This window comes from Peromyscus eremicus, chromosome X (genome assembly GCF_949786415.1).
Source record: "Peromyscus eremicus chromosome X, PerEre_H2_v1, whole genome shotgun sequence".
NCBI lineage: Eukaryota > Metazoa > Chordata > Mammalia > Rodentia > Cricetidae > Peromyscus > Peromyscus eremicus.
The window spans coordinates 113,961,268-114,033,356 of record NC_081439.1 but is presented as its reverse complement, the minus strand read 5'-3'; the positions used below and the strand labels follow the sequence as shown (position 1 = coordinate 114,033,356).

The 72,089-nt window shown below is 42.6% G+C and overlaps 1 protein-coding gene across 2 annotated transcripts; it reads left to right on the top strand.

The window, feature by feature from the left end:
- The first annotated feature begins 43,505 nt into the window (after positions 1–43,505).
- Positions 43,506–70,499, top strand: Mospd1 (motile sperm domain containing 1). Of its 2 annotated transcripts, XM_059251072.1 has the most exons (6): positions 43,506–43,626; positions 59,178–59,430; positions 59,534–59,609; positions 61,120–61,337; positions 67,230–67,391; positions 69,078–70,499. In XM_059251072.1, exons 2-6 carry the CDS (start codon positions 59,277–59,279, stop codon positions 69,107–69,109), a joined length of 642 nt encoding a protein of 213 aa, XP_059107055.1. In that variant the 5' UTR covers positions 43,506–43,626; positions 59,178–59,276; the 3' UTR covers positions 69,110–70,499. The 2 variants fall into 2 exon arrangements, with proteins under 2 accessions (XP_059107055.1, XP_059107056.1); XM_059251073.1 differs by lacking the exon at positions 67,230–67,391.
- Positions 70,500–72,089: the final 1,590 nt, after the last annotated feature.

The window sequence follows — 72,089 nt, the reverse complement described above, 5'->3', positions numbered from 1 at the left end:
CATCTTGCTATGCCATGTTTAATTGAAAGCACTGGCAGGCCTGCTCTTTTCTGAAGGGAAATGGAGGAGGAGCTGATCTGGAGGGGGCGGAGAACTAGAAGGAGTAAAGGCTGTGATCAGGATGTACTATATGAGAAAAGAATATATAGATATAGACATAGATAGATAGATAGATAGATAGATAGATAGATAGATAGATAGATAGACAGACAGACAGACAGACAGACAGACAGACAGATAGACAGACAGACAGACAGACAGACAGACAGACAGACAGACAGACAGACAGACAGATAGATAGATAGATAGATAGATAGATAGATAGATAGATAGATAGATAGATAGATAGAGAATGTTTCAAAGAAGAAAAAACGGGAAGGCTGTGTACCCTTGGAGAGAACTCTAGTGTTACTGACAGAATATATAGCAAACACTTCTCAATGCTTCCCTCCAGAGGTGCCAAACTCCGTGTAGTGCATTTCTCCTGAGAAAGAGTTCACCTAAGCTGGTCACTCCCCAAGGCTAGCCCTCACAGGCATTGCAGGATAGAGAAGCGGAAGAAAGAGGCAGGAACCAGGTATGATGCACATGCCTGTCAGCTTATCACTTGGAAGCTGAAGCTAAGAGAGTTGCTGCAAGGTTGAGGCCAGCCTGGGCAGCACAGCGATTTCCAGGCAGACCTGGGCTACATTATGAGATTGTATCTCTAACAACTGCAACAACAACAAAAAGATGGAAACAAGACAGTAATATATAAGTCACAAGAGCCACCAACATCTGCAAACCAGACTTCAAGCTTAGGCAATGAGTCAAAGCAGGTTAATACTCAAGAGAGTAGAAGCAAATGCATTTCTTGTCAATTTGGTTACCCAATTGCTCTGTGTGTTCATTGGTTTCATTTAGTTTTGTTTTGGAGACCGTCTTGGTCAGCTGTTCGAGATAGCCTTGAACTCACTGTATAGGCCAGGTTGGCCTCCAGCTTGTGGCAATCCTCCCTCCTTAGCCTCACCATGCCTAGATTTGTTGTACAATTGTTTAAGCTCAGCATGTGATGGTATTAAAAATGTTCACATGATTCAAAGCTGCTAGGTGCTCCACTAAAGGAATCTCAACACTATCTGGAAATATGTTGGAAGCTGACACTGTGTGGAGACAATTATCCCTTTCACAATGATCCCTTGGCTTCCGTCAATAGCAGAAGGCTGGACTGTATTACCTGAGTGTTAACTTCATTTGCATTCTTTCCATTTTTACATTGTTTTGGAATGGTGCCATGTTCTAAGGTGACCCAACTAGCTAGAAAGTATCACAACTTAATTAAAAAAAAGCAGCCTGTTCATGTAAACTATAAGAAGCTGGATGAAACAGACTCCTTGCAATAAGAGGATTGGATTAGGCAATGTTTTCATCCAAGAAAAAAACGGATTATAGTGGCTATGCCATTTTCAAAAAATTCCTATTAACTTACCAAAGTTTCATTGTGTTTCTGAGCACCCACTTTTTAATGCAGGAAATCCTCAGGCCTGGGGAGTCCTGAAGAGACAATCTTGGTGCTGTTTTGGCAGCCCCTGTGGGAGTGGGCTGGATTAGAGGACGCTCCTGGTTTTTAAGTCTTTATAAGTGGATGCTGAGTGTGGCCATCGCTGTGTGAATGTTCTTAAGAAAGGAATTTTAGTATCAACATTAACAGAATTCTTGCAGCTTTATTAAGTCATATCCCGTGCAGATACTTAGCAAGAAGCTTATTTAGGGTAGAGAATTTTTTTCTTTGCTAGGGCTACAACAAACATTTGTGGAAGGTTATTGTTTTCATCATGAAGAAGAAATTTTGTTCTGTACATAAACTGAGAAGCTCTCTCCTTTTTTTAAAAAAAAGAAAGAGATTACTTTTTAGCAAAAGTTGGTCTAGAACTCATTATCCTCCTGCTTCAGTCTTCCGAGTTGTTAGGATTGCAGTTATGAGTCATCACACTTGACAAAAGAAATGTCTTGTTTTAAAGCTGACTGCATGTGAGCCAGACATGGTGATGTATTCCGGTAATCCCAGCACTTGGGAGGTAAAAGGAGAATCAGAAGTTAAAACCACTCTCAACTACATACTGTGTTTGAGGCCAATATGGGCTGATGTATGAGACCCTCTCTCAAAATAAATAGCTAGATAACAAAAACACAAAAATTAAAATGAATATGCATAAGATTCTCTGCAAAGAAGACACAGTTTTCTATAGGGGCTGATTATCCTTGAGTTTTGGTATTTGTAAGGGTTCCTGAATTCAATTGCTCTCAGTCACCAAGGGACAAGCATATTTACTTGCTACATGACCTGAGACAAATTACTTCTCTGCTCTGCAATGCTCTCATCAATGAAATAGAAATGCAGGGCAGGTGCTGTAGGCAGGGGCTCTACTACTGAGTCCCACCAGCATCAGACACAGTACCAGTCCAGTAGATTTGTGACTGCAGGAAAAGGATAGATGCCAGTTCCCACCTTAGTAAGAAAATAACTCACTTCTCTCTCTCTCCTGGCCTGGAGAAGAGAAACACTGCAGAGCCACAAAACTAGACCACTATTTCAACTGGGATATTGCGGCAGAAACCTGTGTTTTCTATAGCAAGGACTGTGAGCTTGTGGCTGACCCTAACAGTTGCTGGTCCTATGAACTTAAAATGTGGGGCATTGGCAACTCTCAGTAAGTCATGTACCTTGGCTCGAGCCCTTAAGGCCACTAGCTCAGGAACCTAGTTCTAAATTGAGGAATAAGAAAAGGTAAATTCTAGCCACAAATATCTCCTGTGACTCTAACTATTCCTAAGTTTGAGGTAGCAGACACATATGATGTGATTTTTGTGCCCTCTTGAGACTCTGAAATCCAGATGTGGAAGAATTAATTTGTAGACAAAGAAAGAAAGGTTAACTATTTGTGCTAGAGACAAGAAATAAATGAACATTCTGTAGGAATGGTCAGGAAAGTTTTCACAGAGAAGAATGACCTTGGCTTTGACATGTGGGTAGGATTTGAGGTGGCAGAGAGAAGCATTAGAAAAGCTTAGGGAGGAAAGAAATGGCCAAGAAGTGATGGAGGGGATGGACTACAGATGGTGAAGTAGTCTGAGTGAGGCACAGGGTTTGTTTGAGAAGGCAGTGAGGCTAAGGGAGGAAAGCAGGTTTGTTCCCGTGAGGACCACATGAAGGTCAGCAGACTCTGTCTTCTAGGTGATTTTGGCTTTATGAGGAATGCGCTCACTATGTAGCCCAGGCTGGCCTCAGACCCTGATCTTCTTAGCTCCACCTCTAGGCAGTTGGCACTGGTTTGTTCTTTAGGTTCTTAAGGTAAGGGCTGTATAGCAAATTCTTGGAGCATCCAATCGAAGGCTGTATATGTTGGAAAAGAATGTTCCTGGTGTTGCACAAAGAAACACAAAAAGTGAAAGTAACTCATAAAGGCAATTTTTACTTTTCAGAAAGGCATGTAAAGACCCAAACTAGGCAAGTACACTGGGATGGAAATTCACTCAGTTTTTGTTCTAAAACAGGTGAAAACTGTGTCTCACCGCATTCATTGGTGAGAGCTCAACCTCACAATATGATGTGATTGGTTGATTCATAATCCTCTCAAAGGGGAGGGGTCTGATAAGAATCAAGTTTCAGGAATGTCTGGATCCCAAGGCTTGGGCAAACAAGTGCATATGCATGACTTTCCCAAGAGTAGGGAGGCCGATTTGAACACTGGCCTTTGGTGCGTTCGACATTTTTTTATGGCTTTTGTCAACTTGACACAAACTAGAATCATTTGGCAAGAAGAAACCTTAATTGAAAAGATGCCTCCATCAGACTGCTTGTAATCAAGCCTGGGGCATTTTCTTTTTCTTTCTTTCTTTCTTTCTTTCTTTCTTTCTTTCTTTCTTTCTTTCTTTCTTTCTTTCTTTCTTTTGTTGTTTGTTTGTTTGTTTGTTTTTCAAGACAGCATTTCTCTGTGTAACAGCCCTGGCAGTCCTGGAGCTCACTTTTTAGACCAGGCTGGCCTCAAACTCACTGAGATCCACCCACCTCTGCCCACCAAGTGCTGGGATTAAAGGCGTGCACCACCATCATGCAGTGCATTTTCTTCAATAATGATTAGAATATAGGGCCCAGCCCATTATGAGTGGTACCACCCCTGTGGTCTCTGCATCAAGCCCTACCTTGTGTTCCTGCCTTGGCTTCCCTCAGTGATGGTCTGTGATTGGGACGTGGAAGGCAAACAACCCTTTCCTTCCCAAGTTGCTTTTGTTCATGAAGTTTATCACAGCAGGAGAAAACAAACTAGGACTAGGAAAGACTGTTTCTTACATATATATATGGTAGAGCACTGGGTTAAGGATGCTACATAACCACACCCCTTCCCTATGAGACGTGAAACAAGAAAGAAATATGCAGAAAATTACATGTGGATCAATTTGTGGATTTCATTAACGTAAGGAAGTTACGTTGCCAGCAAGGTGGCTTATGATTGTAACACTATCCCTTGAGAGGCTGATGCAGAAAGATTGATTTGAGTTGGAGGCCAGTCCAGGCTACAAAATGAGTTTCAAAATAGGAAGTTGGGCATGGTAGTGAATTCCTGTCCTCTAGCACTCAGGACTTGGTAGCAGGAGAATCAGGAAGTTCAAGGTCATCCTCTACCACACAGCTTGTTTGAGACCTGCCTGAGTTACATGAGACTGTCAAAAAAACATAAAGTCTGGAGAGACTATTGAATGGCTATAAAGACAAAGTGGACTTCCAACCTATTTCTTATAAATGAGACATGTTTTTAAATATTAACGATTCTTTCCAGGTTCAGTAGAGAGACATACTGAGACTGATTTCAGGTGTTTACCTCCTTTGCAGTTGTACAGCATGGTCTTCTTATGGGACTCCTGGCAGAGGAAGTGGGGGCTGCTGCCTGATTTGGGGACCCTTTCCTCCTGTTGAGTTGCTGCATCCAGCCTTAATAGGAGAGGAGGTGCCTAGACTTGCTGCAACTTGATATGCTATGGCTGGCTGATACACACGGGAGGCCTGCATTTTTCTGAAGGGAAGGAAGGAGTAGATGAGGGGTTGGGGGAGGGGAGGAGGGATGGAGGGGAAACTATGCTCAGGCTGAGAAAAAAATCAACCAACTGATTAATTAATAAAAAAATAAAACAAGAACTTCAAATAGTAACAGCTGGGGAAGCTGGACTATGATGCAGCAGAAACCCAAATAACAAAGAGAAATCCTTGCATTTATAGACGTAAAGGGCAGGGTCTCTGAACTTTGCCAATTAGCGAATGTACTACATGGGACACATGGCCATAATTTAGGCAATTAATCCTGTTGACCCAATCTATCTTGCGGGTGCCACATGCCAGAAGCTTAGTAACTCAGGGAAGGTACTGGCTGATTCCCTCTACGGGGCAGCCTCTGTGGATCTAACAGATGTGTAAAAAGGGGGGAAACCTAATAATTTGGTTCATCAGTTTTAATTGGCTTTATTTGTAATCCTCAAACAAGGCAATACTTCATCCAAAAACAAACAAACAAACAAACAAACAAACAAAAGCAATTAATGCTCCCATGTTCCTAAGGAGTTTGGTTTTGTAGACAAAGAAAGCCTTGGAGGAAACAGAAAGAACAAAAGAGCATTGGCCATTTCCAAGTTCCTTTCCTTGTAAGGTAGGGAGACCAGAAGACAGAAAAAGAGTGGTTAACATGAGTAATTCAGGTGACTTCTGTGCAAAACTTAAAGCAGAGGGAACTTCATTATTGTGCCAGTTGAAATTGGCTCCTTTGAGAAATCTGCCTGTTATCTCTCTAATCTTGAATTTTGCAAAAGTCTGATAAATGGCTTACTTTCTTTGTTGTTGCTATTTTTAATATAATATTTTAAAGAAATAGATCTAAAATCTTACCCTGTTGACAAATGCTCCTTATAAAAACCACCAATAAGGTAATGTGTGGTCTTTTTCTTATACTAAATTATAGAGATCTGGCAAGTATTTTCTATTTCTAGTACCTACATTCCAAGTGCCCAGTATGCAAGTTTCTGTTACTATGATGAAACACCATGACCAAAGCAACTTGGGAAGGAAAGGGTTTATTTCATCTTATAGCTTGTGGTCCTGCTGTGGAATGTCGTTATGTATGCTATGAATGTGTGTTAATAAATAAAATGCTGATTGGCCAATAGCCAGGCAGGAAGTATAGGTGGGATAAGCAGACAAGGAGAATTCTGAGAAGAGGAAGGCTGAGTCAGGAGTCACCAGCCAGACACAGAGGAAGCAAGATGTGAAGGCAGAACTGAGAAAAGGTACCAAGCCATGACTAAACATAAATAAGAATTATGGGTTAATTTAGATGTAAGAGCTAGTCAGTAATAAGCCTGAGCCAATGGCCAAGCAGTTATAAATAATATAACCCTCTGTGTGATTATTTTATAAAAGACTGAGGGGACTGTGGGTGAGAGATTTGTCCCAACTGCTTGGGCCAGGCAGGACACAGGAAAACTTCCAGCCACATAGTCCATCATCCAAGGAAGTCAGGACAGGAAGTCAAGCAGGGCAGGAACCTGGAGGCAGGAGGCCATGGAGGGGTACTGCTAGTGGCTTGCTCCCTGTGACTTGCTCAGTCTCCTTTCTTATAGAACCCAGGACCATCAGACCAAGGAGGGCACCACCTATAATGGGCTGGGCTCTCCCATCAATCACTAATTAAGAAAATGCCCTATGGGATTCCAGCAAGCTGAGCTTGTGGAAGCATTTTTCTTACCTGATGTTGCCCCCTCTCTGATGACTCTAGCTTGTGTCAAGTTGGCATAAAACTAGCCAATGTGTGAGGCCAGTGGGTGCCATGTGGGATAGGAAGACCCAAGTGGCTCCTTGGCCTCCACATGGCCTGGGGCTAAGATCATGCTTTTTGACTAGCTCACATCTCAGATATTGATGAGTGTGAGTATCAAAACCACATGAGCACCACTGCAGCCACAAACTTACTATTATTTGCAAGAGGGCTTTGAATATTTTGACCCTATTTGGGTTGATAGATGCCTTAGCTGTTGATTGGTGGTAAGTAAGTCACAGTTGTCTCCTGGGAAACAGAAATATGGATAGGGACCAGCTCAACAGGCAGACAGTGGCCTATAAAAGAATTGACCCTGGCTAGGGACTCAGAAGCCCTGGGCTGCTGCTCTCAACTGAATGCTCCTGAGTGAGTGTGTGTGTGTCTATGACACTTTCCTCTACCTCTCCCCACCTTGTGCCAGGGCTATATGAAGATTCTTTGGAAATCTAACCAAGCAGAGCAGCAGGATTCACAGGCCCGCTTTCCTCTTACTGGGTGCTCTGGATGCATGGGGTCTTTCAGAGTTGAGCTGCTTACATGTGACCGATCTGCCTGTGGGAACCTTGTTCGGGTGCAGGTTCAGAAGCAGGGGTGGAGTGGAGGAGGAGGAGGAGGAGGAGGAGGAGGAGGAGGAGGAGGAGGAGGATTCTAAATTTGCCTTTCTAGCTACATAGCTTACTTTCAACTTGGCAACTGGAACTTCAGCATGTGTGACTCCATTTTGATTTTTTGCCTTCTCTGTTTAAGGAGCTTAGTTCAAAACAATGGCTTTCTGTAATATTTAATATACAGAATTATCTATCTAGTCATATACAAGAAAAGCTGTGAGTCAGTCACTGAAGAAAGAAACAAGATATTTGCCACTTACATAGAAAAATGGGACAAGAGGATAAGTTACTTGTGTGCAATGACCTTGAACATGGCAACCTGGCCCAGAATTAACAGCAATGGAATCCAGTCCATTAAAAGTATTAGTCCCTCTTCTTTCTTTATGGAGAAGCAAATGAAGGGTTCAGAAGGAGGCTTACTATACACCAGAGGCCAACCTGCCATACACAGTGAGTTCCAAGCCATCCTGGGTTATATTGTTAGAATCCAGAAACAGTAGAAAAGTGAATGGAGGGAGGGGTACAAGGGAGGTGGAGGGGAGGAGTTGGGAGGAGGGGAGGGAAGCGAAACTTTGCTTGGGGTTTAAAAACAACAAAAAAAGATAATAATAAAATGCAAAAGGAGCTGGATATGACGGCGCACGCCTTTAACCCCAGCACTTGGAGGCAGAGGCAGCCTGATCTCTGTGAGTTTGATGCCACCCTGGTCTAAAGAATGAGACCTTGTCTCAAATACATACAGAGAGAGAGAGAGAGATAGATAGAGAGAGAGAGAGAGAGAGAGAGAGAGAGAGAGAGAGAGAGAGAGAGAAGTAGAAAAGAATGTCCTTCCTAAAGTCCTTGTCTTCTGTGGAAATATAAGTACTGGGGTTATAAGGGTCTCTTGCAACAAAAGCAATAGACCTTTCAAAGAAAAATGACAAATTTTAAATATAATTTCTGGGGCTGGGAAAATGGTAAAAGTGCTTGCCACACAGCCTAATGATCTCCAGAGCTCACAGTAGGAGAAGAACTAAGTGCCAAAAGTTGTCATCTGATCTTTATAGGTGCACCGTGGCACACTTCTGTGCACACACACATACCACCCATCACCACCACCAATAATAATAATAACATACCAAATAAAAAGGAGTAAATAAAAATAAATATAATTTCTAGTAGCAAGGGATCCTCTAAACTAGAAGTCCCTGGTGTAAGCAATACCATGTTTTTTAAGCATGTCTTGCTTCTTAGTAGTAGAGCGAAGAGAAAACTTAACTTTGACACTGGCACATGAGAGAAACTGAGGAGGATCTAGGCGAAGAGATGCTACAAGACTACTGCAGTTGCCTGTGCTGCCACATGCCTGTCATATTGACTGAGGCAGGGCGCCTGTGCTGCCACATGCCTGTCATATTGGCTGAGGCAGGGTGATCTCAAGATCCAGGGCAGCTGGAGATACAGGGTAAGGTCCTATCTCAAACAAAACAGAAGAAAACAGGACCACTTTTTCCCAGAAGTATGTGAAAGACTCTTTAGATTGGATACCAATGAGCTTATTGTTTAAAGGGGGGATTGAGACAGGGTCTCATCTCAAGTAGTCCAAGCTTCCCTCCAACTCACTATGTAGCTGACATAGTGGCCCTGGGCTCCTTATTGTATTATCTGTGCCTTCCTAATGCTGGGCCACATATGTGACTATTCCTGGCTTAACTGCTATTGTAGTTGGTCTCAAAAGAGACAAAACAAAGCAAAATCTGTTGTATGGGCCTGTGGTAAAGACACCCACTCTTCACTGTATGCCATTTCGTAATTTGAATTAACAATGTGTCTATATTCTTTGTAGGTTTGTTTTTTTTTTTTTGTTTTGTTTTGTTTTGAGACAGCTTGTCTCATGGAGCCCAAGCTTACCTCAAACTCTTTGTTTATAGGTGTGTATAGTGATGGCTAGCTACTTTTTTACTTTTAAGAAAAATCTGTTGTAAAAAAGAATTATAGTTACTAGAATCAAAGTTGATTTGTGTTTTGATTTAGTATAGAGATGTATTTCTTTTTCTTTTTCTTTTTCTTTTTGAGGCAGGATTCCATGTATCTCAAGCTGGCCTGAAACTTGCACATAGACAAAGATGGCCGTCAACTTCTGACACCCTTGCCTCCCACTCCAGCACACTTGATTACAGGTGTGTACCACTGTGCTCTGTTCGTTTAGTGTGGGTGCTGGTAACCAATCATAGCTGTGAACCACCAAGTGTGTGCTGGGTATCTAACCCAGATTCTCTGGGAGAGAAGCAAGTGCTCCCTGGAGCCTCCAGAAGCAACTCCTCTCTGCTGATGTATTGATTTTATCCCAGTGAGACAGATTTGGGACTCTGACTCTCCAACTATAGGTAACAGATCTGTGCTTTCAGGCCCTGAATTTGTGGTCATTTGTTACAGTAGCAGCATGTAACTAAATGAAGAGAGAATGAAGGCAAGAGGATTTGCTGGAATACTTGTTTGTTTGATACAGGGTCTTCTGTAGCAAAGGATGGCCTTGAACTCCTGATCCTCCTTTAGCTGCCTCCTGAGTGTGGTATTCTAAGCTTTTATCAACACATCCAGCTCTCTCTGGAATGCACATACTCATCGCAGAGCAAGTCTAAACAGATACAAGAATATTGAAATAACCCTGTGTCTTATCAGACCACCACAGATTAATGCTGGATTTCAGCAACCACAACAACAGAGTAACAGAAAGCCTACAAACTCACAGAAACGGAACAACGGTTTACTGAATCACCACTGGGTCAAGGAAGAAAGAAAGAAAAATTAAAGACTTCCTAGAATTCAATGAAAATGAATGTACAACATACCCAAACTTATGTGACACTATGAAAGCAGTGCTAAGAGGGAAATTCATAGCACTAAATGCCCACATAAAGAATGCGGAGAAATATCACACTAATGACTTAACAGCACACCTGAAAGCTCTAGAACAAAAAGAAGCAAAGTCTCCCAGGAGGAGTAGACAACAGGAAAAAATCAAACTGAGGGCTGAAATCAATAAAATAGAAACAAAGAGAACAATACAAAGAATCAATGAAACAAAGAGTTGGTTCTTTGAGAAAATCAACAAGATAGACAAATCCTTATCCAGACAAACCAAAAGGCAGAGAGAGAGAGCATCCAAATTAACAAAATCAGAAATGAAAAGGGAGACATAACAACAGACACTGAGGAAATGCAGAGAATCATCAGGTCATATTTCAAAAACCTCTACTCCACAAAATTGGAAAGTCTGAAAGAAATGGACAATTTTCTTGACATATATCACATACCCAAATTAAATCAAGATCAGATAAACAATTTAAATAGACCTATAATTCCTAAAGAATTAGAAGCAGTCATTAAGTATTCCCAACCAAAAACATTTCTTTCACAATAGCATGTAAAGTTGAGGCTATAGCTCAGCAAGTAAAGTGCTTCCCATGCAAGCATAAGCTCAGCTCACCAGAACTCACTTAAATACCAGGTAGGTGTGGTGGCCTACTTATAATCCCAGTACTCTGCAGATGTAGACGAGATCCTCAGAGCAAGCCGGCTAGTTAGACTCACCAAATTATTGAGGTCTCAGTTCAAATGAGATACCTTGCTTCAATATAGATGATGAAGAGCAATTGTGAAAGACACATCAGCCTCTGGCCTCCACGAGCATGCATACACATGTGCAGGCACATGCCCATGCATATATGTAAACACACATACACACATGTATCTACACTACACACACATATACATGTAAAAAGAAGAGTCTAAACTGAAAAGTGCAAGCATTCCAGAGAGAGTTGGATGTGTTGATGAAAGCCTATAGTACCACATTCAGGAGGCAGAGACGTTCAAGGCCATCATTTGCTAGAGAAGACCCTGTATCAAACAAGTGTTGTAGCAAATCCTCTTACTCTGTTTTGAAGGGAAAAAGAAACAAAGTTACAAAGTCAAAAGCTAAGTGATGACTGCATATGGATAATTTCATTAAAGGTCTGGAGCCCAGAAAGAGGAGGGACGGAGGGAGGGAGGGAGGGAGGGAGGGAGGGACGGAGGGAGGGAGGGAAGGAGGGGAAGGGGGAGGGGGAGAGAGAGAGAGAGAGAGAGAGAGAGAGAGAGAGAGAGAGAGAGAGAGAGAGAGAGAGAGAGAGAGAGAGAGAGACTGAGACTGACTCTGAGTGGATGGGGCTCTGGCCACCTAGCCCTGTGACAACTAAAGAATTTTCGCTTTTATCTGATATCAGTATTCAGCTTTCCAGAGAACAAAACAAATAGGATGTAACTATAGAGAGAAAGGGTTTATTCAATGAATTGGCCATTATGATTACTGAGACTGACAAGTGATGAGATATGTGGGATGAAGCCATGAACTGGGGACTTGGGAAAATGTTTTAGTTCTAAGTCAAAGGCAGGAACAAAGCCAATATCCAACTTCAAAGACCACCAGCCAAGAAGAAGTCTCTGTTACACAGGGAAGTTGAGCCCCTTTCTTCTTGTAAGCATTTAACTGACTGGATAAGCCCACCCACATTACAGAGGCCAAGCTGCTTTCCCCAGTGTACTGATTTAAATAGTAAGCTCATGCCAAAACGCCCACACAGACACATCTAGAGTAATGTTTGGTCAATATTCTCAACACTGTGGCACAGCCAAGTTAACACATAAAGTTAATCATCACAATAGCTAAAAAAGGTTTGAACATCACTGACCTAATAAAAAAAAATCCACCATTTTACTCATGACTAATCTGAAGCCAGGGAGTGAGCCTTTGATGTTCTCATTTTCTGAGCTATATTTATTTTTGTTGATCCATTTCAGGGTGCAGGGCTTCATTTCCTTGTAGAGATGCCAGAAGAATCCATTTCCTTGTTTTGTCCAACTTCTAAAGGCCCCTACATTTCTTGGCTCACCACCTTCTTCCTTTCTGGTGAGAGAGGCAGGTTAAATCCCCTTTATATCAAATCACTATGGCAGACTCTCCTGAGTCCTTCTTTTACTTTTTTTTTGGGGGGAGGGCACTGAGGACCGAACCCAGGGCCTTGCGCTTGCTAGGCAAGCACTCTACCACTGAGCTAAATCCCCAACCCTCCTTCTTTTACTTATGAGGACCCTTGTGATTATATTCATCCCACTTGGACAACTCAGAAGATGCTCTCAATCTCAAAGAGGTCACTGATGGGTTAGCAAGATAAATTCCATCTAACTTGTTATTGATGCAGGGTCTCATGGAGCCCAAGATGCCTTTGAATTAGCTGTATAGCTGAGGATGAGCCTGGAATCCTGACTTCCCTATCTCCACCTGGCATTACAGGCATAGAACACCTAGTTCTTTATTTTTAAAGAAGATTTTAATGCCAGGCATAGCGGCACATGCCTTAAATCCCAGCACTCAGGAGACAGAGGCAGGCAGATTTCTGTGAGTTCGAGGCCAGCCTGGTCTACAGAATGAGTTCCAGGCCAGCCAGGGCAACACAGAGAAACTCTGTCTCAAACAACAACAAACAAACAAACAAACAAAAAGATTTTTAAAAAATTTATGTGTGGGCTGGAGAGATGGCTCAGAGGTTAAGAGCACAGGCTGCTCTTCCAGAAGTCATGAGTTCAATTCCTGGCAACCATATGGTGGTTCACAACCATCTGTAGTGAGATCTGGTGCCCTCTTCTGGCCTGCAGTGAAGGCATACATGCAGGCAGAACACTGTATACATAATAAACAAACAAACAAATAAATAAATTTTAGAAAAATTTATGTGTATGCCTGCTAATCTCTATGGGCACCATGTACATGCAGCACACAGGGAGGCCAGAAGAGGGCATCAGCTTCACCGGAACTGTAGTTACATGTGGTTGTGAGCTACTCAACCTGTCTTCTGGGAACCCAACTTGAGTCCTCTTCGAGAGCAACACGAACTCTTAACTACCGAGCCATTCGTCCAGCCTAACAGTTTTCTTTATTTCTGAGACAGACTGTCCTGTGGCTCAGGCTGGTCTGGAACTATGTAGCTGAGATTACAAGCATGTGCCACTATGCCCAGTTTATTTTTCTTTTCTTTCTTTCTTTCCTTTTTTTTTTTTTTTTTTTTTTGTTTTGTTTTGTTTTGTTTTTCAAGACAGGGTTTCTCTGTGTAGCTTTGCACCTTTCCTGGAACTCACTTGGTAGCCCAGGCTGGCCTCGAACTCACAGAGTTCCGCCTGGCTCTGCCTCCCAAGTGCTGGGATTAAAGGCGTGCACCACCACCGCCCGGCTCACCATGCCCAGTTTATGGCGTACTAGGGATCAAAGCTAGGTCTTCCCGCATGCTAGTGCAAGCACTGTACCAACTCAAATACATACCCAGCCTGCTCTACCTAGATCTCATTCCTCTTTACCTTGGAACAATTTATGCACGGATGCTGCCTGTGACAGTCAGTGCTGTGTAGTGGGTAGCCATTCCAGCTTTGATCTGGAAGTTCTAACCCCCATTGAGACTTCGGCAACTGTCACGCCTACAAGGCAGGGCCAAGGGAGGCGCCTGGAGACCCGAGATCTGGATGGGCGGACACTCTCTCGGTTCCAGGACCCTGGATGGTGGAGGTGGACCGAGCAGAGCTCCAGAGAACACTGCTGGACTGCGATACACCTTCCCCAGACCCCGCGACCTACCTATCCCTTAATTTGTAAGTTACGCCATTAAATAAATCTCCTTTTAACTACATGGAGTGGCCTTAATAATTACACCAATAGTGCTGTCCACTTGACAAGGTTGGGAATTACCTAGGATATAAGCCCCTCCCACTTTCTGGAATCTAGGTCCTCCTACAATAGGGTCTTACTCTCCTGAACCAGCATTATCATCTCAGAATTTTTTTCACTGTTTGTCCTGTCTAGAAAGTGGTTATATCTCTTACAGCCTAGATTATAGGACCAATCTGATCCAACTTCTCATTATCAAATAGCACACTGAACTGAATTCTAAGAAGGCTCTGTATACATCAGGGCCTTTATACTTACTGTTTTCAGTGCTGGGAATATTGTTCCCCCAGAATATGACACTCTTTCTCTCTTCCTTCAATCTCTACTGCTTTCAAAGTTGTCGTGTGGCCTGGCACAGTGGCGCATGCCTTTAATCTCAGCAGTTGAGAGACAGAGGCAGGCTGATCTCTGTGAGTTCAAGGCCAGCCTGGTCTACATAGTGAGTTCCAAGACAGCCAGGACTGTTACACAGAGAAACCCCGTCTTGAAATTTAAAAAAAAAAAAAAAAGACTGTCATATAAAAATGGCATGCCTCTATTCCATTCTGCGTCTGCCTTGTTTTATTTTCCTGCTTAGTATTTATCATGACCTCATACACCATATGTGAAATTCCTTTTTATATTTTTTTGGGTTTTTTTTTCAAGACAGAGTTTCTCTGTGTAGTTTTGGTGCCTGTCCTGGATCTTGCTCTGTAGACCAGGCTGACCTCAAACTCACAGAGATCCGCCTGGCTCTGCCTCCCGAGTGCTGGGATTAAAGGTGTGTGCCACTACTGCCTGGCGAAATTCCTTTTTGAAAGTTTATTTTTATTTGTGTGTGTGTGTCTGTGTCTGTATGTCTGTGTGATTGTATGCCACATGTGTGTGAATACCTATGGAGGCCAGAAAAGGGCGTCAGATCTCCTGAAGCTGGATTTACTTGATGTGAGTTCTGGGAATCAAACTCAGGTCTTCTGGAAGAGTAGCAAATGCCCCATGGAGTTGCTTCTTTGGGGTTTGTCTGTCTGTTGCTTTGATTAGGTACTAGTAATCAATCGAACCTAAAGCCACAAACATGCTGGGCAAATGCTTTACATAGCTACATACCCAGCCTTTCTATTTTGAGAAAAGGTCTTATTAAGTTGCATGGGCTGGCCTTGATTTTACAATTGTCCTGCTTTGGCTTTCCAGGCAGCTGGATTCTGGGCTTGACCCACCAGACACAGCTTAGCACTAAAATGTGAGGTCTGCCAGTGGAAGTTTGTTTCATTCACTGCAATGTCCCCATCATCTAGGACTAAGCTTGCTGTCCACTAAGTGCTCAATGATTTTCAGAAGCCACCTGAGTTACTCTTCTTCTTATTTCCCTGTCACACATAGTTTCAATGCACGGTATCTCGAATTTGGATATTCATTAGGGCTTCTATGCAGCCTTCCTTGCCCATTCTACAGTCAAAATGAGCTTTGAAAACAACAGATATTTTGTCTTGGTGACTTTGGTGGTACAGGACCATAATCCTAGCACTTGGGATTCAACAGCAAAAGATCACCACAGGTCTACATGGCAAGTTCCTGGCCAGCCCAGGCTGTATAGTCTCAACAACAAAATATTCAGATATTATTTGCTTGTTCGTTTGTTTGTTTGTTTGGTTTTTTGAGACAGGGTTTCTTTGTGTAGCTTTGGCTGTCCTGGAACTCACTCTGTAGACCAGGCTGGCCCCAAACTCACAGGGATCTGCCTGCCTCTGCGTCCCGAGTGCTGAGACTTAAAGGCGTGTGCCTCCACTGCCTGGGTTCTTTGTTTTTTAGATAGGGCTTCCTTATTTATCCAAGGCTGGCCTTGAACTCCAAGCAATCCTCCTGCTTCAAAGTTCTGGGGTTACAAGCATGTGCCACAATATTCATTTTCGTTTTGGTTTGGTTTTTTGAGACAGGGCCTCATTCCGTAGTCCTGGCTGTCCTGGAATTTACTGTCACACAGACTGGCTTCAAACACTCAGCAATCCTAGGAGCCATTTCAGCCACCTGTAATTTATTACAAGAAACAAAGAAATTTGCCTTACAGCAGCTCACCATGGCCTATACTCCTTTATTGATACAAGGTGGAGAGGACAGGCTGGAGAAATGGCTCAGTGGTTAAGAGTACTAGCTGTTCTTCCAGAGGACCAGGGTTTGGATCCCAGGACCACTTGGCAGCTCATAACTGTCTGTAACTCCAGTCCCAGTGGATCCAATGGTCTTCTAGTCTCCCTAGGCACTCTCCCTTGGCACCAGGCACATAGACATGCATGTAGGCAAAACAATCATATACATTAAATAAGTAAATGAAGGTTTTAAAAACACAAGGTAGAGAGGACAGTAGTTTACCTCCTGGAAAACAGTCTCAACTCTTTAACATTTATTTTCTTTTAAATTATGTGTATCTGTACATTTGCATGAGCATGCTAAATGGTTCCATTCCATAATTGACCTTTGGGGTAGATTAGGGAGGTTCTTGGTGGATTAATGGAACTTACTAGTAAGCAGAAACTGTCCTTTAGACCTCTGCCCAGTCAAAGGCCTTCTGTTTAGGACATTGTTACCAGTACTGTCATTTGTGGGGTGGGGCTGCTTTGAACCTAACAAGCCTTTAAAAAAAAAAAAGAGCAGGGTCTCATACGTGACACACTGGCCTGAGTCTTGCTATGTAGCTCAAGATGAGCTGAAACTCCCAATCCTCTTGCCTTCCCCTCCCAAGTGCTGGGATTACAGGGATGCCCTGTTGGAGTTACCTTTGAACCTCACTAATTCTGGAGCTAATACAGCTGAGTCTGTTAGTCTCCCACTAGCTTGATAAAGATTGGCAATAGATAACTTTGATGTCTCTGACTTATGGGATAATGGTTGACTAGGAGACTCTTCGTGGATTTGAAGGCCATTTTTGTTAAAACCACAAACTCTTCTCACATGCATTTGGTGACTTCTTGATGACAGAAGGAGGTTAAGTCCACCTTCAGATCATTTTAACACTGTCATTTTCTTTACATACATCCCATGAAGAGCCATGAAGTTTGATTCCACATGTTTAGACCACTGACTACTTTTAATTATCTTTCCCCATGTCTGACCACTCTACTTCTTTTTCTTTTCTTTATTTTTCCTTAGACAGTGTTTCATGTAGTATGATAGGCTGGTCTCAAGCTCTTTATGTAGCCAAGGATGACCTAGAATTCCTATTCTTCCTGCATCTACCTCCCAACAGCCAGGATTATAGGCATGCACCACCATACTCAGATCTTTATCCCATAAATACCCCTAAGTCCTCTCTTCAGGTTTGAGAGTCTGGTATTCCCTCTCTATGCTCAGCTATCTTACAAATAATAAATAGATCCCTTTGCAAGACTCATTGTTTTGGTAGTTGACATACTATGAGATGAGCAAAGTCGGCCCAGATTAAAGACATGGGCCTTCAATGTCATCCATTGTGAGAACGTCCCTTGACTGCTTTCGTGTCTTCTGAGACAAGAAAGGCATAAAGTTTTTCAAAGCTTGACTATGAGGCTCCTTTAATTAGAAAGCATAGAGTTTTAGAGTTGTAATGAAAGACCCTAACCCTTCAGGCTTACACCCCCAAGCCCCAGGAAATGAGAAACAAAAAACCTAGTTCCAAGGGCAAGCTGACTCAATCATTATTCAACCACCCCTGCCACAATGTAACAATGTAAAGAGATCTTTGTTAAGAGATGTGCTCAACTGTGACTGGGATAATTGCAAGTGTCCCAGGAAGGACCACTGTGACCTTTGTGTAAACTCCACTCCCACCCTGATACCCGCCTTGAGGTTTCGGGAAGAATGTACATGCAGATGTGACTGTACCCACTCTGTGATCAGACCATGATCTTGTGAAACAAAACTATATGGAAATTGTAATCTTATGGCTTTTGTGGGTTTTTCCTTTAAAAGTACCCATGTGATTGCAATAGGCGCGACTCTTGCTCTTTGGAGCTGAGTTAGCCCATCTGTACAGTTGCTTCTTCAATAAACTTCGTGCTGTTGCATCAACTGGACCGGAGTCTGGGTTCTTGGGGCACCCACTCAAGACCCTAAACTTTGGGGTCTAACAGTAAAGGGGCCTGAAGGTGTTGACCTTCACTGAGTACAGAGTATCATAGGTCTAGATGGGACTGAACTGCTTATATGGCAGATGAGACTTTTCGTCCCCTTTGCCTTTTGATATGCTCATAGATAAAGGGATGGCAAGGCCTATGATGCCTGCCTTCAAAGGCTGTTGAAAAGATTCTAGGAGATGGAGATCACTGCAATAAAATAATAATAGCTAATACTTACAGAAGGGTAGGTTAGATACAGCACCCTTAACTGAGGTTGTCCCTGTAATTACCCCCAGTTTGCATACAGAGAACCTGAGACACCAAAGAAATATGTCGAAGCACTTTGAATGCTCAAGAAACTAGGATAAAGATGTTGAGGAATATGGGGCTGGAGAGAGGGCTCAGTAGTTAAGAGAGTGTACTGCTCTTGTAGAGGACTGGAGTTCAGTTTCCAACAGCCTACACTGGATGACTCACAACTGCCAATCTAGCTGCAAGGAGATACAACACCTCTGCCCTCTTCAGGTATGTATACTCATGTGCAAAGAATCACACACAGTACATACATACACATAACTAAGAAATAAAATGAATCTTTTTTTTAAAGAAATGTTGAGGGATAGAAATACAAACATGTGTCTGAGCAAGTCATACACCAACTTGAGCCTATTTTTCTCATCTGTAAAGTGAGAAGGTTGAACTACTTCAAAATTCACCCCACAACTTCCAGGGAAAGCTTCTGGAGTCGCACCAGGCATGAAAGCTCATGCTTGTAATCCCAGCACTCGGAAGGTCGAGGCAGGAGGATTGCAAATACTAGGCCAGCATGGGCCACACATAGTGAGACCCTATTTGAAAACAAACACAAACAGGAAGTGGAGAGGTGGAACTGGGTGAAGAATACTTGATGTTCTTGCAGAAGAACAAAGTTTAGTTCCCAGCTGGAGTTGCCTGTGACTCCAACTCTGGGGATTCTAACTCCCTCTTCTGGCCTCCATGTGTATCCACATGTCACACACACACACACACACACACACACACACACACATACAGAGAGAGAGAGAGAGAGAGAGAGAGAGAGAGAGAGAGAGAGAGAGAGAGAGAGAGAGAAATAAAAAATAAATCATTAACAAAACTAGAAACTAATGGAAAAGGCTTGGAATGTAATTTGTTGACAAACCGTAAATTATTTTTGAAAATCTTAATCAATTCATGGATCATGCTTTCTACAACAGCTCTATTAGATTCACATGTGAAGCATACATTGCCAAATTGCCCCTTATTTTATGTTTATTTGACAAGCATGAATGCTTCAAAGTGTTCTGAATATTTCCTCCTTAGAGTGCAATAAAAAGGCTGAGGAACATTCTCAGTAAGTCTGCTTAATGCAGACTATAATTTAATAATGCATTTATAGCTCTTTTGTTCTGCCTCACTGAAATAGTTAACGTGTACTGTCCTGTGAGATGAACAGAATGGTCATCCCCCACCCCAACACATCCCAATATTGGGAACTGAACCCTGAGAGTTGCACATGCTAGTCAAGTGTTCTATCACTGGGCTAATAATGATTGGGTTTCTTTTTACTTTATATTTTGAGACTGAGTCTGACTAAGTTTCCCAGGCTGACCTTGAATTAACTTTGTAGGTTAGGCAGGCCATGGACTTGGGATGTTCATGCCTCATATTCCTAAGTGCTAAAACTGAAGGTAGACATCACCATGCTTGGCTTCTGTTTTTTTTTTTGTTTTGTTTTGTTTTGTTTTGTTTTGAGACAGGATCTCTCTATGTAGCCTTGGTTGGCCCAAAGTTCCAATTTGGACCAGGCTAGCCTCAAACTCATCTGTTGCTGCCTTCTGAGTGCTGGGATTAAAGGCACACAGAAATGACTTTTTTGAGCAGTGAAGACATTGTCTAGTTGATACACATACACATTTTAATGCCTTTTACACTCAGCTTAAATATGGCCCTCCTGGGGTTGAAAATACCATCTTGTCTTCATTTTACACTGGAAGGAACAGGCTCAGACTGAAACAATCTAAAAACAGCAGCCAGTCTTTTTCCATGCTGTTCCCCAAATTTCCCTTTACTCATGGGATAGAGTATTTCATTGCCCCCATTTGAATTTGGGGGGAAATGGAGGACATGCTCAATTTCTTTCTGCTAGCTAGCTTGCTTGTTTATTTTGGGGGTACTGAGAATTGAACATAGACCCTTTGCATGGTAAGCAAGCAAAGTATTGCTTACCTTCATCTTCAGCCATCTGTTTTGGAGAAAATCTTGCTATGTAGCCATGGCTAGCCTGGTACTCACTATGCAGCCTAGGTTGGCTGTAAACTCACAGCAATCCTCCTGCCTCAGACTCCTGAGTAGCTGGGATTGTTCCATAGTAACATCCAGGTTTGAAAGGAGACAAAACTAGAAAGGAAATGATATGCAATTTAGATGAATTTAAAGAAAATGAACCTGTTCCCTTTTTCCTTTCCTCACCTCCTGCCCTGCCACTGTAGCACTTACATTTGAAAAAAAAAAAAAAAACATGAGAAATGGCACAAACTATTAGCAGCAGTCTGAAACACAAATGACTGGGGTACAGTAAGTACACTGAATATTTGAGGAATGTCAAAGGCTCATAGCTTTATTACATACATGCGCCAGTGCTTGAAAGGAGGCCAGGGTCACCTTGAACCCTTGAAATATCACCAAGGTAATAATGGCAACAAAAACAAGATTCTAATAATAAGAATCTTTAAGCAGTCGTGAAGCTCTTAACAGACTCAATGGCCCGTAGAGCAGCTTCTCAGATATGAGCAATGTGTAGGCCCTGTCTATCAGAAAGAATTTACTGAGCCCCTTAGTGTTGATGCTTTATTTTAACATTAAATATATGACATCATAAAATGAGATATAAATTCCTTATGCTTCATGACTTTAGACAACTGTAATATCAGAAGGATTTTGCATGTTAAATGTAAACAAATTAAAGAATCAATACAACTTGAGTTATCAATATTCAGTTAGTATGATGGATAGTATTGATTTGTTGAAATAAAACCCCGTTCTCCAATGTGAATATTATTATGTGCATTGTTAAAAAACATTTCCTTTGAATTGATTTGATATTGTCTGCCTTCATGTGGAGTAAACATTTATGAATTGGGGTTGACCTCTGTTCTTTTTTCTCTTGGATCCAAAATAGTACTCTTTGGCACTATTAGGATTATGAATGGAGATTCAGATTCTGTTGCTAACTTCATGATAGTACATGGTTCTGAGTTGATCATCCTGGGATACAGCTGGAGGGTCAGTTTTGGAGACACAGGTGAAGAAAAGCATAAGCATTGGACTCTGGCAGACTGAAATTGTGTCCTGGCTCTGGCTTTTCCATGTCCTAGTTGTGTGTGCTTGGGTAACTCGCCTAACCTCTCTGTTCCTCAGCTTATCTCCTCTATAAAATGGGGAGAAATATAATAGCACTTTAATTTTACCAACAAGGTCAGCAAGATGCTTCCATTGTGAAGGCACTTGCTACCAAGCCTGAAAATCTGAGTTCAAGCCCTAGGACTCACACAATGGAAGAAAAGAACCAATTCTTATGAGTTATCCTCTGACCTCCACACATGCCCTATGGCATGCACTCACACACACAGACAAAATAAATAAATGTAATTTTCAAAACCAGCCAGCTAGTACATTAGTATACACCTTTACTTCGAGCACTCAGGAGGCAGAGGCAGGTAGATCTCTACAAGTTCAAGGCCAGCCTAGTCTATATCGTGAGTTCCAGGCCAGCTAGAGCTACATAGTGAGACCATGTCTCAAAAAAACCAACCAAGACAGCCAACTGAAATAGGCACCATGACCTACTTTCTCAACATGTGCAATGTTTTAAGAGTGAAACTCTAGAGAAACCAGAAGTCACTCAGTGTCACTTCACAGCTCCTCTGTAACTTGAGAACTACATGGGCAAGATGCAAAAAACCATTCCTCTGCCCCCCACTCTGCCCTCCCAATGTCTGCATCTACTGAGCCAGGTTCATGTTTTAGAGCAGAACTGGAAATGGGATTGAGCCCATAAAGGAGACAGAAAAAAGACAACGCAAATAAAGAGTTGGGATGAGCGGAACCAATGCCTCCAGACAGCTGATGTTATCTAAAGCCCACCGACAGGGCCTTGCTTATTTGCTTCCTGACTTGGAACGAGTCCCTTGATTCCTGAGGCCCCCAAGGTTGAAAATAGCCCAGCCACCTGCCAATGGTTGGTGTATTTTTAGGTCTAGCGGGACTGGAAATCCAGCTCTGTATGCCTGGAACTTGAGCCAGACCACTTGGTGGGTCTTTCACCTCCATTGGGTGGCTTGGTCTGAGCTGCTAGATATATCACAGTGGAAGAAAGAGCTACTATAACAGACTGGAACAGAGGAAGGAGGATGTGTTTGTTTGGGGAGCATGTATACAAGGTTTTAGCTGGTGGGTACATGGTAAAAAGATATAGGTGAGTTTCATAAATGGCAGGACCCAACAACAAATAGAAATCAGAGCAGTAGACTGTTTCAAAATGGTATTGGGGCTTAGAATGTAATTCAGAACATTCGCCTACTGTACGAGGGCCTGAGTTTGATCCTTAGCACTGAAAAACGAACAACCCCCCACCACACACACTGTGCTGGCCAGGCCTAACAGCACAAATCTATAAACCTAGCTCCTAGGGAAGCTGGGGGAAGAATATTGAGAATTCTAAGATTTCCTGGGCCACAGGAGGAGTTCAAGTCCAGCCTTGGCAACTTTCTGAGACTGTTTCAAAGTAAGAGAGGGATGGGTATTTCTCCCAATGGCAGGTTCTTTTGACTATCAGGTATGAGGCCATGGGTTCAATTCTCAGAACCATAGAAAAATTTCTAACATGCCAAAGTGATGGGGAAAAGTCCATGACAGAGACACTGTCTCAAAAGAAATCAAATGAGAGGCTGAGGGTATAGCATAACGGTAGAACACTTGTTTGGAATATATGAGATCCTAGATTCAATTCCCAGTAATTAAAAAAAAAAAGCTAGATGAGTCACCTCATACTTATAATCCCAGCACTCTGAAGGCTGAAGCAAGAGGATTGTCGAAGGCCATTCTGGGATATATAGTAAATGCAGGCTAACCTAGGTTACAGAGTGAAAGTTTGTCAAGAACAAGAAAAAAAATCTGAGTGTTGTGGCACATGCCTTTGATTCCAGCACTCAGGAGGCAGAAGCAGGCACAGGTGGATCTCTGTGAGTTCAAGGCTAGCCTGGTCTACCAAGGGAGGTCTAGGCCTGCCAGGGCCATATAGTGAGACAGACCCTGTCTCAAGATACACTTGAGCAAAAATGTCTTTATCCTTTGTACATGGTAGGCAGGCGTTTATTGCAGCGCAGCCCAGCCCAGCCCAACACACTTGAAAGTATTTATATATTATGATCTTGTCAAATTATATTAGAATAAGCCAAATTATGCTTTCTCATTTTTAAAAGACAGGGTCTCATGCAGCCCAGGTTGGCCTTCAATTCTCTGTGTGGCCAAGAATGATAGAACTGCTGGTCCTCCTGCCTCCATCTTCCAAGTGCAGGGATTACAGACATCTACTACCAAACAGCCCAGGTTTTTCTCCTTTCATTTATCACCATGCTACTTAATAATAATAATAATAGGAAGAAGAAGAAGAAAGTTGTCTGTCTCACTATTGTCTTATCTTGATAATCTGAGCCCTTCTTTTAGCCCAACATGACATCCCATCTGTGTAGAACACACACATCCAGATAAAGAAGAGATGAATAGATGAGATAGCAGAACAGAAGAACCCAAGCTAATAAGGAAGCCAGGAGACACTTCCCTGAGCTGGTTTTGGTGGCCTGTGTCACCAGCACTCGGAATACTGAAGTAGGAGGACTGCAAGTCACTCAAGACTGGCTAGGGTTAGAAAGTGATAGCCTGGGCAAGACCTTGCAAAAAAGAAAAATAAGGGCTTGGAGTGAGAGCACACCTTTAATTCTAGCACTTGGTAAGCTGTGAGTTCAAAGTCAGCCAGAGTTATACAGCAAAGGCCTGTCCCAAAACAAATAAGCAGGGATGGGGGATTAGCTCACACCATGTCTGAAGCTCTTGGTACTCAGTTATTGTCTTAGTTAGGGTTCCTATTGCTGTGGAGAGACATCATGACCACAGAAACTCTTATAAAGGAAAAACATTTAATTGGAGTGCCTTACATTTTCGGGGGTTTAGTGTATTATCATCATGGTGCCACTTGATGGCATGCAGGCAGACATGGTGCTGGAGACAGAGCTGAGAAACCTACTCTACATCTTGACTTGCAGGCAACAGGAAATGGTCTGTCTCACTGAGTGTAGCTTGTGCATAGGAGACCTCAAAGCCCAACCCCACACTGACACACTTCCTTTAACAAAACCAGCTGGGTAAACTTCAGACTCTGTATCTCCTTGTCTGATGTCAAAATGCTCTTCAGATCTCCATTTCCTTTAGCTTTGTTGACTGTAAAACACTTCCTTCTCTTGGGCTGTTCTACTCCCTGTTAGCAGCTCTCTTCAGCAGATATCACATAGCTCTCGAATCTCTAACATCTTGGGTTCTCCAAAGCAATCGAAGCTTCAACTTCACAGCTTCACACGATAGCCTCTCTTGGTCTCCATTCAGGGACACCCCTGACACATGCCTGACCTCAGCAACTTTCCTTAGTCATGGAGGCCAATTCCATAGCCTTTTTCTTCTATCCTTAAAGCCAGAACCACATGGCCAAAGCTGCCAAGTTCTACTGCTTACTGGGACTGGAACATGGCCCTCTCATTCAATTACATCTTCACTAACTTTCTGTTTTTGATGGTTTCTTTCACTGCCTAAGCTTGGCTGTCCTGAAGCTAGATTGGTAGACCAGGCTGGCCTTGAACTCAAAGATCTCTCAATTACTTCTTCACCAGCTTTCTGTTTTCAATGACTTCCTTCACTGCCTAAGCTTGGCTGTTCTGGAACTTGCTGTTTTGACCAGCTTGGCCTCAAACTAAGAAATCCACCAGTCTCTACCTTCAGAGTGTTAGGATTAAAGGAGTGCGCCACCACACCCAGCTCTAAGCTTTTCTTTAATTCCTTTTCACAACCTTAGCTGGTTGGGATCTTGCCCTGAGGTCCATTTCTTAATCTGTTTATTTCCTTGACTATAGGATTTGGCTCCATTCCACTTTTTAAAAAAAAAGATTTATTTATTTATTGTTTACACAGAAGAGGGTGCCAGATCTCATTAGAGATGGTTGTGAGCCACCATGTGGGTGCTGGGAATTGAACTCAGGTCCTCTGGAAGAGCAGTCGGTGCTCTTTACCTCTGAGCCATCTCTCCAGCCCCTATTCCACTTTGTGTTGCTCGTTTTCTCCTCAAATATTTTTCCTTGCTCATCTTGCTCTCTTTCATTATATATCTTCATTGGAGTTAACACTAGTAACCACATGACAGAGTCTATACTAGGCTGTTTTGAGATTTTTCCTCTGCCAACAGAATTAATCCAAATCTCTTTACTTTTAGCCTCAGGCAGACTCTTTGGACAAAGGCAAAAAGCAGCCACATTCTTCATCAGAATATCACAAGAATGATCTCTAGGTAACATACTAAAATTCTTCTCCTCTGAAACCTCTTGAGCCAGCCCCTCACAGTTCAAATCATTCTCAGCACCACTGTCTTCCATGCTCCTACTAGTATGGCTCATTAAGCAGTGCTTAAAGCATTCCACTGCTTTCCTAACCCAAAGCACCAAAGTTCATATTACTCCACACAAAAGCATGGTCATGGCAATACTCCACTCCTGGTACCAACTTCTGTCTTAGTTAGGGTTTCTATTGCTGTGAAGAAACACCATGACCATGGACATTCTTACAAAGGAAAAACATTTAATTGTGGTGGATTGCTTACAGTTTCAGAGGTTTAGTCCATTATCATCATGGTGCCACATAGTGACATGCAGGCAGACATGGTGCTGGAGATGGAGATGAGAGTACTACATCTTGACTTGCAACCAACAGGAAGTGGTCTGTCTCACTGTATGTAGCTTGAGTATAGGAGACCTCAAAGCCCAACTCACAGTAATACATGTCCTCTAACAAGGCCACACCACCTAACAGTGCCACTCTGTGTGTGGGGCATTTTCTTCCAAACCACCTCAATCATCAGTACTAAAAAACAAAATAAACAAAAGATTCCCTGGAAAAAAATTATAGGGCTAAAAGTCACTGTGCATAAATGGTCATAGGTTTTTTATGTGGTTTTAGTTTTATAAGACAGAGTTGTAGCATGAATTCTAATTGGTCTTAATAATAAAAACCCAGAGTCATATATAGGGGTAAATGCTGAAAGATTAGAGAGACAAAAGAGCAAGCCACAGCCACCACCTCTTACCTCGCCAACTCCTCAGCCTGAATGAGAGAGAACTCCTGTCTCATTCTACCTTATATTCCTCTCCACCCAGTCATATCACTTCATGTCTCTACCTCCCTAGTGCTGGGATTAAAGGTGTGAGATCCCAAGTGCTGGGATCAAAAGTTTGTGCCACCACTACCTGGCTCTGTTTCTCTTTCAGACTGGATCAATCTTGTGTATCCCAGGATGGCCTTGAACTCACAGAGATCCATCTGCCTCTGCCTCCCAAGTACTGGGATTAAAAGTGTGTGCCACCACTGCCTGGCCTCTGTGGCTAACTAGTGGCTTAGCTCCACACTCTGGTCTTCAGGCAAGCTTTATTTGTTAGATCACAAACAAAATATCACCACACCGTCTTAAGAGCCCAGGCTTGCTTGGAACTCCTTGTGTAGGCCAGGATTGTCTCAAACCAACTATATAGCGAATGTTGACCTCAAACTTTCATCCTCCTGCTTCTGTCCCCTGTGTGCTGGCATTACAGGTATGTGATACCCCGCTTATCATGGCAGTTGTTTTTTAAAGATTTTTTTTTATGTATACAGTTGTTTCACCTGTATGTATGTCTGTAGTGCCTGCAGAGGTTAAGGGAGGGCCTCAGATCCTCTAGAACCTCAGGTTGTTAGTCACCATGTGCATGCTGGGAACTGAAATCGGGTCCTCTGCAAGAGCAGCAAGTTGTCTCAACTGCTGAGCTACCTCTTCAGCCCAGGCAATTTTATTTGTAATTACTTCAAACCAAAATCAGCACAAATGTTCATCAACTGGTAAATGGCTAACCTGTGGTATAGCTGTAGAGTGAAATAGTTTCCAGTCATGAAAAGGAGAATATCAGTTGGGCTTGGTCATGCACACCTGTAATCCAAGCACTTTGGTGATCGGGGCAGGAAAATTGCAAGCTCAAGCCCAGACTGAGTGACCAAAGGAGACTCCAGCTCAAAAAAGGAGGAGGGATGAACTATTATGCACACAGAAACATAGATTAACCTGAAAGTAATCCTGCTGAGTTAGAGAAGGTAAACACATCAAAACTCTGGGGAACTCACATTGTTGCAGAACTGCAGAAAGCATGCCATCAGTGGAAGGGGGTGAGAGGGAGGAGGAGGATGAAGGAGCACCAGGAACCTTGGAGGGCTGATGGCTATTCACTGTCCTGATTTCTGTGCTGTCAGAAATGTCACATGCATCAAAATGAATCAGTTGGAGCCTTAAACAAGTGCAATTTGTGGTATGTCAATTCCACTTTAAACAATATGGCTAGAAGATATTTTTCAATTTAATTTTAGATCTAAAGGACAAATAGGAGGAAATTGTCGCTATGGAGTTGGGGGAACATTTGACAGGATGAAAGAGAGAATGTTCCAGGCAGTGAGAACACTGTGCAAAGGTCCTGAGTGAGGAAGATATACTCCAAGAGTTCAGAAATGTCCTGTTGAGATTGAGTTGAGGGATCAAAGAGAATCATTGTAAGGAAATAAGGCTGCAGGGGGCTGAAGGGCCAGGAATATGCAAGATCTGCTAGACTCTATCTCTTCTTTTGGCAAATATCTGCGGAGTCCTCACTGGACACCAAAGCTGTGCTAGGCGTTTTGGAGTAAATTAGTTACTACAGCCACCAAATAACAAGGTACCAAACACTGACTGGCTTAAGCAACAGATTCATTTCCTCCCAGATATGGAGGCTGGGATGTTCAAGATCAAGGGTTAGTCTCTCTTGGAGAATTCTCTCTTTGGCTTTTAGACTGGTATCTTCTGGAGCCAGGCATGGTAGAACAAGCCTGTCATTAGAGCATTCAGAGAGGCAGAGGCAGAAAGATTAGGAGTTCAAAGCCAGTCTGGGGTGTGTGAGATTCTATCTTTAGAGAGAGAGAAAAACAGAGAGACAGAGACAGAGAGAGAGACAGAGACAGAGACAGAGAGAAAGAGACAGAGAGAGAGAAGGAGAGAGGGAGGAGAGAGGGAGGCAGGAGGGAGGGAGGGAGGAACGAAGGAAGACGGAAGGAAGGGAGGAGGAAGGAAAGAAGAAAACCTAGAGTTTCCTAGTCTCATGGAGCTTCCATTCTAAAAGGGGAGACAGGCAATATAAATAAGCAGTCAAAATAAAGTATATAGAAGATGAAAAGTGAGCCAAATGGTGTGGCACATACCTTCAATCCCAGCACTCAGGAGACTGAGACAGAGGCATTTTCCTTCCTGAGTGTGAGGCAAGTCTGAGCTGCCAATCCTGATTTCAAAACAACTGAGCAAAGGATGAGAGGTTATTTGGAAAAATGAAAGGCAGCATGTGGGTCCTGGGAATGTGAGCTGTGGGACAGAAGGGGTGGGAGGAAGGAATCAGGAGGATCTCTGAAGTATAGAACTATGTTCTTTATTCGAAAGGCGATGAGAATCTATTGAAGGGGTTTAAACAAAGCTGTGCCATATTGGAGCCAGATGTGGTAGTACAGGCTTGGATTTTAGCATTCCAAAGACTGAAGCAGAAAAATTGTAGTGACCTTGAGGCCAGGCTGGGGTAAAAAAATGAGTTCTATGTCATGTGCCAAACTTGGGCTTTGCTATAGAGTAAGAGCCCTTCTCATTTAAAAAAAAAATGGGCTGGATAGATGGCTAAGTGGTAAGGGGTCCTTGCTGAGTTCAGGTGGCTCACAATTGCCTATAACTCTAGCTCCAGAGGATCCAATGCTCTTTTTCTGGGCGTTGTAGGCGTGTGTGTGTGTGTGTGTGTGTGTGTGTGTGTGTGTGTGTGTGTGTAGAGAGAGAGAATAATTGTCTGGCCTTTGTAGGCGTGTGTGTGTGTGTGTGTGTGTGTGTGTGTGTGTGTGTGTGTGTGTGAGAGAGAGAGAGAGAGAGAGAGAGAGAGAGAGAGAGAGAGAGAGAGAGAGAGAATAATTGTGACACAATTTTCTTCTAAAAAGGATCTCACAGAGCTGGCCATGCGTTTGATCTCTAGTGATTAAAACATACAGGAGATCTTTAGTGGCCTGGAGAGATGGCTCAGTTGATAAATTGTCTGCCATGGAAACATGAAGATCTGAGTTTAGATACCCACTGTCCATGTGAAAATGTGTGAGGTTGTGTGTGCTTGTAAACCCAGAAATGGGGGAAGGTAGCCAAGAGGATTCCTGGGGCTTGCTGACTAACTGGTCTAGCCAGTTGGTGGGCTCTAGGTTTCTTAAGAGAACCTGTCTCAATAAAAACAGAGTGGCAAGCAACAGAGGCATACATCTGACATCTTTGCCTTCTACACATGTACACATATGCCACATTACCCCACCACATACATACACACACACACACACACACACACACACAAACACACACACACAGAGAGAGAGAGAGAGAGAGAGAGAGAGAGAGAGAGAGAGAGAGAGAGAGAGAGAGAGGTCTTTAATCTACTATGAAAAATAAAATCATAGGTGGGAGAAGGAGAGAAGAGGGTATAACAGTAGTCCAGATGAAAAATAATCTTGGCTCTGAAAAGATCAGCATTTGGGCAACAAATTTAAGATGGACTGAAGAAATACATGAATAGGACTGGTGATTGATTGTATCTAGAGTGTAGAGAAAATGGACAAGTAAAGCATGAATCCTAGGGCACTGCCTTGCATAACAAGCTAGGTGGCGGCATCATTCCCTAAGGAACACTAAGGGAGGACCTGGTTTTAAAAAACCATGAGTTTGATTTGGGATGTGGTGAGTGAAATGTGTTTGTGATGCCCAAGGGGAGACATCCAATTACTAGATGTGAGTCCGTAGGTCAGAAGAAATGTAGACTGGAGGATCAGATTTGGGAAACAGCGATTTATAAATGATAGAAACAATGAGAATGGATGAGGTCAACAGTGCCTGGAAAGACCATTTTGTTTCTCCAGTGTGTTTGATCTCCAATTTATATCCCCCAAGGTATTGGAGTTTAGACCTAGAGCCTTGCCCAGGCTAAGCAAGTATCCTACATCCTCAGTCCACTTTTTATTTTTATTTTGAGACCAGTTCTCACTAAGTTGCTCAACCTGGCCTTGAACTCCCTCTCTAGCCTGGTCTTCAACTTGGGATCTTCCTGCCTCCACCTCTTGAGTAGGTGGAATTATAGGTGCTGGGATTATAGGTATGTGTTGCCATACCTGACAAGAAACAGGGTCTTAAACTCAGCCTCAAGGTACAGGCATTAGAAGGAAGCACACGGGGATGGGAAGACAGGAACTACATAACTACTGAAGCTTTCTCTCTCCTAGTTTAGTCCTGACAGGCTCTAAGGGGCAGACTTGGGCTTGCCTCTAGATTGCGATGAAGGTTTCTAAAACAAACAAACAAGTGCCATGAAGCCAGGGGTGGCAGTGCATGACTTTAACCCCAATACCCAGGAGACAGTGGCAGGCAGGTCTATGTGAGTCCCAGGCCTACAGAGAGAGACCCTGTCTCAAAGAAAAAGGTCACAAAAGTCTCATGTCCTCTGGTCCTGTGGATGAGACAAGTAGGAGCTTTGGTAATTGTTAGACTACAGGACACTTCAGTTAGCTCATTCACATCAAAGGAACCGTTCCTAAAAGGAGTGTGAAGAACTATATTTTCTTCAGTTGGTCCTGGTGATGACCCTGGGGCTTGACCATGCTGGGCAAAGTGTTGCGCTACCAAGGTACACTACTGAGCTACATGGTCCCTATCGAATTTCATACCTCCTTTTTTTGTTTGAGGGTTTTGTTTGGTTGTTTTAAAACAGCTTCTCATTGTACAGGCCTGGCTGGCTGGGAAGTCACTACATTGAACAGGCAGGTCTCAAGGTTCCAAAGATCTTCCTGCCCTTGATTCCCAAGTGCTGAAACCATAAGTGTGAGCCCAGCTAGATTTTTGTTCTTTGGTTGGTTTGGTTTGAGACAAGTCTCATATAGCCCAGGCTGGCTTTGAACTTTCTATGTAGCCAAGAATGAACTTGAAGTCTTAATCCTCCTGTCTCTACCACTTAAGTTCTCGGATTGCAAGTGTACACTAATATGCTTGCCTAGCCTTTCATACCTAAGAGATGGACACAGGACTGGAGAGATGGCTCAGCATGCTTGGCGTTTGCTTTGATCTGTTTTAGGATTTTCATTGTGTTTTTTTTTAAATTTGTTACACTTACTTGTGTGTACTGTGAGGCACACAAGACAAGAGTGTGGAAATCAGAAGACAGCTTTTGGAAGCTGGTTTTCTCCTTCCATCCAGCCCAGGTTGTCAGGCTTGATGAAAACACATTTATCTTCTGTAAGGTTTCCTGGGCTGAACTTGAGCTTGCCTCAGCTTCTCAAGTGTGGGATTACACATAAGGCAACCATACCAGGCTCATCTCCATGGTATAAATAAGAAAACCAGGCCTACCGTGGGCAAGCTTGATGAAAGTCACACCCAGCTAGGAGGTGTCAGGGATGAAGTGGTAACCTAGGGCTGAATGTATCTTCTCCAAGCTCTTCATCAGACACAGCAGTTCAGGACTCCTGCCTCCTGCCATGCACTTTCGGAAACAATGCAACTGGATTACAGGGCCGGTTACTTTGAAGTATGAAATCACATGGGCTGAAGTGGAGTATAATTATACACAAGCTACATCTTAAGTATGTGTTACTGAAGGTTCTCCCTGCCTGGCTTGCTCATTCCAGTCAGCAAAATCAGATGTGCCTCTGTGAAAAAACATTCCAGATGTGCTATACCATCTGTGCTTTCTTTTAAAATACATCGGCTTGTTGTTCTCCACCCAGATATGAGTTCTGATTGTCTTCCAAGTTTGCTTATGGAGAAAACTGAGAAGTGGGTAAATGTGGTGATATTGTGTTCCCCAAAATTTTGTGCACCCTAATAAACTTATCTGGGGTCAGAGACAGAACAGCCACAATATTAAACATAGAAGTTAGGCAGTGGTAGCACACGCCTTTAATCCTAGCATTCCAGAGGCAGAAATCCATGTGCTCAAGGATACAGCCAAGCATGGTGACTCACGCCTTTATTCCCAGAAAGTGAGCCTTTAATCCCAGAGAGTGATGGTAGAAAGCAGAAAGATATATAAGGCATGAGGACCAGAAACTAGCAGCATTTGGCTGGTTAAGCATTTGGCTGGTTAAGCATTTGGCTGGTTAAGCGTTCAGGCTTTCGAGTAGCACAGTTCAGCTGAGAGCCATTTGGATGAGGACTCAGAGGCTTCCAGTCTGAGGAAACAGGATCAGCTGAGGAATTGGCAAGGTGAGGTGGCTGTGGCTTGTTCTGCCTCTCTGATCTTCCAGCATTCACACCAATAAATAACTGGCCTCGGGTTTGATTTTATTAATAAGAACTTTTAAGATTCCTGCTACATCTAAATGTGATATATCCCAGATTATGGATGCCCCCCCCCCGTGTGTGTGTGTGTGTGTGTGTGTGTGTGTGTGTATGCACACGCATGACATGCACATGCACTGTGATTAAAGACATGCACAGTTTGATTTTTAAGAATACTCATTTTATCATTTTTAAGTTGGTGTCTGCACCAATGAGTGCATGAGTCCTTAGAGGCCAGAGATGTTGGGTCCTCCTGGATCTCGAGTTACAGGTATTTGTGAACTGTACAACATGAGTGCTGGGAACTTGGGTCCTTTGTAAAAGTGGGATGTACTCCATCCCCTGAGCCATCTCTTCAGACCCCACAGTCTGAACTGTACTGTCTTGGCATCTCCCTCATTTTACTCCGTTCCATTCTAAAGCCTCTATCACCTGGGACCTTGCTCTTCACATTTACCACATTGACTTTTCTCCTATTTGGCAGGCTATCGGGCTAACCAAAAATTTTCTACCTCAAAATTTAGATGGAATTCAATAAATCTTTAAGACTCACATTTGTACTCAGCCTTTTGGGACATAGTGTAAAGAACATATCAAAGGGCAACACTAAAATTTCATGGTATATCCAAAATGTAAAGCTGGGTCAAGTGGCTAACCCTGGAATCTTTGCACTTGGAAGGCCAATACAGGAACTCTCAAGTTTAAGGCCAGCCTGGAATCCCCCTGCCCTTCAAAAAATAAAAATGGTAGAAAGCTATTTAGAACACACATTGAGACCTCTATAACAACCACTTACACATTGAGGTAAAAGTAGCCTGGTATGGTGGTATACACCTTTAATCCCAGAGGCAGGTGGATCTCTGTGAGTTTGTGGCCAGGTTGGTCTGTATAGTGATTTTCAGGACATTCAGAGATACATAATGAGACCCTGTCTCAAAAAAAAAAAAGTTGAGATAGTTACCTGATATAGAAAATAGAGTATCGTTGGATTTCTCATAGAAAATGGTAAAACTTAGTATTTGATATATAACAGAACTAAAATGACATGTACAAAGAGCAGGGGACACAGAAATATGAGGAAGTATAACCTGGACCCTCTATGTTGAGTACTGAGATATAATCTGGATTTTGGAGTTGAACTAAGACAGTATTTGGGTCGCAGCCTAATTATTATTGTAGACTCCACTTAACTTTTTTTTTCCTTTAAGACAGGGTCTCCAAAGACCTTGAACTCATTCTGTAGCCCTAGCTGGCCTCAAACTTGAAGTGGTCCATACAATTCAGGCCCCCAAGTTTGAGAATTTCAGACACGCAGTAACTATAGCATGCCTACTTTATGCAGTACTGAGGATTGAACCTAGGGCCTCATGCAAGCACTCTACCAAACTGAGCTACATCCCCAGCACCCCCACCCCCTGATGCTGTACAACAAAGTTAACCAGTTTCTGTAACCCTTGAACTCTCTTTAAAACCCTGGATTCTGTGTAGTAGTATAATGGACTGAAGGTCGTCTATGTTCTACTCTCTATACAAACATACATTATTCCCTCAGTTCAGCTCAGTTAAGCAATTTACCCTAGTTTCCAGAGGTCATTAGTCCATGTTTTTCTGAAAGTCCTTGTGCTTCAGATGCTTCATTCCACAGCTATCTTGTACAGTCAGCAAGAATTCCAAACTAGGTGAGGTGGTGCTCACCTGCAATTGCAGCACTTGGGACCTAGAAGCAAGAGAAGCAGGAGTTTAAGGCTATGGGTGATAGAGTCAGGATGATTGCCCAAGAGTCTGAAGCCAGCCTAGGTCACAGAGTGAAACTCTACCTTAAAAGACAAAAGCAGAAACAAAAGCATGGGCTGGGTGTAATGGCGCACATCTTTAATCCCAGCACCCAGAAGGCAGAGGCTAGTCTGGTCTACTAGCAAGTGAAATGTTATCTCAATAAACAAACAAACAAACAAACAAATAAAAAGGTTTGGGCTTGAGAGACGGATCACCAGCTAAGAATACTTGTCACACACTGAGCCTAGGCAGGTCTAAGCCCCTTCCCACTGCACCAAGGCTGCATAGGCACCAAATTCCCAAAAGCCTGCCCATGCACCAGGGATGGATCCCGATCCCCCTGCCTGGGTCTGCTGACTCCCTATGGGAGGCCTTGATTTGGGGATGTGGGGATGTGAGGTGACTTGGGAGAGAGGGCTAGGGAGTGGGAGGAGGGAGGAGGTGAGATCTGTGGGTGGTATGTAGAGCGAGTAGAAAATTTCTTTTTTTTTTTTTTGACCTTTTGGCACAATGAATTTATTCTAATAATTTAAAGGTTAAATCAATAAAAACACATAAAACAATTAAAAGGAAAGAACACCCCTCTCCTCGCAGACAATTCAGAGAACAGATGCCCACATCCTCTGGAGTTGGCCACGGTGTTGGAGTCTCTCTGCGGGTAGATCTCAGGAGAAGGGGGTAGAAAATTTCTTAGTAAAACAAAAAAGAATACTTGTCGCTTGTGCAGAGGACCCAGGTTTGATTCCCAGCATACAACCACCCACAACTCCAGGTCTAAGGGATCCAATGCCCTCTTCTGACCTGCATGGGAACCAAGCACACACACACACACACACACACACACACACACACACACACACACAGAGAGAATAAAATAAATAAATTTTTGTAAACAAACAGATGAAAACTAATTCCTATCTCTTTTATCTCAGCACTATGCCCAAGATAGTTTTCTTGTCTTAGTCAACTTTAGTTAGCAACATGACCTGAAAGCCTGTGTAAATAGTGTTGTAGTTTGACAGCTACAAATAGCACAGGTGCCATTATTGCCACAACAGAAGATGAAAACCATCTTGGCTCTTCCCACGGGCTCTAAGTAACCCGCAGTTCAAGTATGGGCCCCCTTGCCACCTGTAAGCTACCCGCAACTCCTGGAGCATGGAAAATGTTTCTATTCTTTACAAAACAAAACGAACTTTAAAAAGTCATATATACATAATGTGAACATATAGCAGATAACTTAATAAGAATTTAAAAAACTGGTCATTGTTAATATGAATAAAGATGTGGAGTGGCTATAAAATACAGGACAATTTCTCCTGTGGTTTGATTCTATAAGTTTAGACAAAGAACCAGGTAGGAGGTTCAGATGGCAACGGCCATGCTATGTGGGTGGAGAGTCCACAAGAACTGGGCATGTAACTCTCTCTCTCTCTCTCTCTCTCTCTCTCTCTCTCTCTCTCTCTCTCTCTCTCTCACACACACACACACACACACACACACACACACACACACACACACACAGCATCATGAATGATGACACAAACATGGTACGTGCTTGACATCAAGTTAAGACATGAAGGTTCAAAGTTGAACTGTGCCTGTCCCTAATAAGTTCCTAGTCCTAAAGGGTCCAGGAATATAGGACTAAGATAGGAATATAGGACTAAGATAGGAATATAGAAATAAAAAGTTGTAAGCTGAGGAGATGGAAACTGACAGCTATCAGCTTTGCCAGCAAATAGGGATTAACCTTTAACTGGGCCTTTCTTTGTTTTATGATGGGAAGCTCCATCAGCAACCCAAATGTTAGGTTTTTATGATTGCTCTCTGCAGCCCTGGGGTTAGCACTCTTGATAACCCCTTACCACTCACTACTGAAACCAAAGTTAACCTTTAATGAGCTCTACGTGACAACCTGCTTTGCATTGTTTGTAGTCCCCCTGCTATGGGAACCCAGCTATGTCAGGAAAAGTTGCAGGCTTTGGGCAAACATCAATTAGCTGTCAGGAAGACTGCAAGGATATACAATTAGCTGAAACCCTCTAAAAACTTGTTAATGGGAATTGTAATTCTAGAAAGCAATTTGTCTTTAAAAATTTAACTTCGAAATTGTAAAAATTCATTTGTCCATGCCTAATGCTTTCCCCTTCCAATAAAAAGTGGCTCATAACCCCCTCCAATCGCCACAGTTACAGAATCCCGAACTCTGGCTGTGGTCTCAGCTAACTGATAAGCTTTTTGTGCCCCATGGTGATTTTTTTTTTTGGAATAAAGTTTTGCTTCTGGTTTTAGACTGTGGCTTGCACCCCATTATTTTATGTGTTCCCCCTGGACCCAGCAGTGCAGTTGGTAAAGTAGACAGTGAGCTGGCAATTTGAACAGTCAGCTCTGTGGGATCCCTACACTATATACGGCACAGTGCAACCACCAGCCGTGACAGGGTGGGCAAGACTAGGTCTAGCTCTTGTCACCAGAGACAACAGGAAAACAATGACAGCACTTAAATGCCATCAGAGAAGGCTGGGGACTGCGAGAACTCTGGAGAAAAGATCTAACAACAACACTAGTTGGTCAGAGCCATTGTAGCACTAAGAAAATTGTGGAATATCATCATCAATTTGTTTGAGGCAGTAAAGATCCTGTTTCATCATTTGAGTTCCCTGGTAAGTTAGAGTAGCTGCAATTCTTATTTTCCCTGGAGCCAGATTCTAGAACATTAGGAGCAAAGATAAGGAAGTGCAAGGAGGTTTTACCCAAACTAGCTGTTGGCATAATTTGACTGTTAGCTTGCTTGGCTGGAGACTCCTTCCAAGCTGTTGCATGCCCCCCTCCCTTATCTAAAAGGACTTTTTGTTTTGGTTTTTTGTTTTTGTTTTTGTTTTTTTTGAGACAGGGTTTCTCTGTGTAGCTTTGGAGCCTGTCTTGGAATTCACTTTGTAGACCAGGCTGGCCTCGAACTCACAGAGATTTGCCTGGCTCTATCTCCCAACTGCTAGGATTAAAGACGTGCACCACCACTGCCTGGCCTAAAAGGACTTTTTCAGAATGAATCCTAAATGAGCTTGTATTGATATATGACTAACTGCTCATAGCAGAATCTCCTTCCCACACTTGCCTGAGGATAAGATCTACCTGGTGTCATTCTCAACTGTACGGTTAACCTTGCTTTTCTCTTAGTAATTGGCATTTGGTGGGTCTGGTGTAGGGTCTGGAATCTGCTTTTTAAAAAGTCATTCTTACCTTTAGGCAAATTTGGAAAGTCATGGTCCAAATACACTGTCCCTAAAAAATAGAAACCTATATACCATATAACCTAGCTAGACCACTCTTGGATTAAAAAAAAAAACACGCATATGCACAATGGAGTTTTACTCAGCAACCAAGAAAAAATGAAATTACAACTGTGGAAAAATAGATGCACTTGGAGATCACTATATTAAGTGAAATAAGCCAGACTCAGAAAGATAAATACTGTATGGTTTCTCTCTTCTGTTGATCCTAGATTTAAAAGCGTGTGTGTGTGTGTGTGTGTGTGTGTGTGTGTGTGTGTGTGTGTGTGTGTGTGTAGTGGGAGAGGACAGAGAAGATGATCAGGATCAGGGGTGTGTGTTATGAAATTAGAAAGGGGATCATGAGAGGGGAGGAAGAGGTTTCATGGGGAAACAGTAAATGGAATCCTTGACATGAAAGCAGTAGGGAGACTGCTTTCGAGGACAAAGGGAACCAGTCACAGGAGGAGAGAGCAGACGGAAGGGGGGATGAACTAGAACAAAGAATGATACAAATGGACGAAAAAGCCATAATGAAACCCTTTACTTTGTATGCTTACTTAAAAAAACAAATGTAGACATTAAATGAAGTATTGTCCCCAAGATTTGTTATAAAGCACTTTGATTCCTAAGCACATATGGCTAAGTTGTAGAACATTAAGAATTTTAATAACAGAGCTGGAGAGATAGCTCAGTGGTTAGGAACAGTTGATGCTCTTCCAGAGGACCTGGGTTATTTCTCAGCACCCACATAGTGGCTCACAACCACCTGTAACTCCAGTTCCAGGGGATCTGACACCCCCTTCTAGCCTCTGTAGCATGCATACAGTGCACAGAACCTCACACGGACACACACATACACACATAAATAAAAATAAATCTTTTTAAAAACTTAAAAAGAATTTAAATAACAAAACAGACCTCATGTTTGAAAAGCATCATATAGTTTATGATATCATATACACCATACATTTTACCATAACAGAACCTCCTAAGAGCCTTTAAATCATGTAGGCCAGGATCTTCGTGTTTCAGGGTTAAGGAAACCTTGCTGTTGTAGAACATGGTCCTCAGAACACAACAGCTGCTATCTTCATCAGATCAACTGAACTTGTTGGAAGAGACCATCACAACCAGGTCTGTAGACTGTTGATATTCCCTCAAAGAAAAGTGGGCTGGGGTGGGTCATTAGACTCTTACCAGAGGTTCCCAGCCATTCTGCCTAGCCATTTGTATGTGTGCAAATATTGCCTTAATTATTCTGGCCTCAGTGGTCTCTAGAGGTGCTAGAGTCCATAGGCTGGGAAAGGTTAACTAAGGGATGCTCCCTTATGCAGTTAAAAAGAAGCCATGCTGTGAGAAGACTTTCCAGAGTGGCTGCTTTCGAGCCACCCATATACATACTTGTAGGCAACCCTTCAGTCATGCTCTATAACTAAGCCTCATACTTCCTGATTTCCCAGGTTTAACTTCAGTGGAATCATACTTTGGTTTGTTATTGGGGCCTTATAAGGAAATTCCAGGGAAGGAATTTTCTCAACATCTGCCATAATATAGTCTATAATACAATTAGAAAGCAACCACACCTTAAATGGTGGGAGAACCTATTGTTAGATCACAAAGGCTGCCCCTGGAAAGGGGATCAGCCATGCTTTACATCCTATGCAGTATTGTATCCTAGCTGTGAAGCCTGCATGGGACCCGACTAGGCCCTCTGCATGTGGGAGATAGTTGTGTAGCCTGGTCTGTTTGAGGGGCCTCAGGCAGTGGGATCAGGATCTGTCCCTGGTACACAAGCTGGCTTTTTGAAGCCTATTCCCTATGGTGGGATACCTTACTCAGTCTTGATGCAGCCGGGGTTGGGGGTAGGGGCTTAGTCCTGCCTCAATTGAATGTACCAGGCTTTCTTGACTCCCCATGAGAGGCTTTACCCTTTTGGAGGAGTGGATGGGTGTGGTGATGTATTGTGTCCCCCAATAAAGTTTATCTGAGCATCAGAGGAAAAAGGCAGCCACTATATTAGACATAGAAGTCAGGCAATGGTAGCACAGGCCTTTAATCCTCTTACTTGGGAGGCAGGGATCTGTCTGGATCTCTGTGAGTTCAAGGCCACACTGGGAAGAGAGCAAGACGTGGTGGCACACGCCTTAAATTCCAACACTAGTTAACCATGAAGGTCTGGAGGTCTGTACAGACAGATAGGAAGTGACAGAGCTGGGCAGGAAGAGGAAGTGATGTAGCTGGACGGACAGAGCAAATGAGATAGCAGAACAGAAAGGCATATAGGTGTGGGTATAGAGGAAGTAGGTCTCTCTTTGGAGACTGAGGAGTCGGTGAGGTGAGGTTAGCTTGTGGCTTTTCCTATTTCTCTGAACTCTTAGGGTTTCACCCCTATATCTGGCTCTGGGTTTTTATTTAATAAGTCCTTTTAAGATTCGTCTACAGATGAGGGGTGGGTAAGGGGAAGAGGTGAAGGGAGGAGTGGGAGAAGGGGGGAGGGGGAACTGTGGTTGGTATGTAAAATGAAAAAAATTAAATAAACAAACAGACATTGTATCCTATCTAGTACCTTCATTAATCTGCTAGACTTAGAGATCCTTACCCTCTAAGCTCAAAGACCACTTACCTTCTGAAGCCTACAACTGGAAGGCTTTTCCTTTGTTCTGTGGGTGGCTGCTGGGTTGTCACCATATTCCAGCTTCTCCTCAGCACAGCTCTCTATTGATCCTTTTTATTTTAATGCCCACTTTTGCAAAATACTTTATGTCACAGACAACGCACATAAGGTTTGACGTGATATGGAGCCCAAGGATAGCCCAAACCAACAGGAATCAAAAAGCAAACTCAATCATTTCCTATGGCACCATATACTTCTCTACCCTGGATTCTCAGGTGAGCTGCACCAGTTATGTCCTCCACAACCGCATATTGTACCATAAACCAGTCTGACCTGCAAGAGGAGTACAAGCTTTGGTCCTTTTGCAATGCTCTGCTGCCTAACCAGTTTGTGTTTACCAAAGCGACACTTGGTCGGGTCAAGATGGAGAGACGTCCTAGTGGAGAAAGGGTGACTAGCATATGAAGCCTTGCTTGGAATCCTTTCTGGGCCTACTTAGGCTTTCTGATGCAGTAGAGATGAAGTATCACATTGAATTAAGTTGGATGCATATGTGTTGTAGAAGGGGCATTGTGCTGGCAGCTGTGATCTGTTCTGAGGTATTCTTATCCTAGGCAGAGTAGAAAGGAAGATATAAACATGACCATGTTACCTATGTCAGGAAGAATTACAAAACAGAATGAGCAGTCTTCTTCGGTGACAGAGCAGGAGTCAATGGTTCTTATGGAAGAATCTGCTGGACTTGGTGCATGCCTGTAATCCCAGCATAGCGGAGACAGGAGGATCACTGTAAGTTAGAACTATCTTGATCTATATAGTGAGCATCAGGCCAGGGCTACATAGTCAGGCCATGTTTCAGACAAGTAAGACACAAGGTTCTTATGGAAGATTCTGAAAGGTTAGTTGGGAAAGTGACATTTCCCCTAGATCCTGAAAGCTAGGTATTCAAAAGACAGATAAGAGCATTACACCCTGAATCTGTGAGTAAAGGGATCATTTAGGCTCTAGCCTCTGCTAGCTACTGGATAGCTATCTGGTGGCTACCCACTGCTTGGGTAGGGCAACCAGGAGGAAGTCTTTGGGTCTTATACTTGTGGGGAGGAGACCTGTGACCATTGCTCCTTACTTTTCCTTTTTGACTACAATTAAGTTTGAATTTTCAACTTATTTTTGAGACAGGCTCTCTCTATGTAGTCCTGGAGCTCACTATGTAAACCAGGCTGGCCTCAAACTCACAAAGCTCCCCCTGCCTCTGCTTCCCAAGTGCTGGGATTAAAGGTGTGCGCCACTGGCCCAGCCCAGCAAACTTTTTTTTTTAAGCACAGGGTGTCCTAGTTAAGCCCAGAAGTTATTGTTGCAATGAAACACCATGACCAAAGCAAGTTGGGGAGGAAAACATTTATTTGGCTTACACTCCATATCACAGTTCATCATCAAAGGAAGTCAGGACAGGAACTTAAATAGGGTAGGAATCTGGAGGCAGGAGTTGATATGGAGGCCATGGAGAGGTGCTGCTTACTTGGCTTGCTCCCCATGGCTTGCTCAGCCTGCTTTCTTTTCTTTTCTTTTCTTTTCTTTTCTTTTCTTTTCTTTTCTTTTCTTTTCTTTTTCTTTTCCTCATTTTTCTTTATTAAGAAATTTTCTACTCACTCTACATACCGCCCACAGATCCCACCTCTTCCTCCCATGCCCCAGCCCTCTCTCCCAAGCCACTCCACATCTCCACATCCCCCAAATCGAGGTCTCCCATAGGGAGTCAGCAGAGTCCAGCACACTGAGCCTAGGCAGGTCCAAGCCCCTTCCCACTGCACCAAGGCTGTGCAAGGCATCACACCTCAGGCACCGGATTCCCAAAAGCCTGCCCATACACCAGGGATGGATCCCGATCCCCCTGCCTGTGTGCCCCCCAAACAGTTTGAGCCAAACAACCGTCTTCCGTATCCAGAGTGCCTAGTCCAGTCCCATGGGGGCTCCACAGCCACTAGTCTACAGTTCATGGTCAGCCTGCTTTCTTATAAAAGCCAGGACCACTGGCCCAGGGATGGCACCACCCACAGTGAGCTGTGCCCTCCGCCATCAATCACTAATTAAGAAAATGCCCTAAAGGCTTGCCTACAGCCTGAGCTTTTAGAAGCATTTTCTTAATTGAGGTTCCCTCCTCTCAGATGACTTTAGCTTGTACCAAATTGACATAAACCAGCCAGCACACTACCACACCACACAGGGTCTTGCTATGCAGACTAGACTGGTTTGGAATGCAGTCCTTGGGATCTTGTTGACTTTGCCTCTTGAGTGATGGGATTACAACTGTGTTCCACCATGCCTAGGTGAAAAATCTATGTCTGATTGGTTTTGAGACAAGGTCTCACGTGTAGCTGGCTGTCCTGGAACCTGCTATGTAGACCAGGTTATGTAGAACTTTAGACAAAAGTAACAGTGGAAGGAATTTGAGGCTACTGTAGCATCATGAACAAATAGTCCTGGAGCCTACCCCGTCTGCCGTGCTGATGTTAGAGTGGAGATAGAGGGTTGGTTATCAAGACATGTCTCAAACAAGAGACAAGCCTTGGGTACTTGTTGAGTGTATTCTGCGTTGGAGAGAGGAGTGAATGAGATATATGTCAATGGTCACCACCAAATGAGTGCAAAGAGAATGCTCTCTGAGAAAGCCTCTAATCCTCTCACGGGTCAGAGGAAGAGGAGGGGCAGCCACAGGACAAAGAAGGAAGTAGTTTGAAGCATCTAGAAGGCAGAAAGCCCAGAAGCCAGGTGGCAACACCGAAGCCACGCCCCCGGTTAGACCCCGCCCCCGGGTCCGCCTTCTCGTCCTCTTCTCACCCACCCTCCAGTTGCGACTCATCCTCCTGGGCGGGGAGAGGTGGCAGTTGAGTCCTCCCGTATCCCAGCAGGCAGTGCAGTCTGGAGACGCTGACAAAGGAGCAAGGAGCAGTCGCAGCTGCTTTGCGAGGAAGCCACTGGTACTGAGGTGAGAGTCCCCCAGTGTCCCGTCACCCACTTCCTCTGACTTGAGAGGAAACGTGGAACTTACGTAGCCGAGGCCCCCCGGGTAGACAATGCCCAGGACCCGCAGCCAGAGCTTGGCTCGGTGACTGACAGCAGGGCTGCCCGGTGCCTGGCTGCGGTGGGTGGCTGGGACCGGGGAGCCGGTCCACCGCTCTCTGACTGCTGGTGGCCCTTCCGCAGGGTCGGGCCAGCAGATGTGTAGCTGCCCCTGCCTGGGCAAAGGCAGCCTCCCAAGCTTCCCGCTGCCTGCCTGGCAGAGTTCAGTTGCCCTGGGGATGCGGCTCTAGGGACAACTCTTTGGCGGACATTGCCTGGAGGGCTGCGGGAGGGAAGTCAGTTGACTACCCTGTTCGGGGTGACACTGTCCTCGCCCTTCCTGCAGTTCAGCCGGTCCCCCAGGCGAGGAAATGGGGGTGGGGGCGGGGGCTGGAGCCAAGCGTCCCGGGATGGCTTTGCCTGAAGGGACATGAAAGGAGGTGGAGAAACGGGGAGGGTTGTGGTGGAAGCAAACGTCTTGGAATCATAGGGGAGAGAGGGGGTACGTGGCCTGTATCCTTACCCCTCCCTGGACTTCTGCACGGATCCTGATGGTTGCACCAGCTGCTCAGCTGTAAACAGGCTCACATGACCAGTTTCACATGGAGCCGGGCAGCGTGGGGAAAGAGCTGTGAAGGCTGGGCCCCAAGCAGGTGGGGCTGATGTCTTAAGGAGGGTTTTAGTCTCACCCTAGACCTCAGCCTTTAAAGTTCTGTGGTTCCCCTTTGAGGAAAGTAACTGACATTTGTCTTTCTCCTGCTGAAGTAGCATTGCTGTCCCAGTAGAATTGAAGGAAATTTCACTTGGGAGAGTCACAGGGCAAATATGAAGTGAAAAGGGTCCTAGCATTTTGTCCTTTAAGGAAATGAAGAGAAGTAATCCTGAAAAATTCAAGTTCCCTAATTTTGCCTAAAAGGCAGTCCTGTTCTTTTGGAACGCATTTTGTTCTTAATGTGAATTCCAGACAGAAGGGGAAAGTCTACTCTTTCGGGAAAGGCACACATGGGATTTAACACATTCATAGTGATGAAAATCTTTTCTACACTTCCTGTAAGTATTGGGAAATCTCTTTGCCTATTAAATACTCCATTCAGGAAATTGAGTAAGGGGTAGGTAGACACCCAGCTTTTCGATTACACATGTATTTGGGACAGATCAGTGGTGAGTTTGGAAAACAGGAAACGGCCCGATGTGTCTTTAAAGTTGTACAGTCTATACACTCAAACAGGATGTGAGATTAAACCATTTTCTGAAGGACATGTGGAACTCACATAGCAACAGTGGTTTCCTAACGTGCCAGGGTACTTGAAATTTTAGAATTTTTCAAATCTGTGAGAAATGGTTGTGATAGATTCCCTTTACATATAGTATATAATCAAGTGTGATCGGCAGTATTTCAGTATAGAGTAGTAAACCCTTAACAAGCAAAGACAGAAAATAGATACTACACCTATCTTCCATAAATTGTTCATGTCTAGTCTTCTCAAATACTATATACATATATTTTTTTCTCATAAGGAATTTACATTCAAGCCTACTGTCTGAAAACATGAAATAAGAAACTACAAACCCATCCCATTCCTTACTAAGCCCAATAAAGAAATTATGAGCTGAGTGTGCTAGCACATGCCTTTAATCCCAGTACTTAGGTGGCAGAGGCAGGCAGATGGATCTCTGTGAGTTGTAGGCCAGCTCAGTCTTCATAGGGAGTTCCAGGACAGGCAGGGCTACTACATAGGGGATGTCACAAAATATTGCTACTCTTCCATTTTGTATTTATTTATTTTGGTTTTTCGAGAGAGGGTTTGTCTGTGTATCCCTGGATGTCCTGGAACTCACTCTGTAGCCCAGACCAGCCTTGAACTCACAGAGATCCGCCTGCCTCTGCCTCCCGAGTGCTGGGATTAAAGGCGTGTGCCACCACCACCGTCCTACTCTCTTTGTTGTTTTTTAAAAAGATTTAAGATAAGCTGGGTAGTCTCCTGAGTTCAAGGCCAGCCTGGTCTACATAATGATTTCCAGGACAGCCAGAGCTACATAATAGACTGTGTCAAAACAAAACAAAGCCAGGTGATGGAGTCACACGCCTTTAATCCCAGAACTCGGGAGGCAGAGCCAGGTGGATCTCTGTGAGTTCAAGGCCAGTCTGGGCTACAGAGTGAGTTCCAGGACAGGCACAAAGCTACACAGAGAAACCCTGTCTCAAAAAACCAAACCAAACAAACAAAAAAACCCCCACACAAAACAAAACCAAAAAACAAATAAACAAAAACCCTAACAAAGCCAAAAAGGGGGCTTTTTAAGATAAAAAAATAGGGAACATTTTAATCTCTCCTAAAAGCTAGAAATGAAGATTACCAATGATGTTCTAAAGGCTGTCTTGTCCTCTTTAGCAGTCTGGAGTATCTTTGTTTTTGTTTTTGTTTTTCGAGACAGGCTTTCTCTGTGTTGTTTTGATGCCTGTCCTGGAACTTGCTTTGTAGACCAGGCTGGCCTCGAACTCACAGAGATCTGCCTGCCTCTGCCTCCCGAATGCTGGGATAAAAGGCATGTGCACCACCGCCGCCCGGCTTGGGAGTATCTTTACTTAGAATAAATATATTAAGTGATTTATTCTTTAAGTCCTCAATTTCTTCATCTCTGTTACGAGGCTTTCATTATCATTTCTGTGGACCTCTCTAGCTCTCAAGTTACCTAAAAGTGTACAGTTTGAGGTGGAGGGGTTGAGACAGTCTTATATGAATTCCTGTCTAGCCTGGAGTTCATGTAATCCAGGTCAGCTTCAAAGTCTAGACAATCTGTCTGCCATAGGCTCCCAAATGTGGGGAGTACAGGTGTGAGGCACCGTGTCTGGCCAGTGTGCAGTTGTGAACATTTTTGGACAAATGTGTTGGCCAAATAAGGCAAGATATTGGTAGCAACTAAAAAGCATGAAGTAACAAGAGGTGTCCAGAACCATGATGAAAACAGGAATTGTATCCTGCAAGAGTCTTGAGGCAGGTGGGTCTATGTGAGTTTGAGCCAGCCTAATCTACACTACCAGCTGGGTTATATAGTGACACTCCGTCTCAAAAATCCCAAAGCCTTTTAGGAGGTCAATTAGCCATAAAGGTTGACCTGTACCTGACTTGCTTTTCATCAGGTAATTGAAGATGGCCCCAGCTAAATCATGCCTCCCAAATTAGAAATAACAGCTCTGCTTGGCTTTCTTGACCTTCAGGGTGTATGTAGCCCAAAAGCTAATTCTTTCACTCAGTTCCGTTCAAACTTCCCGCTGAATGAACCGGGTTCTGTGAGTTTAGTGCTGTGTTAAGAAATGAGGAAGAGGAGGAGGAGGTTAACAGCCTCCCTTTGACAGTACCTGACTTTGATCAGCTGAACCAGCGCCTGCTCTGTAGCCTTCCCAGGTTCAGAGTTTCTGTCAGCACATCATAATATTATCAGTCTCAGAGATTAGTTCGTACCAAGTCAATGCACAGAACATATGAATTTGTTAGTACGTCAACGTACTAGCTTACAGTGAGAGGCAGGATAAGCAAGTAGACTAGAAGGCTCCTTTACAAACCAGGACACCCTTGCTCTTGACTATAAAGAAACACATAGAAACTGCTCTCAGGGGCTGGAGAGATGGCTCAGCCGTTAAAGGCCAGGCTCACAACCAAAAATATAAGAAACTGCTCTCAGCCTCCCTTTTTCTGGGGTCTATAAATTGACAGATTCAGCAAGACTACAGCTTTTATGTAAAAGCCACGTCAGTGACACATCTGTATGACTGTTCTTTAGTCACCTGAGTGACCTTTGGTCACTTGAAACATCTCTTAAATCTGATTCCATTCCTACTGCCTTAGCCCCGGCTTACATCATCTCCTCATGGCATAGACATCCAACAGTTCTTTTTTGTCTTGTATCTACACTGCAGTCAGGTGTTGGAGTTGGATAGTCAATGGCCACCACTCACCCACCTCCAAACTCATCAGGTCAGTTTCTGTGGCTTAAAACTCCTTCAGAGGTCTCCTACTGCCTGCAGCAGTGGTCCTCTACGTTGGTGAATCTGACCGCTACCCAGACAGCTCGTTACAAACTTGATTCCCACCATTTCGGATTCCTGATTCAGTAGGTCTCGGGTGGGGACTACGAATTTCCATTTCTGACAAGCTCCAAACATAGGAAAGTTAATGATCTTCCACAATCTACCTCCAACTTACCTTCCCAGTTTTCCCTCTGCTTGTTACTATGCCCATACATATTTTTTTCTTTTCTTTTTCTTTCTTTCTTTCTTTCTTTCTTTCTTTCTTTCTTTCTTTCTTTCTTTCTTTCTTTCTTTCTTTTTTTTTTCTGTGTTGTTTTGGTGCCTGTCCTGGATCTCACTCTATGGACCAGGCTGGCCTCAAACTCAGAGATCCACCTGCCTCTGCCTCCTGAGTGCTGGGATTAAAGGCGAGCACCACGACCGCCTGGCCACCCATACCTATTTAAATAATATGCAGTGTGCTCACTGTGAAGTAGCCCCTGTCCCTTTTATGCCTCTGCACATTTTTCTTGCAATTAATCCTTTTCACTCTGGATGTAGGCCATCATTTTTTGCTCCCAGAGCACACTGTGTCAACTGGTATTTAAATATATGTCCTAATATCGCAATAGCATCATAGTCTAACACCTGTTGTATTTTTTTTCTTGCTAGTCTGGGACTTATGAAGGATGAAAATATTGTTTTCGTCTTTTCTTCATGTTTCCTACCATAATTCCTGATAAATAATAAGGCTAAGTATATGGTGAATAAATTAAAGATATTGTTATTTCGTTTTGTTTTGAGACAGGCTCTCACTATGTAGCCTTGGCTAGCCTGGCACTAGCTATGTAGATCAGGCTGGCCTCCAGTTCAGAACTCCTTTTGTTTCTGCCTCTTGAGTGTTGGGCTCAATGATGTGCTCCCCCAAGCCTGGAATTAAAGATCTTAAAACTCCATGTGCCACATGTAGCAGCCTACATATTCTATAAACTGAATTAATATAGATTTTTTCTTTGCACATCTTGTAATAACCAAAGACACAACAATGTTGTAAATTGTGGAAATAATGCATATATTAAAATGGAGATATAAAGCTGTCTTTGGTTTAGAGGGGTATTTTATTTTATTTTATTTTTTTTTGTGTGTGTGTGTGTGTTTGGGGTTTGGTGTTGTTGTTGCTTGAGATAGGGTCTCACTATACTATGTAGGCTTAGCTGACCTAGAACTTACTACGTAGACCAGGCTGCCCTAAAAGTAATAGAGAGCTGCCTATCTCTGCCTTGTGAGTTCTGGAATTAGAATAGTATACCATCACCCCCAGCTTTGTTTTCTTTTTGAGACAGGATCTTGCTATGTAACTCTAGCTGGTCTGGAACTCGCTATGTAGACCAGGCTGACCACAAACTTGTAGTAACCCTTCTGTATCTATATGCCAAGTGCTGGCATTGCAGGCTTGTGCCACCATACACAGCCATATAGTTACAAAAAGACATTTCTTTTTGTGTGGTACTTGAGATCAATTCCAGTGTTTTATGCGTGCTAGGCAAGCTCTCCACCACCAAGCCACACTCCCAGCCCTTTTAAAAATTTTGTTTGCCTATATATTTATTTATCTATTCATTTGCTTTTTTCTTTATTTTTTTTTTTGAGACAGGGTTTCACTCTAGCCCAAGCTGACTTGGAGTTCACTATGTAGCCCAGGTTAGCCTTGAATGCACCATTCTTCACTAATTTTACTTATTTTTGAGACAGGATCTTACTTTGTTGCCCAGGTTGGCCTGGATATGTTATGTAGACCAGGCTAACCTTGAACTCTCAGAGTTCTATTTGCCTGTGCATCTCAAGTACTGGGATTATAGGCATTATGCCACTAATTTTATTTTGATATGGGGTCTTGTTATGTGGCCCAGGCTGTCCTTGAACTTGTGATCTTCCTATCTGAAATTTATAGGCCTGTCCCCCTGCTCCTGACTAGGGTGTTCTTTTAAAGTCTTTCATATACACTACTCAGCTTTTATTTTTGAATGTGGATTAGTTCATGACTCTGTATGATTTGTAGTAGTCAGCTCCACCAAGGAAGATAACATATTATTCCAAAACCCTAAAAAATATGCTCTTGAATAACGGGCATTAAGATATAAAATGAACATTATGATTTCATTTCTGGCATTAAAATTCTGATAGGTGATGCTGGAATTCATGTTTTATTGCTGAGTTTATACCATGGAGGAGAAAGGGCTTTTATACTAAAGACCCTAAAGTAGTAAAACTGTGCTCTTGCCTAATTTGCATTTTTCTCGTATTTTGGCCAAAACTACCCAGTGTGGAGGACTAAGATAGCCCCTGCACTCAGATAAAAGGGGCCTGACTTAAAGGTGGAGCTGAAAAACAGAATAAATATCTAGAGCCAGAGACATGTAGTTTAAGTAGGTGGCCCTCTGTGGCTAAGCAGATGGCTCACTAATTCCTGCTGCGTGGAGGCTAGACTTTGAGTAATACTGAACTTTTTTGTAAACTTTATTTGTTTTATGTGTATTTGTGTGTGTCTGAGTGTATGTAATGTGCACTTATGTGTGCTGGTGTCTAGAGAAGCCAGAAGAGGACATTGGATCTCATGTTGACTGTGGAATTACAGATTGTTATGAGCCACCAAATGTGGGTGCTGGCAACTGAACCAGGGTCCTGTGCAAGAGCAACAAGTGCTCTTAACCTCTGTGTCATCTCTAGCCCCGTTCTTAACTGGTTAAATTTGGAACCATAGTACAAGAATCCAGAAGGACTGCGTGTGCCCTTCTGAGAGGCTCCATTTTCCCAAAAGCGGAGGGGATGAGAATATACTTTTACTGGAGTTCCCATGCTTGCCAGTAGCCCCAATGTTTGAAGTCTACAGTGTTGAAGTCTTTTGAAACTCCCCTGTCTGTCCCCAACTCTTATCTTTCCATTCCTCTGCTCAATGCAAAGAGGAAGACAGCAAATGATCTGGACCAACAGCAAAGAGTGGGAAATTGCAATGTTGCCAGAAGTGGTGGCATCCACCTGGGATCCCAGCATTCAGGAGGCAGAAGCAGGTGACCTCTAGTGTGAAGTTAGCCTGGGCTGCATGGCAAGACCCTGCCTCAAACAATCCGGAGAAACCATTCAGGGTTGACATTGCTTCCCGTGGGAGAGTAGTTTGCAAATTGGTCACAAGGTAGTGTGCATACATAAAGTTTTCTTTCTAATTTTATTCAAGAATGTTCTGTACTTTTAGGAGAGGGTCAAGGACAAGGCAGTTTCTCATATCTCTTCTCAGCAGGACTGCCTGCCTTTATGGTCAGGGCCATGTGGGAGCGTCGTGATTTATAAACACTGCTGGCACAGATTGACTCTGAGGGATGAAAGGGAAGCAGAAGGCAGGCGGAGAAGAGAGGCAGCTGGGAGTGTGGATTCCTCCCTCTTTCCTCTCACCCTAGTCCGTGTTCAGCAGCCACCTGTCTGTATATAGTGCTGTCTCAGTTAGGGTTTCTACTGCTGTGAAGAGACACCAGGACCACTGCAACTCTTATAAAGGAGAGCATTTAACTGAGGGGGCAGTTTACAGTTCAGAGGTTCAGTCCATTGCCATCATGGCAGGGAACATGGCGACATGCAGGCAGATATGGTTCTGGAGAGGTAGCTGAGAGGTCTATATCTTGCAGGCAACAGGAAGTGGTCTGGGACACTGGAAGGTATCAAAGCCCCCACAGTGACACACCTACTCCAACAAGACCACACCTACTCCAACAAGACCACACCTCCAAGTAGTGACACTTTCCTTTGGGTGCCATTTTCTTGCAAACCACCACAAATGCCTTTAACTAAGATCCTTTGCCTGCCTTGTATGTAAACAGCACATTCCCCGCATGCTCACAGATGAAAGAACTGATTATTAGTAGACACCTGTAGGAAAACCAATGACCTCAGTGTCTTCCAAGTGCCTGCACTGAACTTGGGTTTATCATGAATTTAGAACAAGATAAAAATAATGTGATATTAGGGCTAATATATAACTGAAGAGACAAAATATCAAAACACTGAATCCATACAAGCAAGAGCATTAAAAATACAACATTGGTCCCAGGCCTGGTAGCACAGGCCTGTAATCGTAGCACTTGAGAGGTAGAGGAAAGAGGATTAGGACTTAAAGGCTAGCCTGGGCTGTGTGAGACCCTGTCTCAAATACAGTCCTTATACAATGCCCTGGGTTCAATATCTGGAATAGGAAAAGGAAAAAGAAATGATAACACAGTGATAATTTAAATTTCGTTTGAGTCAGGCTACTTGAGACTAGGGTACATATAACAGAGTCATGAGGGTAGGACCTTCTAATTGAGATGCAGAGGAGATAAATACTATAAAAGAGAGTGAGTGGACAATATAATTCTGCCTTTAATAACCTGTGCAACTCTGGGAAAATGTCTTAACCATCCTGGGCTTTATTTTTTTTTTAATCTGTGAGGCACTATAACACACTTTGACTTGGCGTACACTGGACTTTCGGACAACACCTTCATAAACTGATCTGCAGGAAGGCTTTTGCCAGCTTAGTATATAATCTTTCCCCTGGATTTTTGCACTTTATCATTTTGTAATATGGAGTAGGGCAAAGAGAAAGTATTACTCTCCCGGGAAACCATCCATCAAAGGTAAGTGGTGTGCTTCATGATGCTTGTTGGCAGTGCTAATGCTACTCTGCTGACCTGGTGCTAATTCTTCCCTTATCACCCCGGCTTGGAGTTGGGGGGGCAACTTCTATCTCAGCCAAGATAAGTGCTGGATGGGAAAAGGGATATGAAAAGAAACACTAAACTGCTCAAAAGCAATTAAACACTTCTTTAATGTTGACAGGGAGATGGCCTGTGTGTGATTCATGGGGAGATGAGGAAGGGCATCTTTAACTCACAAAGAGAAAGCCTCAAGATGCAAAGGATAAAATTTTGTAAGCCTTTATTCCAAGCTAATAAAATTCTTCCTCTGACCTGTGCCAACTAAATTCTCCTTAAAATTACAACAGCAGCTTAGCACTTGTCTGTGCGGTTATTTTTGACTTCACAGTAAGATTTGTGAATCATCTCACATTCCTCTTTTTGTTGTTGTTGGGGATAATCTCATTCTATAGTCCTCCTGCCTCAGTTTCCCTACTAGGATGGCCTTTGCCACCACATCTGGCTTAAAAGACTTGAAAAGTACATATTTTTGTTATTTATTTATTTACTTATTTGGGATGGGATCTCATGTAGCCCATGCTGGTATGGAACTCCCTGTGTAGCTCAGGCTGACCTTGAACACCTGATCTCTTGCTTTAGACTATGAAATGCTGGGATTACAGGCATGTGTCATCAAGCCCAGTTCATCACTCATTCTTTTCTCTTTCCTTTGCATACAAATGATAGTATGTGCTTCACAAGGTACTCCTCGCTTTTCTCATTCAACTCTACATCTTTTGGTGGGGCAAAGCATGCTGGGAATTGGATCTAGGCCCTACCACTGAGCTTTATCCCAGACCTCTTTTTACTTTTTTCTCCCTCTCCAACTTTTTATTTGTGGTCAATCTTTTATTTGGTACTAGGGATTGAACCTGGGACTTCATACATGCTAGGCAAGTGTTCTACCACTAAACTACAGACTTTTTGTTTTGATACAGAGTCCCGTTAAGTATCCAGGCAAATCTTGAATTTGATATCCTCCTTTTTTAATTTCCTGAGTAGCTGAGATTACAGTTCAGTGTTAGCAGGTCCAGCTTTATCTTACATTGTGAGGCTTGATTCATGTCTGGCTACACAAAGAACTTTCTCTATTGTTTTGACAGGTATCTTGTATCTCAATGAGTGGATATAGCACACTTTAGTAAATCCCCTACTAATGGATAGCTGGACTGTTTCCAGTCTTTTGCTATGAACTACTAGTTTATATTGAGTACCAAGGTCTTTTCACCAAGCTTCACATAAATCATTTCCTTTAAAACTTAACTCGTCATATAAACGCTTTCACGTATGTAACTTCACATAAGTTGGTGATGGCAGCGGCGGCGGTGGTGGTGGATATATGCTCCAGAAATATTCTAAAAGTTAAATTAGTGGCTCTGAGGATATGAGTATTTCATTCTGCAGGATAGTAGTTGTTGCAGTTTATATCCCCATCAGTAATATAAGAGTGTGCTTGATTTCTGATTTCTCTCACCATGTGCTAATAAGGTTTTTTTTCCCTAATCTGATATCCTTTTAAAAATGTATCAAAACATGGCTTTAGTTTATGTTTCTCTTGTGATGTTAAATTAAATAGCCTTGTGTAAGCTAAGTCCCTTTCCTATAAAATAATTTGCCTGTTTGTGTGTGACAGGCTCTCTCTCATGTTGTTCAGACTGGTCTCAAAATTGCTGTACAAGTAAGGCTGACTTTGAACTTCTGATCCTCCTGCCTCCACTGCCCAAGTGCTGGGATTACAGGCCAGCCATGTGTACTTGTAAAAAGTTTATGTAACTAAATTTGTCAATATTTCTGGGTTTAGTTTTATCCCATTGTTAGCCTGAGAGTTTCTTTTTAAATTTTCTATGGTTTCTTCTAGTACTTTGGCTTTTCTTTCCTCTTTTAACACTTAAAGACTTAATCTGTTTGGAATTGGCCATGGTATTATTAAGCAAAGGCTTAATTCAACTTTATTGTTTTCTAGATGGCTCTGCCTGGTTATGTCTTCTCTAAGTTAAAGCTGCTACCTTGTAATCCTAAACTCTTTCCCTCAGAACTGAGTTTTAGAATGAGTCAGAGCGTATGACTGAGTCATGTCAAATTTGGATCTTCCTAACAGCCAAGTTTCTCAAGAATCAACTTACGGAGCTCATTGTTGTATTGAAAAATATATAGCAAACTTCTGAGAGTGAATTATCCAAATAGCAATGTGTGTGACTTAGAGTAAAAGAGAGAAATGCAGAGCCCTGTGTGGCTTCTGCCTGTAGGCCCAGGACTTGGGAAGCTGGTGCAGGAGCATGGCTGTGCAATTGAGAAAGAAAGTGGGAGTAGGGGGTGGGGAAGAGTGGACAAGGATGGAAAGGAAAGAAAAATAGATTCCAAGAAAATATGTTAAATTATAATCACTTGAGTCAGATACTTTTCAAAATATTCTTTCTCTTGTGAAAATATTTTGGTATAGTGCAAAGAATACTGGACTGGAAGGCAGGAAGCCTGATGATATTGGATTTTCTGTTTGTTTGTTTCAGGCTGGTCTATTCATAATTAAATATATCACTATGACCAATAATAGTAGGAAATACTTAGCACTTAGTATAGTCCAAGCAACACTCTATCTAAGAGCTTATTAATCATTCAGTCTATGTAATTAATAAAAGTCTGGGTAATCTGTTATGAATTATACAAACATTAGATATTGTTACTCATAAAAATGTCAGCAGGCTCGGTCAGCTTATTGAAAACCAAACTCAGGAACACAGCCAACATTGTCATGAACTGTGTACACGCTCTGAAGTAGTGGAGAGAGCTGGGGGATTATCTGAGACAGCCTGGGGCTTGCTGCTTCCCCCACCCCCCCCACCCCCACCCACCCCCCGCCTTCAGGCTTCCATGCCTTTGCATGTGCAGCTCTCTTTTTTTTTTTTCTTTTTTCTTTTTTGGTTTTTTCGAGACAGGGTTTCTCTGTGTAGTTTTGGTGCCTGTCCTGGATCTCACTCTGTAGACCAGGCTGGCCTCGAACTCACAGAGATCTGCCTGCCTCTGCCTCCTGAATGCTGGGATTAAAGGCATGCGCCACCACTGCCCGGCTCTGGTTTTCTTTTCTTTTCTTTTCTTTTTTTTTTTTGAGACCAGGTCTCACTTGGTAGCCCAGAATAGCTTCGAATTGTGGGTCCTCTTGCTTCAGCCTCCAAAAAGCCTGAGACTACAGGGGTACACCACAACACCTCACCTCCAGGGTTGAAATTCTTTTTTTCCTTATTTTCTTTTATTCTATTTTTGGTTTTTTTTTGTGTGTGTGTGTTTGTTTGTTTTGTTTTTGAGATGGGATCTTACGTATGTGCCTCACCTGGCCTAGATCTTGCTATATAGTCCAGGCTAGCCTCAAAATCAGAGAGGCACACCTGTCTGTGCCCCCTGAATGCTGAGATTAAAGATGTGAATCACTATGCCCCAGTTTAGAGTGTCTTGATGGCAGGGCCTGTGTATGACTTCCATCTACGTTTTTACATATGATGGTGTCATATCCTATCTTGGTGAAAGTTCAGAAAGCCTCATTAAGGATCAGAGCCCTGGCAGCTGATAAAACTAAATAATGTGTTCATTGGTTGTAGTCCTCTTTGAATATATATGAAGCTCAACTCACAGTAATGGTTTAGAGCCTGTTTTAAAAGTGTGTTCTACAGAATGAAAGCTGGACGATTTCTTTTCTTTCTTTTATTTAAAATTTTTTAAATTCATTTTACATACCAACCACAGATTCCCCTCTCATCCTTCATCCTGCTTCCCCTGAGCCTTCCCTCCCACCCCTACCCACTCCCCATCCCTTCCTCCAAAAGAGTAGGTAGGGCCTCCGATAGGGGGACAGCAAAGCCCTGGTACATTCAGTTGAGGCAGGACCAACTCCCCCGCCCCCGCCCCCCGCCAGCATCCAGGGTGAGCAAGGCACTGGATGTTTTTGGAGTGTTAGCCTTTCCACTTTGGTGGGCTGGTTGGTTTTAGAGAGAGGGCTTCAGTGTGTTGCCCAGCAACATGAGCTTCAAATTTTTTTTTTTTTTTTTTTTTTTTGTTTTTCGAGACAGGGTTTCTCTGTGTAGCTTTGCGCCTTTCCTGGAACTCACTTGGTAGTCCAGGCTGGCCTCGAACTCCCAGAGATCCGCCTGGCTCTGCCTCCCGAGTGCTGGGATTAAAGGCGTGCGCCACCACCGCCCGGCCATGAGCTTCAAATTTACAAGCAGTCCTCTTCCCTCAGTCTCCCAAGTGCTAGAGTACAAGTATGTATCACCATGGCTGGCCCAATTTTGCATTGGGTGGTGGTGGTGGGGTTCTGGGAGCCTTGAATTTTTTATTATTTTTTCTTGAGACAGAGTCTCATGTCACTCAGGCTGGTCTCAAACTTTCTGTGTAGCCAAGGAGGACTTTGAAATTTACTCTTCCTGCCTCTGCTTCTTTTTTGTAAACTTTTATTCTTTTCTCATAGATTACATCCTCACCTCAGTTTCCCCTCCCTGCACTCTCCCCAATCCCTTCCTCCACTTCGCCTCTCCCCCAGATCAATTCCTCCTCCATCCCCCCCCAAAAAAAAGAGCAGCCCCCCAGGGATATCATCTGAACATGGCCTAACAAGATACAGTTAAGAATAAGCACAAACCTTTATATTGAGACCGGATGAGGCAATCCAGTAGGAGGAAAAAGGTCCCAAGAGCAGGTAAAAGAGTCAGAGACATCCCACTCCCACGGTTAGGACCCACAAGAACACCAAGCTATGTAACCATAGAGTACATGCAGAGGACCTAGCCCAGACCCATATAAGGTCCGTGGTTGTCACTTCAGTCTCTGTGAGCCACTATGAGCCCTGCTTAGCTGATTCTGTGGGTCATGTTCTCCTGCTGTCCTTGACCCACTCTGGTTCCTACAATCCTTCCTTCCCTTCTTCTTCAGGATTCCCCTTGCTCCTCCTAATGTTGGGCTGTGAGTCTCTGCATCTGTCCCACAAGTTGCTGGATAACAATTGGGCTGGGCACTGATATATGAGTGAGTACAGCACAGTATCATTAGGAATCATTTCACTGATTTTTTTTTTTTGCAGTCATATTTGGTTCTATCCTGGGTCTCTGGACTGTCCTGCCTCTGGTTCCTGGCCATCCCAGCAGTGTCAGGTGTAAGATCCCTCTCATGGCGTGGGCCTCAAGTTGGACTAGTCATAGGTTGGCCACTCCCACAAGTTCTGTGTCACCATTGCCTCAGCACATCTTGTAGGCGGGACAAATTGTAGGTTGAAGGTTTTCGTGGCTCGGTTGATGTTCCAGTCTTAGTGCAAGGATCCTTTCCTGGTTATAGAAGAGAGTACTTGGAGAGATGAATGGAATTGGGGACATTTTGGGGGGGGGTGTAGAAACCTGGTGCTGTGGAAACTCCCTGCCTCTGCTTCTTCAATGCTGGGATTATAGGCATGTGTCTCCACAGTTGGTTTTATCTAATCCTGGGAATTGAAGCCAGTGTTCTGTGCATGCCAGGTAGGCACTCTACCAACTGAGCCACATCCTCAGACCGTGTATTTTATGTTACTTTTAGGAGGTTTGCTAAATATGAGTATTGCTTACAATGAGATTAGGAAATAGAAGCAGAAGCATCACATTTGACAGACCGCCTTCTGCCAGCTCCAGCTACCTGGAACATATTCAAATGCAGCCCAGGAGTCCTAAAGTGCCTCTGAAACTGGAACAAAGCAGCGCTCCTGATGCCTGTGTAACTTGACATACGAGTGGAAGAACGGGGCCACGTGGGCCAAAGAGCACTTACTCACTCTGAATTTTCAAAGGAAACGCCAAGGACTGCTTAGCGAGGACAGTCATTCAGCTCCCAGACAGCTTGGCTGTCTTGGTTTCAGTAGGAAAAAAAAGATGAAGAGAACCATCTTCTCCATCCTTCTACACAGCACTATATAAATCATTGTTAATGTCAGTGTAAAAGTGATTCTTAAGTTTTCTACAAGAAATAATGGAAAGTTTTAGTTTTTAAAAAGGCTCTATTTTTAGTGTATGTGTGTGGGTATGTCCATGTGTATGGAGGTGTCTGAGGAGGCCAAAAGAGGACATCAGATACCCTAGAGCTAGAGTTACAGGTAGTTATGAGTCATCTGAGGTGGGCTCTGTAAACTAAATTCTAGTCCTCTAAGAGAGCAGGAAGGACTCTAAACAATTGAGCCATCTCTCCAGACCCAAATTTGGTTCCCAGCACCCACATAGACCACCTATAACTCCAGCTTCAGGTCAGACAGGCAGACAGACATACACACACACTCACACACAAATACACACAAATAAATAAAAATCAATCTTTACGGGCTGGAGAGATGTCTGCTCTTCCAGGGCATCCTGGTTTAATTCCCAACACCCACGGCATCTCATAACTACGTAGCCCTGGATGGCCTGGAACTCACACGAGATTTACCTGCCTCTGCCTTCTGAGTTCTGGATTAAAGGCATCATGTGCATCACCACACCCAGCTTGCTTTAACTTTTTTCTTTTCTTTCCTTCCTTCCTTCCCCCCCCCCCCCCCCCCCCCGTGTATGTGTGTGTGAGAGAGAGAGAGGGAGACTTGGGCCGGCTCACCTGACTTGCTCTCTGTGGGCCCTCAGGCCTGGTATGGCATCAAGCATCTTCAGCCACTGAACCGTCTTGCTGTTCCCTAAATATGCCATTTTGGCAGAGTGACTATAGATTGCTGAAAATTGGTATCATGCAGTTTCTTTTTCTCATTTCTAGATTGCCAAAATGGTTTGGAGTTTTTAACTGAATCTAAGAAAGTCCAAAATAGCTTTGAGACGGTAAAGACAGAGCTGCAGCAAGGGGGATTCAGTGCCAATGCATCAACAAAAAAGACAACCAGAGTTAGTGGAAGGAAACCTTCCTGTTTTTGTGTTTCCCACGGAGCTGATATTTTATGCAGATGATCAGTCAACACATAAGCAAGTGTTGACTCTGTACAACCCCTATGAATTTGCCTTAAAGTTCAAAGGTGAGTCTCCTAGTCTCCGAATTTTAACCAGGTCCTACTAATTGTTACCTGTAAAAATGAATTGATTTAATCACACTAATGGCATTGTGACTTTTTCTTTCAGTTTTATGTACGACTCCAAATAAGTATGTTGTCGTTGACGCTGCAGGTGCTGTGAAGCCTCAGTGCTGTGTGGATATGTAAGTCAGACTCATGTAACATGCTCTCAGTGTGTGGATGTGTGTGTCTGAACTTTAAAATGGTCTTCTCAAAGCGATTCTTCACTTTGTGTTTCTACTCTTTTTTAATTTGGGGCTGAAAGTTTATCAAAATTTAAGACATTTCTGGAGGATTCTATATAAAGTAATCAAATACTTAAACAGTCTGAGCCACCATTTTCTTTAATAATTCCTCATTGTTTTGGTTGAGGCAGAGATGTTTATGGTCAAGTTCTGGCTTATTCCTTTAAACTTCTTCAGCTATAATAGAGAATTTAGCTTTCTTTGAGACATCCTGCTATTATAGTGACATTTGTGAAATGAATAAATACTACATTCTAGAACAATCGCAGTATAAGATCATCTGAAATGATTCAACTAATAAGCCTGGAATTGAATCTAAACAGGCAGCGAGTGTGTGTACCTGCTCATCTGTAAAAGGTTATCTGAGTGCTTCCAGATAATTTCATTGTAGAGTATCAGATGATTGTTTGTTCAAGCTGTTCAGATTGAATTTTTGCTTTAGAAACTAGTGGTGACCAAATGAATCCACTTGGCCAGCCCTTAATTTAAGCTACCAAGTCAAGCTGTATTTGTCAAAGTCTTCTACGAGAGGCAGCCTTTTCCTCAGCTCAAGGCCATAGAGCAGTGGTTCTCAGCCTGTGGGTCGCAACCCCTTTGGCAAACCTCTGTCTCCAAAAATATTTACATTACATTCTTAACAGTAGCAAAATTACAGTTATAAAGTGGCAACGAAATAACTTTATGGTGTGTGGGGGGGGGGTCACCACAACATGAGGAACTGTGTTAAAGGGTCGCAGCATCAGGAAGGTTGAGAACCACTGCCGTAGGGGAAGTGTTTTTTTAGAGCAGATTTTTGCACATTGCTTTGGGTTGTCATTCAGTGCACAATAAGCAAGGATATTCCAAAGAAATGCGGTCCTACCAAATGAACACACTACCCGTGACCTAACTGTGTTTGCATTCCCTCAGAAGAACCAGGCACAATAAAGGGAATATTCTTACTTCAATCACAGATAAGTAACAATAGGAATTTATTATATTTGTGAGGAAGAAACTATTTTATGTGTTCCAATTTAGGAAAGAAATCTTCAGCAGATGTACAGAAAAAATTCACTGCTAAAGGCAACTTTCTTTATCATTCTTTTACTCAAGACTTGATTCTGGGCTGAGGACATAACTCAATAGGAGACTGCTTGCTTATTCAGCATGTTTGAGGCCCTGGGTTCAATGTTCATCTAATAGTTCACAATTGCCCATTTTTTCCCTTAGACTATATAGTTAGTTTTTTCCAGCATCATTAGCAAATTTTGAGTATTTAGTTATAGTCAGAAAGATTATTTTTACCCTATTGAAATTTCTGATGCCTTCTGTTTGATAGGTCCCCAGACACCTAAACAGACTTTGTAATTATTTATTATTATTATTATTATTATTATTATTATTATTATTATTGTTTTGCTCTTTTCAGTGTGATTCGTCATAGAGATGTTCGATCCTGTCACTATGGTGTGATAGACAAATTCCGCCTCCAAGTTTCTGAGCAAAGCCAGAGGAAGGCTTTAGGAAGGAAAGAGGTTATTGCTACTCTCCTCCCATCTGCGAAAGAACAACAGAAGGAAGAAGAGGAGAAAAGAATAAAGGAACATTTAACCGAAAGTGTATTTTTTGAGCAGTCGTGTCAACCAGGTAGTATTGTTTTTAAAGCCCCTTAAAGCCCTGTAGACTTCCAGCTGTAATCCATGGAGCTAAGACTACTAACAAGATAACCACTTTCAACCTAGTCAGCAAATGGAGCTTCAGGGAAGAGCGGCGTGCCTGCTACAGTAGGTAGAAGGGGTAGACGATTGCCATCCTAGGCTTTGAAATGTATGAAATGCCATATATCTCCAATATATATAAACTTAAAGAAGGCGGGTACCAACTTTATAATACCGGTACAATTTAGCAATTATATACTATTGTTTCTATGACTTTCCTATATCCTTTTTCATTTAATTAGTTTAAAGGAGGAGAGAGGTTCATTTTGGCAATAGGCCAAGCTTAGTATGCTGTTCATATTATTTTGAAAAAAAATCTCATTAAAGTTGAAGTTAATTAAACTAAGTAGATTATAATATCCCCTGTGGGCTATTAATTGAATCCCTCTCCATTCCTCATTTCCTTCCAGCTTAGATACTCAGAATCACTATGATATATATTTTCAACAATGACACTCTCCTCATATCCAACTTTCCGATAGCATTCCCCCTTTTTTCTAACGTCTAATTATTGTCCTCCAATCCTGATAGAAGAGTAGGGAGATAAAAGTTTACATAGAAAAACAAAGGTCTTTTCAGAGAATGATACATGAATGTGGTACTAGCTGTCTGTAAAACTGAAATGTAAAAGTCAGGAGTGGTGGTACAGGCTGGTAATCCCAGCCTGCTAGAGGCTGAAGCAGGAGGATTGCCACAAGTTAGTGAGACTCTATCAAAACAGAGAAAGGGCTCGGGAAGTGACTCAGTAGTGGAGCATGTGCCCAGCATGAGCAAGGCCCTAGGTTCCATCCCCAACAAAAACAAAGAAAAAAACCATTTTGTAAATATAGTACGTGTATATGAAGTTAAAATAAATTAAAACTAAAAAGTAAATTAAAACAAAATAAAAAGGAAAGAAACTGAAGCTTATATTGGGGATATTTTATAAATGTCCTTGTCATTATATCAACCATCTATCAGTATGTTCATCTTCAAATATTTATTGTAGAAGACAGGAAGTGCTATCTTTTTGGTGTGGCTCTGAAGTTTTTCCATTCTGCACAGGGAGTGCGTAGACTTTCTGCTTAATCCCAGAACTATGGACTAGGTATTAGCTTCCCAGCAGTAACTGTTCGTTGACAGGGCCATCTTTTTATCTTTGGATGAAAGAGAACATTTGACTGGTGTGGCGCTCCCAGGCCTTTTAATCTCAGCCCTTCCTTGGTAGGTGATGGAAGGTAGAGTCGATAGGATTAGGAGTTCAGAGTGGTCCTCAGTCAGGGGACAACTTGTAGGACTCGGTGCTTCCCTTTACCATGTAAATCCCAGGGACGGAGCACAGTCATCCTCCGTTAGAGAGTGTAAGGCCAGCCTGGGCCACATGAGAACCTGCTCCCCCCAAATAACAAACTACACAGCACTAACCAATTTTAAAAAGAAAAAAGCCACCTACAGTTTCATATACTTAACAAGTTTGCTTATGTAAGTGTTGCCTGCATAATAAAAATAGTTTTATATTTTATGGATCTTTTCATGTAATAAAAATAAACTGTAAAATTAAGAGAAATACATAAAATATGCTTTCATAAAATACTAGCCAAGGCTATTAAGGACATTTTTAAAAGGTAGAGCTGAATATTGGTAGATTTTTCTTAATTACATGCATTAATAATGAACTGCAAAGGCTTTATCACACACATTGGAGTCTGCACCTTCTGGCTTCAGAAAATGATGTTCTGTATTATTGTTCATAAAAATAAAAAGCTGAAAGTGACCTGAAACCAACAGTTGCGAATTGATTATGGTATGACTGTTGAGGAAATGGAATGTCAGGCAGGCATTCACAAGGATCTGTTAGAATGAAGTGCAAAAAGCTTCATCAAATATGGGGCTGGGGAGATGGCTCAGCAGTTAAGAGCACTTGCTGCTCCTCTAGAGAACCCAGGTTGGATGCCAAGCACCCACATGGTGGCTCACAACTGCCTGTAGCTCCAGTACCAGGGGATCTGACACCCTCTTCTGGCCACCATACTCACCAGGCACACATGTGGTGCATAGCCATATATACAGGTGAAACACTCATATACATAAAATAAAAGTAATTAAATCTTTTCAAAAGTTTCAAGTACGTTAGTATAGGGAGAAAGCAGTTATATATATATATATGTATATATATGTATATGTATATATACACACACACATATATGTATGTATATATGTATATCATATACTATTTATATAAAATTGTACATTTTTGTCTTTGCATGTATAAGATGTGTATATGTGGGCGGTTCTGTGTGGAGCAGGTGTATGCATGACATAGTATATGTAGGGGTCAACCTCAGGGGTCAGTCTACCTTGTTTGAGGCAGGATCTCTTATTCACAGCTGTGTTCAGCAGGTCTCTGCCTCCCACCTTGCTGTTGGAATTACAGACAAATTTGCTGTGTCCAGCTTCGTGTAGGTTCTAGGAATTCAAACTCAAAGTCTTTATATTGATACAGCAAGCACTTTATCCATGGAGCATCTTTCCGGCCCCTATTTTACATGTTTATGTGGGCATTTATAAAATCTGAAAGTTGTCAGTAGTGCTATCTATAGGAAGAGATGATGGAGGACATTGTTTTGTCTTTATTATTTTTCTTTGAGACAGGGTTTTGCTCTGTAGACCCAAGTTACTCCTCATCTTCCCACCTTTATCTCCCAAGTACAATTATAGCTGTGTGCTACCACACCCAGATTGGAATTTCAAGGCTAGCCTCAAACTCACTGAGTCTTGCTGTGTAACCCAAACTGCCTGGAATCTGCTATGTAGAGCAGCCTTGCCTTGAACTTACGCAATCTTCCTGCCTCTGTCTCCTAAGTGCTTGGATTACAAGTGTTTGCCACCACACCCAGCTCTTTGAAATCATCTTTATTTTAATTTACAGTCAATGGTGTAGTTGTTATACTTTCCTTAAAATCAGTCTTGCAGTAGATGTAACTACAAAGTTGTTTGCTTATGAACTAAGGGTTTTTAAAGTTATTTATGCCATTGTTTCATCCCAAGCAATCATTGCTATGAAATTTGACTTTGTTTTACCTATTTAGCTTTAGTGAAGTTCAATTAAATTTCACAATAGCTAAGGTATTAATAATTTAGAAAAGTGCCACTTAATAATAGAATGAACAGCATTATTTCATTAATAAAACACAAATTGTGTTGCTCTTGGCTATTCCTTTTAATGAAAGGAAGATTAGTGGGGAAAGGTACATGGTAGAAAAATGCTGTTACTGGGTTATTAGTCAGGGTTCTCTAAGGAACAGAACTGATAGAATGAACTAGTGTATATAAAATCTGCTATATATTATAGTGTATATAGTATATGTATATGTGTGTATGTATGTATGTATATGGATTAATTAGGGTGGTTTGCTGTGGTCCAAGTAGTCTGACAAAGGCTGTTTTCTGAGAGAAGGGCCAAGGATCCAGTAGCTGTCCAGTTTTTGAAACTGGATGTCTCAACTGTCCCAATCTGGTGCTGGAGTACCAGGGTCATCCTAGAGAGCTGCCAGTTTTCAGTCAGTGTTGGAATCCTGAACAAGTAGGTTATAACACCATCGAAAGAATGGGTCAGGCAGGATACGTGAGCTTACCAATGAGCGTGAGGGCAAGCAGACAGAAAGCATGCGCTTCCTTCTTCCAAGTCCTTTTATGTGGGATGCCACCAGAATGTCTGGCCCAGATTTAGGGTGGATCTTCTGACTTCAAATGATCTGGAATTAGGGTGGATCTCCCACTTCAAATAATCCAACCAAGAAAATTAACTCAACAGTATACCTAGCTGCTTGGGTTTTAGTTACTTTCAGATGTAGTCAAGTTGGCAACCAAGATTAGCCATCACACTGGGTTTCTTCAAAAGATGGATATATATCGTAGATATACACTCAGAACTGTGTCACATCAGGCTTGACAGCAGGGGTGTGTGTGTGTGTGTGTGTGTGTGTGTGTGTGTGTGTGTGTGTGTGTGTGAGAGAGAGAGAGAGAGAGAGAGAGAGATTGAGAGATTTTGCAGAGGTTCTGGGTCAAATTCAGATCCTCATGCTTGTACAACAAGCACTTTTCCCAATGAGTCATCTTTCTAGCCCTGGATTTATTTTTGGGACAGAGCCTCACTAAGTTGTCCAAGCTGGCCTTATAGTTTCAAAGCTCCTGCCTCAGCATCTGAAATAGATGGAATCACCAACTTGTGCCGCCATTTCCTCTGGAATACATAGGATTACAGGTGTGAGCCACCGTGTTTGGTCATATTTCGTTTTTATTTTAAGAATATTCAACAGGAGATTAAAGTATGCTATCTATCATAGGCTGGCCTTGAACTTATGATCCTCTGACCTCAGCCTTAGTGCTAGGATGATAGGCCTACACTACTACATCGGGTTCTCAACTAATTTTTAGGTGTATAAAAGAGTATTGCATTTTTTTGTTGTTTGAGACAGGGTCTTACTAGGTAGTCTTGACCATCCTGGAACTCGATCTGTAGCCCAGGCTGGCCTCAAACTCACAGAGATCCACCTGCCTCTGCCTCCCTGAGTGCTGGGATTAAAGGCATGCGCCACTACTACCACCCCAAATATAGTGTTGTTAAATATAGGTCCTATGTGACAGAGTGTATCTTTAGACATGTAAATCTCATAGGATTGAGACTTGTGTGAACTGAATTACAGCTCCCATTAGGTTCTTCTCCCAAGTCCTGGGAAGCCACAATTCTCGCTGATTCTATGAGTTTGACTATTTAAAATCCCCAATTTGTCCCAGTTAGCCCATTATAGACTGAACATGTTATCTGTGGAAAAAGCATTGAATACACAATCCATTGCAGGGTGTTGGTGTTTTCCTCTTGGGATGGCTATGCCAACAGAATTCTGTAGCTTGCTGCCAAAGCCCAGTATCCTAACTGTCATACCATATGCCAATTGAAAGTCACAATTTGGGGTGTGGTTTCTGTTATGCCTACTGCATGCCCACCAGTGTCAAGTTGAGCCATCTTAAATCAGGACTTCCTGGGATAGCCAAGTAATCCCCTGGTGTACAGGAAGAAAATATTGAAATGTCCATTTATTTCTAGCACATTCTTTTAGAACTATCTGTTTGCTTTCTCTTTGGTGTACATACTAGTACAGTAGTCATCCATAGAGTTAAAAACCATTCTTTTTTTTTTTTTTTTTGGTTTTTTGAGACAGGGTTTCTCTGTGTAGCTTTGAGCCTTTCCTGGAACTCGCTTTGTAGACCAGGCTGGCCTCAAACTCACAGAGATCCACGTGCCTCTGCCTCCTGAGTGCTGGGATTAAAGGCGTGCACTACCACCGCCCGGCGAAAACCATTCTTGATTTGGTGGCACATACCTTTAATCCCAGCACTGGGCAAACAGAGGCAGGTGGATTTCCGTGAGTTTGAGGCCAGCCTGATCTACATTTTGAGTTCCTGGACAGCCAGGACTACATAGAGAGAACAAACAAAGGAAATCATAAAGGTATTTATGATACACACTTGAAAGACTATTTTCTACTGTAGACTACAGTCAGGGGGTTGGGGAATTTGTAATCACTGTTCTTTTCATGACCTCCCTTTACCATTTAAGGAGGCCAATGCATAATGACTGAGGGTTAAATTATAGACTTCCATATAAGTGCAACATGGAGGTCTCCATGGGATTAGAGTAGCGGCGAAGGGTTGACAGAAATAGCTGAAACACAGTCCTGATGCGTGCTGGCCCGTATCTGTGGAGGAACTTCTGACTTTCATCTTATATTGGTTTTAGAAGCAAGCTCAGAGATTATCTTCTTCTTTTTTTTTAATACAGAAAACAGAACGGTCTCTTCAGGACCTAGTTTGCTAACTGTCTTCCTGGGTGTGATATGTATTGCGGCCCTGATGCTGCCTACTCTGGGGGATATGGAATCGCTGGTGCCTCTCTACCTCCACTTAAGTGTGAATCAAAAATTAGTGGCTGCTTATATCTTAGGTAAGGGTTCTACAGATGCTTTGGTACTGATCTGAGGGGTTACTGGTTTCCAATGTTATCAAATATTTATAAAACACATACATTCAAGTTGGGCATGTGTAATTGGGAGGTGGAGGAAGGAGAATGAGGAGTTCAGAGTCATCTCACCTCATAGTTTGAGGCCAGCCTCCACTAGAAGAGAAAGTCTTTCAAAAGTCTTTCCTTCCCTCATGTTCTCCTGACACCTCTACTTTCGTGCCATTTTTCCTTGGATTTGCACTCAGTGTTCCCTGGAGGGCTCTTTTGTTCCACTTTTCTTTTCCTGAGACAAGGTCTCCTGCAGCCCAGGCTTTCCGTGACCTCCTGACCTTCCTCCCCCTGCTCACCTCCCCAGTTCTGGGCTTGCAAGCATACACCACCACACTGGGCTTTCTTTTTTTACTTTTATTTGTTTGCATGTGTTTCATTTTTTCATTTGTTCTGAGACAGGGTCTCACTTTAGTCCATGCTGTCCTGGAGCTTACTGTGTATCCCAGGCTAGCTTCAAATTCACAGGAATCCTCCTGTTTCTGCCTCCCAGAAGCTGGCATTACAGGCGTGTGTGCCGTCATACCTGGGTTTCGGTTTTGCTTCTTTCTTTCTTTCTTTTACTTCAGTGTTTCTCTTTCTACTCTCCCGTTGTGTTCCTACTCTCCCCGTTCTCCCCCTTTGACCTCATTCCTCAGCCGTCCATCACATTGTCATGAGGTGATTTCTCTTCTATTTCAGTTTCATGGTGTCTCTCTACTCTAAAGGTCTCCATCAGTTCCCCAAAGTCCCTGGGATAACGTGTAACAGCACAGCTTGGCGTTTACAACAGTGCTGTCTTACAAACCTCCCCGAGCTGATTTCTAGCTATTCTGCTTTACAAATCCTCGAATAGAACCTGCTGAAGTAGTCATTGATTCTAGAAAAATCTCATCTGGAATTTCTGGGCCTCTTGATCATGCCATACCCTTTCTTGAAATGTCCGCCTTTGTTCTGTATCTTCTTTCCTGTCCATCTTCTGAGATTTAGCTGGTGTTCTGTTTGGAGACAGTGTTTCTGACTGCTTCAGTCCTAGGCAGTCATCTTCCTTCGCTGTGCTCCTCTTTATTACCTCCTGACATTCATATAAGACTGAGCATGCAAGCCAGTGTGCTTACACACACCTTTAGTGCCAGCACTCGGGAGGCAGAGGCAGGCGGAGCTCTGTGAGTTCAAGGTCAGCCTGGTCTACAGAGTGAGTTCCATGAGAGACCTTGTCTCAAAAAAAAAAAAAAAGTGAGAGAGGATGGAAACATTGTGCTGCTGTGTCTTTGTGGCCCTAAAGCCCTGCCATAAATAGGCTGTTGAAGTCTGTTTGGTTTTACAGACACTTTAAATGGCATGTCTGCTGTTCTTACGGCTGATATGACTGGATAAAATAGGAGGTATGTTTGATAGTGAAATTAGCTATGACCAGACGTAAGGGATTTCATTAAATCTATCCAGTGACTGCCTATTGTTGTAAATTGCATTTCTTCTGTATAACATCAACTAAATTCAAGTCGACTTTGAGTTTTTGGTAGAGTGCCTGCCTGTGGCACTATATTTTATTTGCTTGCCGAGCTCCAAACAATTGTTATTGAATGGTAGATTTGGTAAAATGCATTTCTCTAACTGTCCTCCATTTTTTTTCCCTTCCAGGTCTTATCACAATGGCTATACTTAGAACATGAGCAAGGATTACAACTGACTTCTGAAGTAAATTTATCTTAAATATGAATGTGGACTGCCTTTTATCTCTATTTCACTCCATTAACACACTACAAATTATGAATGATTTCAAGTAACTGCAAATGTATAATATATATTTTCAATTAGTCTCTAATTTTATTTGAAGGACTCTAGCACTTTATGTTCCAGACAACAAAAAGATACTTCCAAGTGATACAGAGGGAATTATTGGAAGACATTCTTTTAAAAGCTATGCCTATTGTGCGAACAATTTTAAATGTTATTTTTCATCTTTTTTTTTTTTTTGCCTAATTCACTTTGATAAGGGTCATGGGTCCTTCAAAGTGTAAGACCTAAGTGAGCAACCGCGCAGCTTGAAAATGAAGTGACATTCATCGCTAGACACGTGCATCAGCATTACTATGTAAATCATGTCTCCCTCGGTCATTGCAAGGAGTTGCTGTAGTGGTTTTCAAGCAAATCTGTTCCAAGCAGTGTGTGAGAGGCTTGAGAAAGCAAGGGACTTACTGGGGGGCCACACATACCCTAGAGTCTCACAGAAGACAAGATGGATTTAAGTCATCTTGTGAACTACAGAACAGGTTGTGGTCCAGACACCAGGCACCTCATACAAGTAAACTGGCTTCTCTGTTTGGCCTGAGAGTTCTAAAGGAAGGTAGACATTTTTTAAAATGACTTTGTTCATCCTGGTTTTACCTCTGGTTACCCCTTCATGTTATTAAGGGGAAAATCACCTTTTGGTTTTCTCCCAAGTCTCTTACTTGCCTGAATGTAAGTGACTTGCTCTGACTAGGAAAGTCAGATGGCAGTTTCCAAGGACATGATTTTTTCACCTTCAAACTCTAAGCCAAGTAGAGAAAGCCCTAGATACCCGTGTCTATTTTGTATCAGTCACTGAGACATTTTTTAAGTTTTTATTTATTAAAATAATTTACCAAAAAAGTCCCCTAAGCACAACTATTTCCATTTCTTTATAGCATTTTCTGACCTCTGACATCTGTGCAGTTTTAACTGTTCTTGTCACAGCAACTGATCTTTTTTGTCTTAGGATTTTTATCTGAAAGCACAATGCATTGAGTCTCTTGAAAATCCATTTCTCTTTTAGCTCTTTTTAATAAACTTTATGCACTGCTAATGTAGCATTCTCAAGGAATATATGTAAACACAAATGTATGCCTGAAGTTGATTTTTTGCAGGAAACAGTACTCTGCTTCTAGAAGCTTTTTGTCTAGTATTTCATAGGGAATCATTGTTTAACCATTTATGGAGCATAAATCATTCAGTGGATCATGTCTGTACATTGTATAATGACTGAAAAGCACATAAGTGTAATCAACTTTGAACTCATAAAAACATGTTTGTGAGGCTCTATCTTGTTTCTCTATTCATTTCTTGAAGTGTGTGTATGTGTGCGTGTGTGCGTGCGTGCGCGAGAGAGATAACACATCAGAAAGAACAGACATTACTTTCAAAAAGAAAAGAAAATGGGGATCTGAGTTTTACTGACTTAAACATTTTCTTTGCATCACTTCTGAGGAATGCCGAAGTATTATCTGACCTCTTTCTTCAAGTTGATTCATTCTTCTGTGAGTTAACCTGGAAAATAATAACAGGGAAATAGCTGGGCTGTAACTTAGCAGCAGAGCTATTCTTGCTTAGAATGTATAAGGTTCAATTACCAGTATCATACAAAAAAGAAGAAAAACATACTGAAATAAATGATAGAAATATCTTGAGTTTCTAGACATCCCAAGACAGTTGTCTATCTTTTAAAAGAATTTTTATTTTCTTTTATGTGTCAGTTTTCTTCCTCCTTTTTTAAAATTATATCTCATTTTGTCTAAGTCAAGGAAAAATAGAGAATTTGGATGAAAATTATGCATAGATTACAATCAGTTTTCTAAGCAAAAGAAACAAAACTAACTGCTGAGGCTAGCGAAGATTAGTAGTTCTCTTCACATTGCCTTGTACTGTTTTGTGAACTGTGTTATTAAAAATCCTGAGCTTAACAAAACCTTTACAGGTCACCTCATGAAAATAGGTATTTGGCCAATAAGAGAGTGTCAGTTTTCTATGTATCAGTTTCATGTATGTATATGCACACAAATATGCTTGATACTCACACAGGCCAGAAGAGTATGTCACCTTCCCTGGAACTGGAGTTACACACACACACACACACACACACACACACACACACACACACACACGCATGCATGTGAAAGAGAGAGAGAACTGAATGAGTATGGATTCCATTAGAGGCCAGAAGAGGGAGTTGGTCCCCTGGAGCTGGAGTTTCAGGGATTTGTGAGCCACTCAGAGTGAATGCTGGAAGCTTAAGCAGCAGAGCTCTTAAGGCCTGAGCTCTTTCCAGCCGCTTATGTTTCTTTGTTTTATTTGCTTGTTTTTGAGACATGCCCTCACTCTAGCTCGTGCTGGAGTCAAATTCCCGTCCCTAACTCACAGCTGTCTTCCTGCCCCACTCTCCCGAGTGCTGGGATTACAGGTACTGTACCCAGCTATTTTAATCATTCATTTTTTTACCCCACTTCTTTTTCTATTTCTAACTCTTTGCCTCTTTTTGTGTAGTTCAGGCTGGCCTTGAACTGGCTATGTAACTGAAGATGACCAAAACTGATCTTCCTGCCTCCTACATTCCCAGTGCTAGGGTTATAGACCTGTACCCCCCCCCATACCTGGTTCAATTCATTTTTAACTTCTTATATAACTTAACAGTCGTGTTTCAAAACCTAAATGTGTTATATGTGTATGAACCCAGCAATTGCAAGTCTGAGTCCAGAGGATCAGCAGTTCAAGAATAGCCTGGGATACATAGTGAGGCCCTGTGTCCAGAATAAACAAGTAAACACATTAAAAATATTACGAAGTGCACAGTGAAAACATCCACCCGACCCCAATGACTACTTTGAGTAGTTTAGATATGCTTTCAGGCGCTGAGAA

What these genes read in the sequence shown, in the direction of transcription:
- Mospd1 (XM_059251072.1), top strand. Translation starts at nt 59,277, where the DNA reads ATGCATCAACAAAAAAGACAACCAGAGTTAGTGGAAGGAAACCTTCCT. An exon ending in CCTCAGTGCTGTGTGGATAT is followed by an intron (nt 59,610 to 61,119) that starts GTAAGTCAGACT and finishes TGCTCTTTTCAG; the next exon opens with TGTGATTCGTCATAGAGATG. An exon ending in AGTGGCTGCTTATATCTTAG is followed by an intron (nt 67,392 to 69,077) that starts GTAAGGGTTCTA and finishes TTTCCCTTCCAG; the next exon opens with GTCTTATCACAATGGCTATA.